Source organism: Bidens hawaiensis, unplaced genomic scaffold, assembly GCF_021521415.1.
Source record: "Bidens hawaiensis isolate Kalapana, Puna unplaced genomic scaffold, B.hawaiensis_p1.1 tig00009774_1, whole genome shotgun sequence".
NCBI lineage: Eukaryota > Viridiplantae > Streptophyta > Magnoliopsida > Asterales > Asteraceae > Bidens > Bidens hawaiensis.
Window position 1 is genome coordinate 524,590 of NW_027491730.1, and position 72,089 is coordinate 596,678.

At 36.4% G+C, this 72,089-nt stretch overlaps 3 protein-coding genes and 1 pseudogene across 3 annotated transcripts; 2 read left to right on the forward strand and 2 right to left on the reverse strand.

Moving 5' to 3' along the window:
• Window positions 1–16,817: 16,817 nt before the first annotated feature.
• Window positions 16,818–18,153, forward strand: LOC143533496 (uncharacterized; the record flags this gene model as incomplete). The annotated part of the gene is made up of 2 exons (XM_077028259.1): window positions 16,818–16,965; window positions 17,283–18,153. Coding segments are annotated over 2 exons (876 nt in total), but the record flags the coding sequence as incomplete, so codon positions are not given.
• Window positions 18,154–34,612: 16,459 nt separating this feature from the next.
• LOC143533521 (beta-galactosidase 8-like) lies at window positions 34,613–40,043 on the reverse strand. The gene is made up of 17 exons (XM_077028281.1): window positions 39,511–40,043; window positions 39,302–39,397; window positions 38,705–38,817; window positions 38,547–38,613; window positions 38,374–38,466; window positions 37,943–38,086; window positions 37,650–37,844; window positions 37,262–37,349; window positions 37,078–37,196; window positions 36,824–36,985; window positions 36,395–36,597; window positions 36,090–36,199; window positions 35,892–36,001; window positions 35,603–35,812; window positions 35,313–35,521; window positions 34,885–35,230; window positions 34,613–34,802 (listed from the first exon to the last, which is right to left on the reverse strand). Exons 1-17 carry the CDS (start codon window positions 39,661–39,663, stop codon window positions 34,695–34,697), a joined length of 2,526 nt encoding a protein of 841 aa, XP_076884396.1. The 5' UTR covers window positions 39,664–40,043; the 3' UTR covers window positions 34,613–34,694.
• Window positions 40,044–61,770: 21,727 nt separating this feature from the next.
• LOC143533497 (fasciclin-like arabinogalactan protein 11 pseudogene) lies at window positions 61,771–62,638 on the forward strand (annotated as a pseudogene).
• Window positions 62,639–69,687: 7,049 nt separating this feature from the next.
• On the reverse strand, window positions 69,688–71,846 carry LOC143533498 (zinc finger protein JACKDAW-like). The gene is made up of 3 exons (XM_077028260.1): window positions 71,695–71,846; window positions 71,206–71,605; window positions 69,688–70,938 (listed from the first exon to the last, which is right to left on the reverse strand). The coding sequence occupies exons 1-3, from the start codon at window positions 71,819–71,821 to the stop codon at window positions 70,128–70,130; spliced, it is 1,338 nt and encodes a 445-aa protein (XP_076884375.1). The 5' UTR covers window positions 71,822–71,846; the 3' UTR covers window positions 69,688–70,127.
• Window positions 71,847–72,089: the final 243 nt, after the last annotated feature.

Here is a 72,089-nt window from a genome sequence, read left to right on the forward strand (position 1 = left end):
TGCTCACGCATATTACATATGCTTGCGCATATCACATCTGCGCATGAAACATCTGCGCGTGAGAATAAAGAGAAGACCTCGCGCATATCACACATGCACATAATCAACCACGTCCTTATCCAAATCAGGATAAGGACAACCATGATTGTGCTCATCAGACAACCTTCCAGAAGGTATCCTTTAAGGAATAAAGAATATGCTGATGTTGACAGCTGCCAATGAAGGGTGGACAACTCAGCAAAACCCATGTGCTACCACGTGATTGCACATGGGTCAGGTGAAATACCTTGGTCAGAGAATAATCAATGAAAAAGCACCAGGTGTCCTAAGGACACGTGGCGCGAAGCAATAGGAGGAGGCCAAAAGCCCTAATTGGGTCTGAGCCCAATCATTGGAAACCCTAATACTATAAATACCACACCACCTCCACAAGGGGAGGTAAGCAAGAAAATACATTCTAAGTCCTTACTCACTTTCAGATTATTATTATCTTCTCCTACAATATCTTATTCTCACACCGGAGGGTTACCCCAAAGAGGACCCCTCTGTCCCTTTCTGAGGGGTAAGTTCACGGTGCTGCTCGTTTTGTAGGTGGAAGAATTCATATTCCGGAAAACCATCGGTGATATAGCACACTCATACCCGAGGGAAGTTGATCGTATACTAGTAAGTCGATCCACGTTTCTTCATTGGCGCCATCACCTGTTACAACGGCAACAAAACCACTATCTCATCAGTTCTCTCTGAAAATCTTCACCATGGTTTCCGGTGTTCGAAACAGCGATCAAGTTCTGGAGGATAATGAGCTTGAGGATGTTAATGAGGGACATCAGTTTCTGAGGGCGCCGCGTGATACTGCGCGCACCACCAGTAACCATCCCTTCATCACAACACCTCATAGCCAGACTGAAACTCCTCCAGACGATCTCACGTTCCAAAATCTGACTGGTGCAAAACAAAAAGGACCAATGGGTCCGGAAGTTGAAACCAATGACCCTAAAGAATGGCTCATAAACGAACAACGGCGTTTAAGGACAAATACAATGAGCTGGTCAAACACAAAAAGTTAGTCGACTTAACACAAAGGCTCGCATTTGATAAACAAACCATTCAGGGAACAACAAAAAGGGCGCGCGCGCCGGAAGATGGTCACTCTGTTCACACCGAACACGCTGATGTTAGTGATGAAGAAGAGGTGCACAGCATGAGGAAGACGCAAGATACTCATGCAGGAGGTTCACAGCTTCGCGCGCACATGAACATAGCGCCTGGAGCCAAAGTTGATATGGATCTATACACACCGTACAACCCACAAGCGAAAGGGCAAGTGGACGTAACCACACCATATAGGCCAGCCATCTTGGTGAAGCATTCAAAATTCACTGAGCTCATTGCGAAGGCTCCCATTCAACACAAAACCAAGATGCCAAGTGGTCTAGGCAAGTACGATGGTACAACAGATCCAGATGATTTCTTACAAGGTTTTTACAACACTGGAAACCTAGAAAGCTGGACGATGCCAACATGGTGTCACATGTTTGCTCGCTGCCTCACGGGCGCAGCGCGTGTCTGGTTCGAAAGCTTGCCGACAGGACAAATCGATGGGTTCGAAGAGCTATTGGAGAAGTTCCAGGCTCACTTTGTACAGCAGCGCAGACACACGCGCGACCCCGATGACATCATGCACTGCGTGCGCAGGAATGATGAAACCATTGAAGACTACATAACTCGTTTCAATCAGGAATCTCTTGCAATTGGAGGTATCACTGAACAACTCTTGCGCGTGGCCTTTATACAAGGTGCGCGCAGTGATCAACTCCGCAGAGTTCTCGTGAGCAGAGATGGCATGCCAACCACTTGGGCTAAGCTTATGGAAGCATCGCGAGTCTTCACGCGAAATGAAAAACAAATTGCCCAAGACAGAGCAAGAGATAGAGGGCATCAAACAGAAGCACCACGCAACAATGAAAGGAGGGGCAAACAAAACTCCGTATGGTCCAGGTTGCAACAAACCAGTTATTCTCCCGCAGAAAAGCAAGCGCAACAAAGTTCACCCCAGCCCCAAAAAGACATTCGTAATCGCGGAGAAGGTGACAAGAGGGAAGGCGGCAGAGAGCCTAACAGACCTCTACCAAGAATATGGACTCCCTTCACCAAAACGCCTTCGCAAGTGTTAAGCACAGAGAATGTCCAGTTTAAAAGCCCCAAGCCATTACTCCATAAGGGACCACCAAACAGTGGCAAGTATTGTGAGTTTCACAAGTCCACAGGGCACAACACCGATGCATGCCACCATTTGAAGGATGCGATTGAAAGAGATGTGAAATCAGGCAAGTTGGCTCACCTGGTGAAAAACCCAAGACCAGAGAATGAACAACCAGACGGAGCCTCAGCCAGTAAAAAATTCAAAAGAATCTGTGTAGCTGAAGGAGGAAGGCAAGGGCAAAGATCGAGGAAGAGAAGCACGCAAGTCCAAGGGGATTGGCGCGAGCAACAAGTAATCTTCCCAAGAATCAGAGGAGGCCCGTCTATCAGCAGTCCTCTAGTCATCACTGCACACATCGCTCATTATGAGGTGTCAAAAGTCCTGGTGGACACCGGCAGTGAATCAGACATCATGTATGAGCAATGTTTCAGGAAGTTGGATCCAGCAGACCAAGCAAGGCTCGAAATTGTGAATGCACCAATCTCGGGTGTCTCAAACGAAATTATTCACCCCCTAGGTCAGATACAATTCGAACTAACTATGGGGGATGAGAAACACAAGCGAGCTGAAATTGTCAACTTCTTGGTCTTGCCCACCACTTCATGCCATAATATGATCTTGGGTAGAGGAACGATTGCCCAATTCAACGCCATACCGTCACCAGCGCACGGCGCGTTGGGGTTCCCAACACCAACAGGAGTAACATTTGTATACCGAGATCATTTGTGCGCAGTAACAAGTATACCGCGAGAAGGGAGAATGAAGCTTCCAATGGCAAACAACGCGCCAGAGGAATGGATTCTCAACCCAAAATTCCCAGAACAAACAATCACAATTGGAGCTACGATATCAGATGACACAAGGGTGAGAATGAAAAGATTGCTCACAACGTATATATCGGTCTTCGCGTGGCAACATTCTGATATGACTGGGGTTCCGCGAGACCTGGCGCAGCATTCTCTCAACACATTCAAGTCTGTAGAGCCAATTGCTCAAAAGAAAAGAGTCATGGGGGATGAGAAGGCAAAGGCCATGAATGAGCAAGTAGAAGATCTACTGCGCGCAAATATCATCCGCCCAATACGATACCAAACATGGGTAGCCAATCCTGTGATGGTAAAGAAGAGCAATGGGTCATGGAGAATGTGCATTGATTTCAAGGACCTCAACAAAGCGTGTCCAAAAGATTGTTACCCCCTCCCAAACATTGACGCGAAGGTGGACTCTGTGGCGCCATTTAAGCTCAAATGTTTCCTGGATGCCTATAAGGGCTATCACCAAATTCAAATGGCACCACAAGATGAGGACAAGACTGCCTTCAGAACTGACAAGGGTGTTTTCTGTTACACAAAAATGCCATTTGGTTTGAAGAATGCAGGAGCCACTTACCAAAGACTCATGGATGCGGTTTTCAACGAGCAAATCGGAAGAAACTTAGAAGTCTACGTAGATGATTTGGTGATTAAAAGCAGGGAGGAAAAACAAATGCTCAAAGACATCGAAGAAACCCTTTGGCGCCTAAAGGAAGTAAACATGAAGCTCAACCCGAGCAAATGCACATTCGGCATAGAAGAAGGGAAATTTCTCGGTGTAATGGTCACCAAGGATGGTTTCAAGGTGAACCCAGAGAAGGTGGAGGCTATCCTTGACATGCCCTCACCATCCACCATGAAGGAAGTTCAAAAGTTGAATGGTAGATTGGTATCAATTAACATGTTCCTAGCAAACCATGCAAGCAAATCTACCCCATTCGTTAACACATTGAGAAATTGCTTAAAGAAAAGCCAATTCAAGTGGACGCCTGAGGCCGAGTAAGCTTTCAATGAGATAAAAGAATGTCTGATAAATCTGCCTGCGCTCACAGCTCCACTTCCTGGTGAAACTTTAACGTTGTACCTGTCAGCAGGAGCGCGCGCCATTGGCGCAGTATTACTGGTGGATCGCAAAGGAATCCAAACACCAATTTATTATGTAAGTCGGGTGCTGACAGATCCTGAGACGCGCTACACCATCATAGAAAAGTTAGTTTTATCACTAACGCATGCGTCGCGCAAGCTTCACAGATATTTCAATGGTCATCCTATTGAAGTCCTGACTGGTTACAACATCCAGCAAGTCTTGCGGCGTCCCGCGCTCTCAGGAAGGCTGACAAAATGGGCGCTGGAATTAGGAGAGCACACGATCGCCTATAAGCCTCATCCAGCAATCAAGGGACAAGTCTTAGCTGATTTCATCGCAGAAATCCCTGAAGGAAAAGTTGAAGAGGCTCAGCGCGAATTAGACCCTCCGCAAGCCAAGAATGAAGAAAACGTTTGGAGATTATTCACGGACGGAGCTTCAAACAACGAAGGGTCCGGCGCAGGCCTCAAGCTGGTGGATCCAGAAAATCATGAGTATACTTACGCAATCAGGTTGGATTTCAAGAGCACCAACAATGAAGCTGAGTATGAAGCCCTGCTGGCTGGTTTGCGCATCGCGCACAAGTTCGGAGTCAAAAAGCTAGAGGCTCATGTAGATTCATACCTGGTAGCAGCGCAAGTCAATGGCCTTTATGATGCCAAGGAGAACACCATGCCTCTGTATCTAGAGCAGGCGAAAAAACTCATCGAACAATTTGAATCTTTCAGAATCATACACATTCCGCGCAGTGAAAATAAGTCTGCCGACGCGCTGAGCAAGATGGCATCAACCAGCTTCGATCACTTTGGCAAAGATGTCAGGTGGAAGTAATGAGCAACCTGTCGGTGGGAGCGAAGTCTGTCCTTGTAATTCATACAACACCTTCATCATGGATAACTCCAATAATGGAATTCTTGAAGGAGGGAAAGGTACCGGACGATCGCGCACAGGCGAGGAAGATAAGACACAAGTCGCAGAACTACGAACTGCTTGATGGTACGTTATATCGACGCTCTTATCTTGGACCGCTCATGAAATGCCTGGATGCTGAGGAAGCAAGCTATGTGATCAGAGAGATACACGAAGGAATCTGTGGAATACATGCTGGCCCGCGCATGGTGGTTGCCAAGGCAATGAACGCAGGTTACTATTGGCCAGGCATGTACTTGGACGCGTTAAAAGAGATCCAAAAATGCAAAGCGTGTCAGAGCTATGCGCCAAACACCATGCGACCAAAGAACAACTTGATTCCGGTGACCTCTGCATGGCCTTTCCACAAGTGGGCAATCGATATTGTGGGTCCCTTACCACAAGCGCTGGGGCGAGTAAAGTTTTTGGTAGTGGCAGTAGATTATTTCACAAAATGGGTTGAAGCCAAGCCACTAGCAAAAATCACAGCCGAGGCAATGAAGCAATTTATTTGGAGCCACATCATATGCCGTTTTGTCCTGCCAATGGAAATTGTGAGCGACAATGGCAAACAATTCACTGACAGGAAGATATCCAGTTGGCTCAAGGAATTGCGCATCAACCAAGTCTTCACTTCAGTATACCACCCTCAAGGGAATGGCCAAGTGGAGCGCGCGAACCAAAGCCTGCTGAATGGGCTGAAGAAAAGGTTGGAGGGAGAATCCCATGCATGGGTCGAGGAGTTACCTAATGTCCTGTGGGCGCACAGGACATTAAGCAAAACCAGCAATGGCGAGTCCCCGTTCAGCCTAACCTATGGAACGGAGGCTATGATTCCAGCAGAGATTGGATGCCCATCCTATAGAGTGCTCATGATGAGTAAAAATGACAACGAGCAAGAAAGGAGGTTGGATCTCAACTTACTTGAAGGGCGCAGAGAGGCGGCTATCATCAGTGAAGCCAAATACAAGAAAAAACTAGAAAAATATTACAATCAGCGCGTGAAAGAATGCCACTTCAAGAAGAATGATTTTGTCCTTCGGAACAATGAAGCTAGTCGCGCAATACCCCCAGGAAAGATGTCTCCCAACTGGGAGGGACCTTATCAAGTCTCGGAAGAATTGGGAAAAGGCGCATACGCTTTAAAAGATTTGAATGGAAAGAAGATCCCGCGCACATGGAACGCAGCACAGCTTAGAAAATGTTTCATGTAAAAGTTGTCAAGTTTGTAATCAAGGCCCTTTAAGCCATTATGAATAATGATGCGCGCTATTTTCTCTTAATGTGTGTTCTATTACCTTTTGCATACATGTTTCACACTTCCCTTTATTAATTTTGAGCAATATGACAACATTGTATTGACATCAAACTAAAAATAAAACGAAGTAAAACATACATGCGCGAGCTTCAAGCTCAAACGCGTTAACGAGTTTTAACTCTAAAACGTCGGGGCCTTAGCCCAATAATATGAGCCTTAGCTCAAATCACTCACAACATCCATCCTACATGCTGCGCAGCTAGACCATAAAAGTACCTAAGCACAACTAAGGCAAAGCACATGCCAAAACATAGTTGTTAAGGTCTCAGGTCGAGGTCACGCATGGGATTATAATGGATATCAGAGTAACACATACTGACACGTAAAGGCTAAAAAACTCATTCATAATTCCCTATAATAAATGCGCGATAACGTCGCGCAAAGGAGGAATAATGAAGTGCCAAGGCACGTGTCAGCATATTCAGAATATTGCAAAATAACTTGAAATGTGACAACTGTTAAGGATTAAATAAAATAATTTCCTTACAGCCTTGTCCAAGTTTCAATGTGTAAGCATACCTTATATTCAACGAGCATAAACATGCAATATAAAGAGATGAATTGGGAATGCGCAAGATGCGAATAAGGGAAAAACAAAATTTCATTCCAAAACATTGAAGTTTACAAATTTACAAAATGATGAGATAAAAACTACAAACAAAAAAAAAAACATGAAGGGCTTTTCAAGTCTCTATATCAACATCAGCCTCTTCATCGCCCTCATCATTACCTCCTCCCTCAGCATCTGGCGCAGCCCGCTCCTCGTCATCTCCAAACTTACCATAATCAAGCTGTTCGTCTTGAATGGAGTCGTCTTCTATCACGATAGTGTCAGGAGTAGGTCCTTTGGCCACGCCAGAGCCGCTAGCAGAGGCAGCATTGCCCGCACCATCATCGCTGCCACCAGTCCCTTCACATTCGTCAAGTAATTTCTTTCGCGTGCCAAGATCGGGCTGGTCAGCAAGCGCGGCTATCTGCAAGTCACAAGGAAAAGTATGAGTACAAAAAAGGAAAATAAGTCAAGGTAAACTCATTAAGGTTAAAATACCTGCTCAAGGATGGGAATTGGAGTATTCAAGTACTTCTCCCCCACCTCGGCCATGTCAGCGCAGACAACGTCGAGCTGATAAGGGTAGTCGGATGGATTCTTCTTCAGCATGCCATATTCATAGCCATCCTTAAACCCTTCAGCTCGACCAACCAAGCGCGACGCAGCATTGCAATCCATCACAAGGGTCTGAAACTCGTCTGAGTATTTCATCGCATAAGCGCAACGAGTCACACCCTGTGAAACTAGCCATTGACGATCCTGCGCGAGGGAAGAAACAGACGTCTCAAGAGCAGGAATCTGAGAGTTTAACAACTCAACAGTTTCCTTGGTTTGTTTTAGCTCTTCTCTGTCGGACGCTGCTGCCGCCAAGGCTTCATTCTTTTCTGCTCGTGCAGCATCGAGCTCTTCTCTGTCAGACGCTGCTGCCGCCAAGGCTTCATTCTTTTCTGCTCGCGCAGCATCGAGCTCTTTCTTCAGGCGCGCAACCTCACTCTCTAATAAAGATTTGTCAGTGTTAGCCTGCGCAAGAGTTTGATCACGCGCCTCTGCCTCCAACTCCAAGTCACGCGCTCGACGCGCGTACCTGGCCGCATCCGCTTCTGCCGCTTGCAGCTTCTCCCGCGCAGCCTGCAGCTCATGCCCGCGCTTCACAAAGGCAGCGTTGGCACTTGCTCGGTTCTCGCTAAGTTCTGCTTGGAGTTTCTCAGCTCTCTCTCGAGCGTCAGAAAGATTCCAAGCAGAAATCTTAGCCTCTTGCTTGGCCTCCACAAGGGCATCACGCACTTTTATATAATCATTGCGAAGCTCTTGGGAGGCATCAAAGAACGCAGACCCAGCAAAAAGGTGGTCGTTGAGCAAGTCCACGCGAGCGCGGTCCTCCTGAAACCTCCTTTCAGCCGGAGGAACAGAGTGAGCCCAGAAGTCTTCACACACGCCCATGGATTGAAATGAGCTATCTTCAGTAATATTCCAGCTCGGGCGGTATATGTGATCGGCTTCCTGCAAACACAAAGCAACGCAAAAGAAACGTTTTAGTCATCTAAACACTAATCTGGAAGTCCGCACAGCGGAGCAAAACAAACTTATACCTGCGGAAAGCCGGCAGAAAAGTCAGCGCCAGCCCACGAGAAGAAGGCTGCGCCACGAAATCTCGTGGCGCTACAGGGCTTGCGCGGCCACCATCAGAGCCTTCAGAATTGACCTCCTCATCATCCTCTGTAACAGGTCTCTTCTCCTGCGACTTGGAAAAATCAAAAACAGTCTCACGAGGGCTGCGCGCAGGAGGAGGCGAGGGAGGTCTTGACGCCGTTAGATCAGCGCGTAAAATAGTCTCCTGCTCCTTAGTAATCCCAATGAGAGGAGATTCAGTGCTTGTTGGAGCAGGAGCAGAAATAACGGCGCCGGCGCCGGCGCCAGCAGTGCCACCAGCAGCTTGTGTGCCAGCTATAATTCCTATGAAAAAACCAAGGAGAAATGATTCATGACTTGATCTAAAGGAAAAAATCAGAAAATCAAAGCGCAATAAATACCTTGGCGCACCGCCGTCCGCGAATTGAGCATCGCCATGAAGTCCATTTTCCCCCTTTTCGAGGGTAAAGCAGGGGACTTCAAAGCAACCTTCGGCGCAGCCTCGGTATCTTGCCGCGCCTGAGGTTGAGCCACCAAAGTCGCCGGCTCTACAAACATTTGAGTGAACAAAGCTTCATTAATAACTCTATCGGAATCACGCTCATAAAACCACAAAATATAAACAAAGTATTCCTGTTGGAGAAGATGAAACAGCAGGCGCAAAGCCGCTTCCCTTGTCCGCCGCGCGAAGAGATGAGGTGGCAGCACCATACCTCGTGTGGACGGGAGGATTGCCCACACCTCGAGGCAAAGAAGACGAGGAAAACTTGGAGGTAAATCCCTTGGTTTTCTCAAGTCCCTTCGCTTGGGTAGGAGGAGGATTCTGGGCAACAGGGGCATCATTTTTCTTCTGTTTTTTACTGGCCCCTGCGCTAGTTTTGCCTTTAGCTTTGCGCTTGAGTTGTGGCGCCTCAGCTTCTTCCTCCTCCACCTCCTCTTCCGCAAGCTCCAACTCATAATTCTCGAGCGCATCTACAATACGTGCAACAGAAATGTTAACCAAATTTGGTATTCTAAAGGCCTAAGCATAAGTACAAAGGCTTACCAGGCGCATCGCTGTCAAAGCAAAATTCTAAATCAACAGAGATGAACATATCATCGAAGCGATCGGGGAAAGCAACTTCCCCAGCGCTCAGCGCGACAGAGCCACCCTCCATATGCTCGTCATAGGCGGCGTGGACGTATTCCTTGCTTACTGCATAATACAAGACAAATGATATCAGCAAAACGAATTATATTCGCGCAGAAATAATGCAATGAGCTAATAACTCACCTAAGCCATCAACTTGGACGACAGGCTCAGTCGCGCTGTCGGTCCACCTCTTGCTCATACCAACCCCCACCAGCGCCTCCTCGCAAATATTCTTGGCGGGGGATGGTTCAGCAGATAACTTGTTAACCCATGTGCCCGTTGGGTTCTTAAGAACATTCTCATCCGCGGGCGCAGAAGTTATCGCGCGCATGGTCATGCGGATGGGAATCACCCCAGCCTTAATATAAAAATTTTTTTCAGACCAGTCATGAAGGCTTTTGAAGGAAACAGTGCAGCACTTAACCTTCTGATTGCGCGGTGTGAATGAGAACCAAGAATCTTGGATTTTTGGCTTGTAAAAATATTGAAAGCGCCGAGGGGTGGGCTCCTCGCGCTGAGCTTTGCACATGAACTCAAAATGAGTCATGCGCACTAGTCCACAAGGATGGACTTGGGATATGTGAATCCCATAAAACTGAAGGAGCGCACCTATAAACCTTGTCATCGGAAGACGAAGGTTACAGTGAGTGAAAAAGTGAGAGTATAAAGAGATATAGCCGGTGGGGGAATCTGCCGCCGTTTGCCCGGTCGCCGGGAGCAGACAACTGTACTCAGGGAGAAAACCCTGAGAGGCGACGAGATTATCGAAGTCAGACTGTTTCAATTTGCAGGGAATCTCATCCCATCTCTTCACCGTTTTGTTCTTCCACACCTCCTCCGACGAGGCCTCGGCAGCCCGTTTACCCTTGCCGGTCTTCTTCAAAGTGGACATAACTAATGATTTTACACGGCGTTTGCTGGGGGAAATTATGGTGTCTGGGTTATCAGACATACAATTGTGAATCAAACAGCGGTTACTTTAAGCACGGAAATCTGGAAGCAAAAGATAAAGGCTCTTAATCGGAATGAAAATTGAAGGAGAAAGAGCTCTGAAAATAACAATGAAGATGAAGAAAAAACCACTCAAAAGGCTTGCTTTTATAGGCCCAGGAGAGAGAAAGAAACAGGGTGGCGCGTGGGTAGCTCGTGGGTTGACAGCAACTGGTTTGGTTTGGTAGTTGCGAGGCTGGAAATAAATTTGATGATGATGACGGTGGGCCCGAGGGTGATTTGGTAATTTAATATGGTATTGATTAGGGCCTGGACTCCGTACCTTTTGCTTTTGCTATCGTGTCTTTCTCAGGTTTTGATTTGGCCCAATCATTTATTATTATTATTATTATTATTATTATTACTATTTTAGCATTCTAAGACAACGAGTCCTATGTGAAAATTTGGTATAGAAAGTTTCACATAGAGAGAAATGAATCAAAACGGAACGTTAAATTTGACAAGCAAATATGAAAATCTAGCGTATGATACGTTGTCAAGCGTGTTATACGCTTGGTTCTGGTGAGCTCATACACCAAGGGGTTGCCAACACCGGACCTGATCAAGGATTCAAATTAGTTAAATCTGTTAAAGAGGTTTTCTCTTATTTTTTTTTTGCCCCTACTTATTAAAGTTTATATAATATTTAAACATGTTCAAAATTAGTTATGACATTGTGTTTTTATTAGTAATGTCTGAACAATAAACTTGTGATGAAGGAAGTTGTTTTTTTTCTTTCGGGCAGAAATTAAGGAAGTGGCTTTAAAAATGAAAGGTTAAGCACTATACTATTGGTTCAAAAGTGATGTAGTAAACAAATATATTATTGTTTGGTACAATAGTTTGTTTCATAAGTTTCAATGCCTTTTTAATTATCATTATTATTTTATTAAAGTAAAGAGATGCAGTCAAGAAAAGGATCGACTGTCGAAGCCTCGAAAGGGTAAACAATAACATCTCAATTCTTCGCATAACAACGGAGCCGGCCCACCACAATGGCCCATTTCTTTTATTCACTTTCGTTTTAATTAAGTAGGGCTGTTCATGAGCTGAGCCGAACCGAGCGAAGACTTGCTCGTTGCTTGGCTCGTTTATAACCGAAACGAACCGAACTGAACAGTTGAAATTCGAACCGAGCAAAAACCGAAACGAGCCAAAATCGAATCGAACATTTTTCGATCGAACATCAAATGATTTCAGCATTATTTGTTTTCTTTTCACTTTTAAAATTTTCAATAAGAAACTTTAAAGGTTGTAAATTATATATTTTATAAATAAATTAATAGTTTTTAGACAAACGTGTAATAGGTTGTCAATTTTTATTAAAAATAGGTTTAAAGTGAGATAAAATGATCATGTAAACAAACTTCTAGTATTCTAAAAACTTGAAGGGAGCAAATAAAACTATAAAATTGACGGAATAGGAAAAGTTTAAAGAGGTTAAAAAATTTGTAAGCTTATATTTATGTGTTTTGCCTATATGTTTATATATTTGTTCATATATAATTATATATAAAATTAATTAAAAATATTCGAGCCGAACCGAACAGAGCAGACCTTTGCTCGTTGCTTGGCTCGTTTGCAAACCGAACCGAGCAGAGCGGCTCGTTTACAATCGAGCGAAAAAATGAGCGAGCATTTTCTGAGCGAGCGGCGAGCGGTTTGGACAGCTCTACTCTCAAGTCTCAACTCTCAACGGGGAAGCGGCCCACTTATTTAAATTTTCTTTTTTCCTTTTTGCAATTTTGTTCAGATAAAACGTAAATTTAATCTTAAAGTTGATAGACTCTTTAAGCTCTTAAGTAGGCTAGTTAGATAATAGAGCACAATGTCACGGAGTTATTTTCTTGACTCACGTGCAGCCTTAGAACTCGGTCTAAGTAAGCCTAAAGGGTCGGACTTTGGTGTTTTGCAGCGGAAGACTTAGAAAGAAACGTTGTTTCGTGTAGACACGAAGGATTGGTTCTTGTATTCGAACAAGAGAATGTTTCTCGTAGTACTTGAACTTAAGTATACAAGAAGGATGTTTATATTGCTGGAACAAGTTTACAAGGCTTTAAAGTGTTACAAGTTTCTGGGTGATCTCAAATGAGACACCATTCAACCTATTTATACTAGTTCCATGATCTAGAGATTTCTACTTGAAGAGGTATGCACCCGCCTTAACATCGAGCGGGGCGGGTCAACCCACAAGATATAGACAAGAGGCTTGAAATCAGGATGTCATGAAGATACAAAGCCAAAACCTATGCGCGTGGCGCATATCACATATGCTCACGCGTATCACATATGCTCACGCGTATCACATATGCTCACGCGTATCACATATGCTCACGCATCATATATGCTCACGTATATCATATCTGCGCGTGGCGCATCTGCGTGTGGCGCATATCACATATGCTCACGCATCATATATGCTCACGCATATCACATCTGCGCGTGGCGCATCTGCGCGTGGCGCATATCACATATGCTCACGCATATTACATATGCTTGCGCATATCACATCTGCGCATGAAACATCTGCGCGTGAGAATAAAGAGAAGACCTCGCGCATCCCCAGGATAGGCGCATATCACACATGCACATAATCAACCACGTCCTTATCCAAATCAGGATAAGGACAACCATGATTGTGCTCATCAGACAACCTTCCAGAAGGTATCCTTTAAGGAATAAAGAATATGCTGATGTTGACAGCTGCCAATGAAGGGTGGACAACTCAGCAAAACCCATGTGCTACCACGTGATTGCACATGGGTCAGGTGAAATACCTTGGTCAGAGAATAATCAATGAAAAAGCACCAGGTGTCCTAAGGACACGTGGCGCGAAGCAATAGGAGGAGGCCAAAAAGGCCCTAATTGGGTCTGAGCCCAATCATTGGAAACCCTAATACTATAAATACCACACCACCTCCACAAGGGGAGGTAAGCAAGAAAATACATTCTAAGTCCTTACTCACTTTCAGATTATTATTATCTTCTCCTACAATATCTTATTCTCACACCGGAGGGTTACCCCAAAGAGGACCCCTCTGTCCCTTTCTGAGGGGTAAGTTCACGGTGCTGCTCGTTTTGTAGGTGGAAGAATTCATATTCCGGAAAACCATCGGTGATATAGCACACTCATACCCGAGGGAAGTTGATCGTATACTAGTAAGTCGATCCACGTTTCTTCACTACTTCTAGGTTTTTCTACACAAAATATCTAGGTTATGATCCAGATTTTTCCATCAGCATTCATGATCCTTCATGGCTGCTCTAGAGAGCTCTTTGGCAGCCCAAAATATCCAGGTTTTCTAGACCTTTCAAGGTCTAGAAGGGTCTTGCACAAGACCTGAATTCTCCAGCATGTTTGCTGTGTTTTTCCAGCATGTTGATGATGTTTCCGGACCCTTCCGGAGCTGTTGAATCAGCCCCATTCTTGGCTGTGCATTCAGCCCTTTTCCAGCAGCTTTCAAGACGTTTCAAGGCTGAGTTCCGGTGTCTTGAATATGCAGGGCTGATCCAGGGAGTTCGGGGCTGTTCCGGAGTCTTCCGGGCAGCCCTAGATCGTTCCAAACGGTTCCGGAATGATCCGGATGTCGAGAAAAATGATGGGTAATTTGAAGGTGCGTGACATCGCACAAGGTAGAAACACTTTGGTGCGCAAATTTGGCTAGGAGTTTAGTTACATGTATCATGTATGATTTCATCACTCAAAATTTCCTTTACATTGAGATTTCTTCTTAATAAAACGGGTGAATAACTTATCGAAATAATTTATGTATCTACTTACGTATATAGTTTCTAGTTTGTCATTATAAAAAGTTAATATTACATTTGAAACATTGAGTTTTTATATCAAATTCTTAGAGTAGTATTCTTGCTTCCACTTTGCGTCTACAGTCATTCGTCAGTTATAAATAACTGATTGGTCCAATCGGGAACGGCTCAACCCATCTCCAACTAGCTTACCTAGTCCAGTTTTAACAAAGCTGATTTCTTCTTCGTGGTTATGAATTATGATCGATCCTAAATAATTTACTTAAAAATACGTTTAATTAGTAATTAATTGGATACTATAAACTCATTACCACCCACCTTAAAGCCTTTGCATGAAGCAACCGCGTGTGGTGTGAACACCAAACAAACCACTTGACACATCAATTTTGGCCTACGCAACAATGAACCGGTCCAGAAGTTTTGACCAAGTCGTTGCTAATTCAATAATATTACTATTTTTGTCTTGTGGGCTTGCAAACAAACAAAAAACAAGTTGTCGTTAAGTCTTTGAGATCTGAAGCTATATATGCGCTGGTTAATACTTAATAGGTTGCTTGTTGCAACACTCAAACGCACCTTGTGCTAATATATATGTCACAACTCCATGAATGCAGGCTCAAGCAAACGTTTTCAAATCTAGACCACCATGTCCACCTGTTTTCTAATATTGTCAATGAGATGGACAAATTAACTAGATGATTAAACACAAAAATTAAACCTTAGGAAAGATTAATTAACTTACAAATGGCTATAGTTTTTTATTTGTTTGGAGTTACGAGGCCCATTTTATGGAGTGTCGCGCCTTAACAAGCTGGATGTCTGACCTTCGAACCCGTATTACTTCACCTGGAGCCACCCTAACAGGATTTTGACTTTTATTTAATTACGTTTCATTCATAAAACGCGCAACTCATTGATCGAGTAGTGTAATGTCATTTTTAATTCGTTGATTTTAAATTTCAAGATATAATGTTCCTATCAACTTATGTGATTGATATAGTTATGTTCAGGTATTCGAAAACAATATTGCGTTCCTCTAAAAACTTATGTTTATTTTCCATGTTTGTGTTTCGTTTCAAATGGAAATTAGAAAAGGCACATAAAACTTTAGTTATAAACATGCATTATCTTAAAAATGGAATAGAGATATGATGAGATGATGATCAACATTAATAGAATGAATATGAAATGGGAGAAAAACATGAGTTGTATGGGTATAAATTAAATGGAGGTTGGATCATAAATCTTACGTGTTTTGATCAATAAAATAGGCTTTCAAAGACGTGACTAGTTTTGCTGTCTTTGATACTTCATGACTTCATGTCATGCTACTATTTACATATTTACCATATTTGCTATGTTACAACATTGTGAACAGGATCATTGTGCTATTCAACATCCCCGAAAGTTCGAATGTTGAAACGAGCTTGAGGCTAAACTTTATATACCAAGCTTAAGCCTGCGAGCTAAATATTTTAATACTTGTTTTAATACTTGTTAAACTTCATAAATGATTATATTTCTAAAAAATATAATAACTTTGATTTATAATAATAGACTTAATTAAGGAGGGGATTTATAAAAAAATCCTAAATAATGCACATTAATATTACCATATACAAGGTAGTTGATGTAAATACTAAATATTATGCTCTATGTTATAATTATACATAGAAGTATGTATATATTTATAAATAAAATAACTAGTATATAATATACGAGTCTAGTTTGAGCTTAAAAACTTCTTATACATGAATTCAGCACGAGTCTTAATTTGCTGTAAAACGTTAAACGAGTCGAACTCGAACTTTAAACTCGTTTGCACCCCTAATTTAACTTGGGAAAATTTTAATATTTTAAAACTTTGTAAATTAAATATATTAATGAGTAATATATTAGTTATTTTATAGATTTTAACATGAATCACGGTCAATGATCCATTTTGTGAAACTAACTTATTTATTAATCAACACATTAATTAAAGAGCTTAACTAATTAATTAACCATCATGTGAAATTATTATTCATAATATTACAAGAAGAATTAAATGAGAAATTGGAATAACATTATAATTTATAGCTTTCTTGCCTGCATGATCGCCGAACTCCACGACCGATCTCTCTATAAATGGTTTCAGCTTCTTGTCACAAAGCCATCATTTCATCTTCACATAATATCCTTCACACTTATAATTAACACACAACCATTAATAATAATATACATTCATCATGGGGACGAAGTCATTCCTTTTGGTGACTACTTTCCTTCTCATTTTCGTCTCCATTCACCCCACCATTGTCCGGTCTGCCGATGACAAGAAGAAGAATCCAGCACCTGTGCCCGCGCCTAAGCCTAAGCCTGTTGTGGACGATACGACTAACTACGATGTCTTGGACCCTGAACCTGAAACCGGACACAACGGGCGTTTTGTAAGTCGAAAGGAGCTTGTAACTATAACGTGCTTACTTGTCCGGCCGAGTGCCCGGAGAGGAAGCCCAAGAAGAACAGGATGCAGAAAGGGTGTTTCATCCATTGTGGTAGCAAGTGTGAAGCTACATGCAAATGTAAGACTAAATGCATGCATATATATCTTTCTTATTAACAAGGCTCGAACAAGCTGAAATGTTGAGCTCGAGCTAGATCATTTGTTATTAAATTTTTATAATTTGTGGTTTTCACATATACTATAATATTTTTTTAAATGGAAAATAATATTTTTAGCGTAAGGGTAATGCAGATTTATTAACTATAAACCATTTATAATTTACATATACTAAAATTTGAGTGACAACTTTTATATACTAGAAATCTTGGGTTTAATTTAAACGAGCCAAATGAGCTTTTTGAACAGCCCTACTAACCAAGTTCTAAATTTTAACAGGGAGAAGAGCAAAATGCAACGGGTATGGTGCACTATGCTACGATCCAAGGTTCATCGGTGGCGATGGAGTTATGTTCTACTTCCATGGTGGTAAAGGGCGTAGTTTCGCACTAGTGTCCGACACCAACTTGCAAATTAATGCCCTCTTTATCGGGAACCGCCCTGATGGTCGGGAGCGTGACTACACATGGGTCCAATCGGTCGCAGTCATGTTCGACACGCACACCCTGACCGTCTCAGCTAAAAAGGTAGCACGGTGGGACGACCAGGTTGATGTGCTTCTCGTGAAATGGGACGGTCAGGAAGTGACTGTCCCATTACAGGGTGACGCAGAATGGAAAACCGACACTGGAATAAGAGAAGTGTTGGTTGAGAGGACCGACGACACCAACTCAGTTAAAGTTATCGTCGCTGGGTTGGTAGAGATTGATATGAAGGCGGTCCCCGTGACTAAAGAGGACAATCTAGCTCATAACTACCAGTTACCGTCAAATGACGCATTTGCCCATTTCGAGACACAGTTCAAGTTCTCGAATCTTTCAGACAATGTTGAGGGTATTTTGGGGAAAACTTATCAGCCCGGGTATGTGAGTCCGGTGAAGCAAGGTGTGGCCATGCCGATTATGGGTGGGGAAGACAAGTATGAGGTTCCACGTTTAAACTCGGCTGCTTGCAACGCGTGCATGTTTAAGAAGAAACCAACTACCGGCGGTTCGGCCGATGTTTGATGTTTTGGTTGTTGATTAATAATATGTTACGAGTACAATTGTTTGAATTGCAAGTATATGCAACTGTTGTATAATTTGTTGGTGTCAATAAAAGTATTTGTCAATAATACTAAATAATAAAGGTTTCTAATTATGTATATGGTTGTTTAATGTTTATCAAGAATACATTCATTTCTTATTACATCTTCCATCCTAATAATGTTTCATTTGATATTGATAGTTCTTGAGTACATGGATGATTCAAGGAGTAACAACATATCAAGCTTCTTTTCAATTTTGCAAGATAATAATGTGCATAATTTGTTTATGTGGATATGTATAATATATAAAGGGGATATGAATGGCTTTAAAAGGTGAAAAAAGGTTGTAGAGTAGAGAGTTACTATTACCATTCGTTCTCTTTAACGCCCTTCGGGTCGAAAGAAGAAGATTGGTGACGGGTGGTCCATTGGACAACCCTGAAGTGATTTAAGACCGTTAATAATCATGCGTTTAATTGGTTTATCTTGTTGAATTAGATGACTATGTTTACTCGTATAATTGTAGGTAGAAGAAGATAGAAAATGGAATTATGAGAACGTGGGCGAAAACGGTAAAGAAAACGGAGTTGAAACGAGAAAGATACGAAGAAAACAAGAAAATGAGAAAGAGCTCCACCGTGGGCCACGGTCCGGACCGTGGGCCAAGGTCCAACTGATCAAAAACGACAGTTTACACCGTACCGTGGCATTCTGGAGACCGTGGAGACCACCGTGGGCCACGGTGGGAACCGTGGGCCACGGTGCGGAGCTGTAACTGCCGAATTCTTTTTGTTTATTACTCGTATTTTGGCTGGCTTTTCATTATCTTTGATCCCAAAACACCCTAGGGGCGAATTTGTGAGAGCAAGAACAAGATTTTGGTGATTGTAATCATTCGTTTGGGTTTGTGATTCGTATGATTACCCTAATTGAAGTGATGATAAATCAAACTATGTGTGGCTAGTACTCTTTATTGTTCTCTCCCGAATTGTAAGGTTTCTAATTGGATATTTGTTAATCATTTATGTTATTGGTGAGATAGTATTGTAATCATATGATTATTGTGCTATGGTGATTGTGTGTTTGTTTTGTAATTGTTAGTATGTTATAATTCGTGTTCTTGACTATCCGTTCTTGGTGCCATAGGCAATCGAGATATAGCAGAAGAGAATTAGGGTTAACAATAATACTAAACTGATTTTTGAGTGACAACCTTGCGTTTTTGTAATCCAAGTACTTAGTCCTCTCTTATCACATCCAAACGCATTTTCACGAACTATAATTGTGTAGTTCATCTCACAAGTAAACATTAACTTTATCAACTTCGGAAACCTGAAATCGGGAGAGAGCATTGTTTCTTATATTGTTTAAAACTTGTTTATTGTTTTAGTTATTTTTGTTAATCAAAAATCAAACAACCAAATCATTGAATTTACATTTTGCACTTAGATTAATTTAGATTAATTTTATAGCTACTCAGTAACGCATTTTCCACAAACTCCCTGTGTTCGATACCCACTTACTGCTATCTATTTAGTTGTATTTGGTTTAATTTTGAGTGAGTCTTCGACCTCACGTCAAATTTTGGCGCCGTTGCCGGGGAGTAGTGCGCAACGTGTGTCAGCTTTAGTAGTTTTTGTTTGTTATTTTCGGGTTTACGCTGGTTGTGTTAGTGTGCAGGTACCTACAGGTGTATGCATACTAAAAGCTCTAACAGGTCATCACCGCTAGTTATTGATCCCGAGATTGACAAAACACTTCGAAGAAACCGAGTCTTACTTAGGGAGAATAAGCTTCTTGGTTCTCCAACCGCATCAAACAACATGGATTCACCAGTTCCCACTTCGGGTCAAACAATCCCGACTACACCTCCACCAAATCCACCTCCACCGATTACTACTAATATACCTACAGCATCAAGTGAACTCCAACCACCACCCACAACCGAACCCATAGCTGCTCAATACACCTACTCAACATCATCCACATTGCCACCTATTACCAATCTTTTTCCTAACTTTGGTGCGTCATCATCATCTCAACAATATCAACAACCACCCTTTCAACAATCACAATCAAGCTACCAATATGTCACACCCCGACCAAAGGCGGCGGAACATGTCGGGGTGCAACGTGATTGGACAAATACACAAGACACTAATTAGAGTGACAATATTTAATTAACTCATTTTATTTCAACAAATCAATAAACAACACATTTCGTCCACACAAACAAATTGAATACAAGTAACATTTATATTGTTCATTTTACTAATACCCTAATGGTCTTGGTAACGTTTTTTGGTCAAGTCCTCGAGTCAAAAAAAGTCAAACCTGTAACATTTCATAAAATAAAGTTTGTCAACACAAAGGTTGGTGAGCAATTAATAAGTTTGAGCATATAAATATAGTAATAAGAAGCCACAACACTTGTATACAAAACAATGAATAAAAGCACTAGAGTTGGATAAATTGACAATTGCTAAACATATTAGCACCACCTAGCTATCTAGGATTTTATGACAATTGCTAAACATATTAGCACCACCTAACTATCTAGGATTTTATGACAATTGCTAAACACATTAGCACCACCTAGCTATCTAGGATTTTATGACAATTGCTAAACACATTAGCACCACCTAGCTATTCTAGGATTTTATAGTTATCGTTAATTGCATTACGTTAACGACACCTTGCCATGAGGGGCTGCCAAATGGTATAGGATTTATAGTTCCACCATCCAAAAGCGATAAACGCATAAGCATATAAGCATGTAAGCATAGGATACCAAATCAAGCAATTATTCAGGTAAAGTATACAATCACGTTTGTGGGTTTAAAGATTCAAGTAATTAAAGCATTTAGTTTAATAAGTATGACATGTCACCCCAAAACGGAAGATGGAAAACGGGGTATGAAAGTACTCACCTCGATTGATGAACCGATAAACAAAATAGACACATAAATGAAGCTCGAACGGTAAACTAACATATCCAACTTGAAACGATAAACACCTTAGCTAAAATAAATAACGTAATATATATTAATGAACTTGAAACCGTAAAATAAAATATATAAATGGGACGGTTCGGTAGTAAATCGGATTATCGGTTAATTTGTTAATGATTAGGGACTCGTACTTAAATGATAATTAATATGAAAATAATATTATTTTATTTGGCCTTTTAATAACTAAACCAATATTAAATATAAACAAGACGGGTTTTAAATCAAGGTTCGGTTTTTATAGAAATGAATTGATAATAAAGTTTATAATAATATTATTAATGATAAGATAGTAATGATAATAATAATGCTAAAAGATATGTTTGGATATATATATATATATATATAAGATAATGATGTTAATAATAATAACAATAATTATTTATAATAATACTAATATAGTATAATAATTATAACAATAATTATTATTAATAATACTAATAATAATAGTTATAGAATAGAAATCTTGGTATTAATTATAATGATGTTGATAAAAATGATAATAACAATAATAAATAATATTGATAGTAAATAATGATATCATACCCGATGTTGGCTCGATTTCTAAACGAGTTCATAAAATAGATATAATAATATTATTGTTAATAATAAATGATAAAAATATGATTTTACTAAATAATAATAATATGATCTTTATTAATAATAATACCAAAAAAACCGATCTAGGATGAGTAGAACCTGAGACCTCTAATTTAATAAACGTACCAACCAAACCGAACCAAAATAATTAAACCCAAGAACTTATTATATCCATTCTCCGAGTGTTCATCTTTTACCCAATTCATACCAACAACGCAAACCCGATTCGTTTCAAAGTATTTGACCAAAAAACATAACCGATACTACCAAGCTAATTATTAACAATCTAATTCCGACAAATCGACATAAGAAAATTAATAATAACAAAACCCGAATTGAATTATACCTATTAGTCGTTCACGGGTCGAAACTGCCAGAGAGAGAGAGAGAGACGGCTGAGAGAGAGAGAGAGAGCCGAACAGAGAGAGTGAGGAGACGAGAGAGATAGCGAGATAGAGAGAGAGAGAGAAGAGAGTGGCGGAGCACCGACGGTACACGGCGGCCGGATCTTCGGTCGCCGGAAAAACGACAGAGAAGGGGAAAACGGGGTGGCCGACGTCGGGTTGGGTTACAGGGAGGCGGAGAGTGGTGGTGTGCGGTGAGAGGTGGTGGTGGTGGCCGGAATCGGCATCGCCGGAAAAACGAGCCGTCAGGGGGCGGCGGTCGGAAATCCAGAGAAGAAGAAAGGAGGTGCGGCTGTGCTGGAGGTGGTGGTGTCGGGTTACGGGGGAGATGATGGCTGGAATCGGGGTCGCCGGAGCTCGCCGGTCGCCGGAAAACGGCGCCGGACATGCGAGAAAAGAGGAGAGGTCGGCTGTGTGTATTGTGAATTAGGTTTAGGTATTTTAAGTTTTATATATATATACATATTTACAGAAACACCCCCTTAATTTTCAATCAATGTTTAAAACGAGTTTAAAGGTTCTAAAAGCTTATAACAACTTAACGAAAATTAGTTTGAAACACTTATTTTTTTCTTGACTACTCTATAATATGACAAACATCGATTTATTGGTGATCGAAATATATAATATAATATTGTATAATAAATAAATAAAGTTCTAAAAAAAATGTTGAGTCGGGTTCACGTAATAAAAGTTTACAAAACGAAAACAACTCAAGACTTGAATTTGACGGATGTCACACAATACCAACCCCAATCTTTCATGCAACATTCAAGATCACAAGGTGATGGATATGGATATGGGTTTGACAGTGAATTCGAGGGGTATGAAGTGGAAGGTTACTACACGGGAGGTGATGGAAGTCAAAGGGTAAATCCGGGAAATTTGGCCTATAGTCAATGGCAACATCCGGAATCGGTGCAAGGGTTTAATAGACAACCACCACCGGTTGTTCAACAACAACAACAACAACAACAACCAGTGGTTGTCCAACAAAACGTGCAACCACCGATTCAACAACAAGCTCAACAACAACCACCGGTTGTTGTTCATCAACAGGTTCAACCGCCACCGATTGTTCAACAACCACAAGGGTAACCTCAAGATCCACAATTTCAACAAATACCCCAACCACAGTTTCAACAACAATTTGTGCAGCCAAGACCCGTTTATAGACCAATGGGTCAACCAAGAGTACCAATGGGGGTACCAAGAAGGCACGCAAGAGAGATGGCTATGGGGATTGAAGCCCACTTCCGACCCATAATTACTAATAATCCGTCTCCGTTGGTTATTCCTCTCAATAATCAAGGGAGGACATTTGAAGTAAGAACCAATTCCCTTCAAAGTCTCCCGAAGTATAAAGGTCTAGCAACGGAGGAACCTTACTTCCATTTGGAGGCATATGACTCCATTTTCAACACAATTGGGGGTCAAGGTTTTACATCAGATGAGGTAAAGTTGGTTTTATTTCAGTTTTCATTGGAAGACAAGGCAAAGAGATGGTTTTACACTTTGCCTTCCGCATCTATTTATACTTGGGCCGAGATGCAACAAAGATTTTTGGAAGAATTCTATATGGCCCAAAAGACCAATGATGCGAGAAGAAGTTTAAGAACTTTCCAACAAGAATCGGGGGAAATGTTTCATGAAGCATTTGAGAGATTTAACATGATGATTAAAAATTGTCCTCATCACGGTATTGCTTTATGGGAATTGTTGATTGCGTTTCATGAGGGTTTGAGTATGGAGGATGAACGGGATTTGAGGTCGATCACGAATAGCACATTTGGTACCAATTATGAACAAGATGATTGGGCATATTTGGAACAAATGGCGGTTACTTCAAAGAAAAAAGCCCAAACCGGACGAAGGGCAAGATCGGCGGTTGGTAGACCGCAAGTGCAAGCCGTGGAAGAAGGAAATGTACAAACCACTAATCAAGTAATCGATGTTTGTACAAATTGCAATGAGTTGGGTCAAGCACCGGTGGAAGAGGTGAATGCACTTCAAGGGGGAGGTGGTAGAAATTACAACATGAACTCCAACACCTACCACCCCGGATAAAGAAATCACCCGAATTTTCGTTATGGAAACCCGGCCACTCAATCTAACCCAAATTTTCAAGGAAATCAAGGCAATTATGTCCCTCACCAACAATATAATAACCAAGGTAATTATCATGGCGGGAACAATCAAGGGTTGCAAGGTCAATGGGGTGGTGGTCAAAGTGGTCAAAGCGGGTCAACGGGTCAAAGTTCATCGAGTGGAAATGAGGTTATGGACATGTTGAAGTTGACGCAACAAGACATGCAACGAAGAAATCAACTTGATGAGGTTAGAATGCAAAAGGATGAAGTAAGAGATAAAGCCATCCAATCGTTGACCACACAAATGAGTCAATTCTCAACTGAAGTATCCGAGTTGAAGAAGAATAAAGGTCAATTGCCAAGCGACACAAAGGTAAATCCTTCTCATAACTCTTCTCGTAATGTTTCTATTAATCACGTTAGTGTTTTAAGAAGTGGTAAAGAATATAAAAAAGATTTATCACCGGGTGTGGTTGATGGGGAAGTTGAGGATATTATGGGTAATGAAGGTGATGATGAAATAGTAACAAATAAACCCACTAAACATGTCACTTTTGAAAAACCGTTACAAAATCCAGGTCAAACTTCAAATTTAAACTATAAAAATAAGGAAGTAGAATCAATGGTGGTTCCATTTCCCTCGGCTTTACTTGACCCGGGTAAGAAAAACATCATTTCAAGAAGGGGTCCTCAAAAAGAAGAGATGTGGGAAGTTTTTAAACAAGTAAAGGTAAATTTACCTCTACTTGAGGCAATTAAGAAAGTACCCGCATATGCAAAATTTTTGAAATAATTGTGCACTCAAAAGAGGCAACAAAAAGTGCCTCTACGAGTGGATTTAACTGAGCGGGTAAGTGCGGTTTTAAAAGGAGATCTTCCTCCTAAGCTTCAAGATCCGGGAACGCCCTTAATTAACATTCAAGTAGGCGATTTTCAAATGTCTAAGGCGTTACTAGATCTTGGGGCTGGAGTAAGTATTCTTCCGGGGGGTTTATACGACCAATATGATTTTGGTCCTTTAAAACGAGTTGAGACAACGGTTGTGTTAGCCGATTTGTCTCATAAACTCCCCCGAGGAATTGTGCGGGACGTGATAGTAAAAGTTGAAGAACTTTACTATTCGGTTGACTTTTTAGTCTTAGACTACTCATCGGTGGATTCAACCCAACAACAAAATGTTATATTGGGTCGACCGTTTTTAAACACCGCTCATGCTATTATTGACTGTCGATCTGGCACGGTTGATATGGTGTTTGGAAATAGGAAAATGAGATTAAATGTGTTCACTAACGGATCTAATGCTTTATGTGGTGATGAGTGTTTCATGGCAGATATTGTTGACATGTGCGAACCGCATGATTACGAGGAAGATGCTTTGGAAGCATGTGTTTGTGATTTTTCTGAACAGGTACATATTTGTGCATTGAGGATGGAAGAGAAAAATCAAGACGTGTTGGCGGTAAAAGAAGGACGACCACCATGGACTCATCAAATTGAAAGTCTGCCAACTGTGATCGATTCGGGTACAAAACCTTCATTGGAAAGCCCACCGAAATTGGAATTGAAGGATTTGCCAAGCCACTTGAAGTATACGTTTTTGGGGGATAATGACACATTACCAGTCATTATTACATCTGATTTAGAAGAGGCCCAAGAACAAGAATTATTGAAGGTGATGAAGGCGAATAAAGCGGCCATAGGTTGGACAATTGCCGATTTAAAAGACATTAGTCCATCTATAGTTATGCACAAAATCATCACCAATGAGGAGGCAAAACCAACCCGAGAGACTCAAAGAAGGTTGAATCCTAATTTGAGAGAAGTTGTGAAGAAAGAGGTAATAAAGTGGTTGGATGCGGGAATCATCTATCCTATCTCGGATAGCGCATGGGTAAGTCCTACACAGGTGGTACCGAAAAAAGCAGGTATACAGGTAATTAAAGATGAAAGCGGTGAACAAATCGCTACCCGACCGGTCACCGGGTGGCGAGTTTGCATTGATTATCGTAAATTAAATGCCGCTACATCTAAATACCATTTTCCATTACCTTTTATTGACCAAATTATTGAAAAATTATCGGGTCAAAAATATTACTGTTGTTTGGATGGGTACTCGGGTTATAATCAAATTGCTATCCACCCGGATGACCAACACAAGACCACCTTCACCTGTCCGTATGGCACTTTTGCTTTTCAGCGAATGCCATTCGGATTGTGTAATGCCCCGGCCACATTCCAACGGTGTATGATGAGCATTTTTTCGGATATGGTTGGGGATTCACTCAAGGTATTTATGGATGACTTTTCCATTTTTGGTCCAACTTATGAAACTTGTCTCAGTGAATTAGAAAAAGTTTTAAAAAGATGTGTTGAGACAAATTTGGTTCTAAGTTAGGAGAAAAGTCACTTCATGGTGCAAGAGGGTTTCGTGTTGGGTCACGTGATTTCGGAAAGGGGAATGGAAGTGAATAAGGCAAAAGTCCGGGTAATATCATCTTTACCATCACCTAAAAACATTAAAGGGGTAAGGTCATTTTTGGGGCATGCGGGTTTTTATAGAAGATTTATTAAAGGCTTTAGTGTGATCACAAAACCTTTATGTAATTTATTGTTAAAAGATGCACCTTTTGATTTTACTAATGAATGTTTGCAAGCGTTTGATGTTTTGAAGGAACAGTTGGTGAAAGCTCCCATTCTACAACCACCGGATTGGTCAAAGCCGTTTGAGATTATGTGTGATGCTAGTGATACTACTATCGGCGCGGTGTTGGGTCAACGAGTTGATAAAAAACCGGTGGTCATTTATTATGCGAGTAAAACATTATCTGAAGCGCAACTTAACTATACAACCACTGAAAAAGAATTGCTTGTGGTGGTGTATGCTTTGGATAAGTTTCGCTCGTATATTTGGGGGAGTAAGGTGATTGTTTATTTGGACCATAGCGCGGTTCGATATTTGATGGAGAAGAAGGATGCAAAAGCACGGTTAATTCGATGGGTATTGCTTTTGCAAGAATTTGATTTAGAGGTTCGGGATAAAAAGGGGTGTGAAAATGTAGTGACGGATTACCTATCCCGAATTCCATTGGAGGGTGTCGATGACCCGATGGAGATAAACGAACGGTTTCCTGACGAACAATTGTTAGTCGTGTCAACCGCACCGTGGTATGCCCACTTTGTGAACTATTTAGCAACGGGGTCTATTCCAAGTCATTGGGTGAAGAAAAGAAGACAACGGTTCATGGCCCAAGTGAAACAATATATTTGGGATGAACCGGACTTGTTCAAGATTGGTTCGGATCAAATGATATGGATGTGTATTTCCGATTCTGAGGTACGGGAGATTTTGACTCATGCACATGCATCGGCGTGTGGAGGTCATTTTAGCGGTCAAAAGACGGGTTACCGGGTGCTCCAATGTGGGTTTTATTGGCCCACCATTTTTAAAGATGCAAGTGAGTATGCCCGACATTGTTTGAATTGCCAAAAGTTGGGTAGTATCTCGAAATGGGATGAAATGCCATTGCAACCGATTTTGGTGTTAGAGATTTTCGATGTATGAGGAATTGACTTTATGGGCCCGTTTCCAAACTCGAATGGATTTTTATATATCTTGGTTGCGGTTGATTATGTGTACAAGTGGGAAGAAGCGGTAGCAACAAGAACCAATGACCATTTGGTAGTTTGCAAATTCGTTCAATCCAACATCTTTGCTCGGTTTGGTATCCTGCGGGTTATTATTAGTGATGGTGGGTCACATTTCAAGAATTTCAACTTTGCAAAGCTTTTAAAGAGATATAATGTGAACCACCGAATTGCTACTCCTTATCATCCGCAAACTAGTGGACAAGTCGAAGTGTCCAATCGCCAAATTAAAGAAATTTTGATGAAGACGGTGCGGGTCGATAGGAAGGATTGGTCTTCTAAGTTAAATGATGCATTGTGGGCGTATCAGACCGCCTACAAAACTCCTATTGGCACAACTCCTTATCGGTTAGTTTATGGGAAAGGGTGTCATTTACCAATGGAGTTGGCACATAAGGCATTTTGGGCGATCAAGAATGTCAACGCGGATTATAAAGAAGCGGGTGAATTGAGAAAGTTGAAGTTGAATGAGATTGAGGAAATCCTGGACGAAGCATATGAATGTGCTTCCGCGTACAAAGACAAACTAAAGAAAGTCCATGATGAAAAGTTGAGAAAACGGACTTTTGAAGTGGGTCAAAAGGTGTGGTTGTATAATTCAAGGCTAAAGTTATTTCCGGGTAAGTTAAAGAGCAAGTGGATGGGCCCATATGTCAACACAAAAGTGGGTCAGTTTGGTGATGTGGAGATAGAAGATGTTCAAGAGCAAACAAAACAAGTGGTGAATGGTCAAAGACTTAAACCTTACTTGGAAGGAAAGGACATCAATATGCTCGATGTGGACCGGGTGTGTTATTTGTTACGCTCACCGGATGAGGAAACGAATTAAAAAGGCCAAGGTATGTTGTATATTTTAGTTTAGGTTAATTTAGTTTTTATTTAAAATTGGTTTTAAAAATTACCTTCCTCGTTTTGGAGTTTGTCTAAATCAAGTGTAGGAAAGACCTTATGTTTTTCTTTACCGTGTTGGGGACAACTCGGGTTTTTCATGGGGGGTAGGGTAATTTTTATTTATTATTTTTAATTGGGTAAATAATTTGCTTATGGGTAAATAATTAAAACTTATTTACCCAATTAAAAATAAAAATTACCCTACCCCCCATGAAAAACCCGAGTTGTCCCCAACACGGTAAAGAAAAACATAAGGTCTTCCCCACACTTGATTTGGACAAACTCCAAAACGAGGAAGGTAATTTTTAAAACCAAATTTAAATAAAAACTAAATTAACCTAAACTAAAATATACAACATACCTTGGCCTTTTTAATTCGTTTCCTCATCAGGTGAGCGTAACAAATAACTCACCCGGTCCACATCGAGCATATTGATGTCCTTTCCTTCCAAGTAAGGTTTAAGTCTTTGACGGGCCGAAACGGCGACGGGGCATTTAATTTCGGTCAGTTTTCGGACTTCATGACATCTATCTTTGGGCCGGCCCACCCGCCTTACAACTGATCGAGCCGCGTGAGTCTAGGTGAACCCCGTTTTGTATATTCTGTACAATTGTTATCTTTTGTTTTGTGTTTTTTTTATTTGTTTTTGGGTGGATGGGTGGTGGACATAATACTTTTGATTAAGTATTAAAGGGTTGTGTTGAAAAGAGGGTGGTGTTTATGAAGTAGTTGTTTTATTTTTCTCAAAACCGTACATTGGGGACAATGTATCCCAAGTGTGGGGATGAGGAATTTTCGTTTGTTTTGAAAAAATTTCGTTAAAAAAAATCAGACAAATTGAAAATTTTTAAAAAAATGTGTTTAAAGAAACCGGAAAGTGGTAAGATGGCGGGGTGAAGTTTTAGTCCCTTTTCATGGTCACAATTCCCTAAATAACACGTGCCTAGTTTTTTTTAAAAAAAAGGAGATTATGTAGTTTTCTAACCAAGGTTAGCATACTTTCGGTGTAATAACTTGCATAACACGTTCGTTTACACTTGAGAATTGAGAAAGTATTGGTTGGTGAGACGGTTGATATTCTCCGATAGAACTTGAACAATTAGTGCATTTCGAGATCTTAGCTTGGCATGAGTGCAAAAGTGATAGAGGCACTTAGGTTAAGCCTCGTCTTGATGAGCGAGAGTGTGGGTACTGGGGGGTTGGGGCCTCATACATTATACATATGAGGATGGTTATGTGAGGGGCGGGGGGTTGGTTCCTTTAGAAAACCTTATTGGGCCTATTCTTTTATTTAACTAACCCCGGTGTTATATTGCGAAACGATCCGACTTAATAGGTTTCTATGTAAATGTTTTAGTATTTATTAGTTAGATATGTGAAGCATTATGTTTATCATGCCGGTATGTAATGTTCAAGTATTATATTAGTTCAAAAAAAAGTTTGTATTAGAGTTGAAATGCTTATGTATGCATAGTTCAAAGTATTATTTATTGAGTGAAAAAAAAGAAAAAAAGAAAAAAAGAAAAGAAGAAAAGAAAAAGAGAAGTTAGTGATGTTTATAGTTGTTTATTTTATTGTATACTTAGTTTGTTTGTAATAAGTCGGATATGATCGCTTGAGCTACTTTCAATATTCCCTTCCATACCCTTACACTTGGCCCCATTACAACCCGTTTTTAAGACCATCTTGATTTGTATTCATGTCAAATGCGTTTACATAGGTGGAGATTTGATGATTGTATCAGCGTATGCGAGGAGAATTGATTAAAGATGAAATGTATGGATGATCACCAAGGAAAAGTTAATGTGTAAATGTGTGTTATGTATAAGTAAAAACCGAAAGCATGTTAGGTTTGGTTAGAAATCTATGGTTTAAATGGAAAGTCAAATGAACTAGGTGCAACCGATAAAAACAAGGGAATAGGGTATGACTTGGGACCTTAACTGAACCGGATTTGTGGTAAAATTGGTGGCTACAAGTTGAAAGTAATAAAAAGTTTGTGTTGAGATGTTGCTTGGGGGCAAGCAACGATTAAGTGCGGGAATGTGACGGGTGTTCCATTGGACAACCCTTAAGTGATTTAAGACCGTTAATAATCATGCATTTAATTGGTTTATCTTGTTGAATTAGATGACTACGTTTACTCGTATAATTGTAGGTAGGAGAAGATAGAAAATGGAATTATGAGAACGTGGGAGAAAACGGTGAAGAAAACGGAAACACCCCAGCCCGGTTTAGGCCGACGTGTCACTCGATACGATAAATAAAAATCCAAATTTAAAAGTTTAAAACAATTCAATACCGAAAAGGTTCAATATTATTGACAACGAAAATAAATAAAGTTGTTTCACTCAAAATAAATTATTAAGTTCATTGTTTTCCAACTTCTAGCCTTTTTCTTTTACACTCTTATCACACATTCCCCTGATCCCCTTGAGTACCTGTAACAAATTAAAGGAAACACAGAACAAAGAAACACGGATGAGCCAAAAATTTGCCCAGTAACGGAGGAAAATAGCAGTAACAAACGGTGAAGAACAACGCAATACAATAAACGATTACAGGGGAAGCAAGTACAGTCTATGAGCCGGTAACACTAACAATACGCTGAACTATCAGTTATGAATCAGTACAATAACAATATATCTATGGAAATACCCATGTGAGCCCGTAACAGTAACAATATGTACATTAGCTGCAGACTAATGCACCAGTAATTAAGTGAGATAGGAATGTGGACACACACACCTAACCATCTCACTCCAGTAACAGTTTACCTAGGATCGATCCATACGCCTCTCAGTAATCAGTATATCAGTAAGTGCTCTCATCGCACAATAAAAATAGAGACGCTGTGGACTAATCGCTCCGCCACAGATAGAGCACGTCAAAGGTGCCTCGATTGACGCCCTATGTCCCCATAGGTGGATAAATGCTCGGGTATTGAGGTAAAATAAAATGCGACAACAATGGTCAATATCGATATATGTCTCAATAACAATTAGTCAATGTACAATGGTCTATTAGGAACATGCGATAATGAGTGCAATAAAATCTATTCTATCGCATGCATGTCAACTTAACTGATCAATTGAACAATAACAAACAATATGCAATAAATAAAGAACGAAACTATAATAACGGTGGCACGATACTATGAATCAACTAAATAATTATAATGCGATTAACGAATCAAGAACTCATATATGAGAGCGGAGAAACGGTAAGACGCTACAAGTGCAGGACCACAAGGTCCGTACACTATGAGATCGATGGAAACAATATTTACGCTACAAGTAAAAGACCACAGAATCCGTACACTACGAGAACGGTGAAAACAATATAAAGCTAAAAGAAGAGAAACACGGAATCCGTACCTTATAAGCGAATTAGCGGTAACCGTAAGCTTGAATTAGACGCCGTGAAGACCTATAATATAATTGTAGCTTGAATCATAAACTTGTTTGGTTATGTTTTTTGTTTGGTTATTATTTATGTGGCACCTGTTTCATTTATTAACTTAACTTTAAAAATATTGATGTATTAAGTCAATTAAAACATATTTATCTAATTATGTTCGTGTTCAGAATCTATTAACCCAACCCAAGGTTATTTAAAAGGTGTACACCATAAAATATCTTATTATATGTTCTTTGATGGACAAACTTGTTTGCATATTATATATATAAAAGAGCATCTGAGTTTGTAAAAGCTGTAGAGCAATAAGCATTACCAATTTATATTTCTATGGCTATATTTATTTAGAAAACAAATCGATTAAAATATGTAAATTGGCAAATTCATAAAGTAATTATATCTGGCCAAATTTTAGTTCACAAAAGAAAGTGCAGCACGTAAAAAAAAGAAATAAGTGTGAATATGCAAAGTTAATGTTCATCTTCTCCAATATGAACACCAGTAAAACCAAAATCCAAAAACAATTCAAGTATTCAGTTTTCATGGTGGTTACGTTTCGGTTACCTGAGATCGACAGAAGAACAAATCAGAAAAGAATAAGATAGCAGGTGGCGGTGACTGGTTATCTCCAGGATAAACAGAAAACGGTGGTGGCGGTTCCCGAAAATTTGCAGGGCGGCCGCAGGCGTCTCCGGTGACAAAGGTAGCAGTGGCGGCGGTTGTCGGTTACTAGCAGTGTCGGCGAGAACTCGTGTAACGTGGCTGCGGTGCCCGCGGTTTTCTCCGCCGAGTTGCAAGGTTTGCGGTGGTGGTGGTGTATACGGCAGAGAGAGACAGAGATTTAAGGTTTTGTTATGTTGGAGTCTTATCGCGTTTGTGTATATATATATTAAACGAGTTATAAACACGATCAAATTTCTAAATAAGTTAGTGGTTTGTTGCTCAAGTTTTCGCTGGAATGTTACGAGTTGTAAACTTGTTCAAAATTCAAATTTCATATTTTATTCTAAATACTCATCCGTTATTATTATTATTAACTGTTTGTTGCGTACAGATATTGCCACATTTTGATTTTATTATTATTATTATTATTATTATTATTATTATTGTTATTGTTATATTCATTTGATATTTATGATTATTCGTTAGGTTTACCAATCTTCTAATACTCGACATTTTATTTTATTATTTTATTGCTTTCGAATTTCAGTATATTACATGAAACGAGAAAGATATGAAGAAAACAAGAAAATGAGAAAGGGCTTCCCCGTGGGCCACGGTCCAACTGATCAAAAACGACAATTTACACCGTACTGTGGCATTCTGAAGACCGTGGAGACCACCGTGGGCCACGGTGCGGAGCTGTAACTGCCGAATTCTTTTTGTTTATTACTCGTATTTTGGCTGGCTTTTCATTATCTTTGATCCCAAAACACCCTAGGGGCGAATTTGTGAGAGCAAGAACAAGATTTTGGTGATTGTAATCATTCGTTTGGGTTTGTGATTCGTATGATTACCCTAATTGAAGTGAGGATAAATCAAACTATGTGTGGCTAGTACTCTTTATTGTTCTCTCCCGAATTGTAAGGTTTTCTAATTGGATATTTGTTAATCATTTATACGCAAGGTTATCACTCAAAAATCAGTTTAGTATTGTTAACCCTAATTCTCTTATACTAAATCTCGATTGCCTATGGCACCAAGAACGGATAGTCAAGAACACGAATTATAGCATACTAACAATTACAAAACAAACACACAATCACCATAGCACAATAATCATATGATCACAATACTATCTCACCAATAACATAAATGATTAACAAATATCCAATTAGAAAACCTTACAATTCGGGAGGGAACAATAAAGAGTACTAGCCACACATAGTTTGATTTATCATCACTTCAATTAGGGTAATTATACGAATCACAAACCCAAACGAATGATTACAATCACCAAAATCTTGTTCTTGCTATCACAAATTCGCCCCTAGGGGGTGAGATAGTATTGTGATCATATGATTATTGTGCTATGGTGATTGTGTGTTTGTTTTGTAATTGTTAGTATGTTATAATTCGTGTTCTTGACTATCCGTTCTTGGTGCCATAGGCAATCGAGATTTAGTATAAGAGATCCAAACGCATTTTCACGAACTATAATTGTGTAGTTCATCTCATAAGTAAACATTAACTTTTTTCAACTTTGGAAACCTGAAATCGGGAGAGAGCATTGTTTCTTATATTGTTTAAAACTTGTTTATTGTTTTAGTTATTTTTGTTAATCAAAAATCAAACAACCAAATCATTGAATTTACATTTTGCACTTAGATTAATTTAGATTAATTTTATAGCTACTCAGTAACGCATTTTTCACAAACTCCCTATGTTCGATACCCACTTACTGCTATCTATTTAGTTGTATTTCGTTTAATTTTGAGTGAGTCTTCGACCTAACGTCAACTGGCTCGTGTGTTATCAATGTTTGTCAGTTGTCACACAATCTAAGTTACTAAGGGGAATAAGCCTACCTTATTTGAATTTAAACTTATTATGATAATAATATGATTTTATTCTATGATGTAACTTAAGACACATATTAACGTGTCTTTCATGCACACGAAGCTTCTACCGCTAAACTTTTTACAACACCTATACAAGGATCACCAAATGTGGCTGATGAAACTTCAATGTTGCATGTCCTTGATCCAATGCAAGCCTGCATATTAATCATTTATAAGCTCAAAACAGTTTAAATAAACATGTATGCGCATAAAAAGGTCAAAGTCAAAAGAGTTGACCTTTTGTATTATTGAAAGTGCATTAGGACTCCTACAATAACCATGACTGAAACTTCCACATTTCCCTTGAGGTGTTCCAAAGCTAGCAAACTTGATTGAAGATATTACTTGATCAGGATGAGGGCACTCAAGCAAAATTCTCGGCTTTGACTTTGGGTTTGACTTTCTTGTTGTATTATCTTGACTCCATGCTTCCACCGGGAGCGGGTGAGATTCAGAGACTTGCGCACACAAACTTTCTAACTCTTGTGTCGTGAAGGATACTTGTGTCGGGTCGCCACCTATTTCCTCAAACAAGACCAAAATATTCCCGTTTCGTTTCAACCATGATCGCGGCACATGGTACCTTCAAGATTAAGTCAAAGGTTAAGTCAAAGATTAAAAAGATTCAAACTTTATGAAATGTTTTCAATAAAGATTTCACTTACAGCTTTTGTGAAGGTTTCCCACAATTCTTGAGGCATTTTGATGAACTATAGGGTCCTTTGTAACTACAAGCTGAGCAACCGCCACTTGGAGCAATATAACTTGGCCAATATCGCCCAATGCTTTGACCATTGACCCACGCCTCGCCTTTCCCCATTCCCGTGAAGTCAATTGCAATCGGATTATCACCAGAAGGGGCATCAAAACTGGTCTGTTTCAAGTTTCAACATAACTCTTAATTAACATACAAAACTAATGTCATTGTTGACTTTTTTGTCCACTTTGATATTACCTTGTACCAAGTCAAAGGTTGACTTTTAGGCGACCCCGAGACCCAAAGTGATGAACCGCCAGTGTTCAGTCCTAGTGATTCTCCTTCAAGCCCGATTTGATATGTCCAACGTTGAGATGAAAGGTCAACTGTTGACCCGTTAGTCAAGCCCTCTAACTCAACTGGGCCAGTAATACCCGCACCCGTTTTATCAAAAAAGGCCCCATAGTTCTGCGCATAAGATAATATGAGTATTATATACAGATTCACCGTTTGCTACCCATATCTATGAAATTTACTGAAGTCAAACCTGAAGTCCAACGGTCAAACTTAAGAGATCAATTTTGTTGTTTCCCGATTTGAGGACAACCGAGATATCCTTTGTAAAACCGGGGTGGCCCGCATTGCCAATTGCACTACCTACAAGTTAAAATCATCAAACATTTAAAAAGATTCAAGAAAGATAACACAAGATTCCTTTTTTTTCTTATTTGTAGCTTTCTCGTACCTGCAAGTTGACCATTTATGAACAAATGAAGAACATGACCGAGTGATTTCACATGCAGAGTTGTTTGATATCCATCATGAAGGAATGGCTCGTTTCCTTTAATGTCCGCACTACAAAATAAAATAACTTGACCTCAGAGGTGGCAAGATGGATGGGTTGAGTAACTGGCCAGGTTGGCGTGTTTAATAAACAGGTCGTGCTCGGGCTGACATATTTAACCCTTTTAGTTAAACAAGTCACAGCGCCAAACAATAACCCCTCAACCTGGCATAGTTAACCCCTATTGTAACCAAAAAATCTTTTACCTTATTGAATACCATAAATAATCACTTTGATCAGCTGTAGTGTTAATTTGCTCCACTAATCCCGGTCTATTAAACGCATCATTACTTGAAATCCCCACCGGTTCACTAACATAACTCCATTCTGAAGAAATCGCCTTTGAATCACTTAAACCATCGTTAACACTTGTAGCTACAAACCTTCTGATGGTAGTCACAGAGTTTATCTGTCAAATATCAAATTGTCAACAAGGTTTGACTTACAAGTCAAAAAGAACCAAAGCCAACTTCAATATTGCCAACGATTATACGGACTTTGTAAACTTGATAGCCACATTAAAGCTTATAACAAATACTAAAATTAAGTATTTTATTTATATTTAATTTGTAAAGAAACCAATTTGATCAGTGAATTGTATAGTTACAAGGGTTAACTGCAAAAGTCAAACTAACCTTCGCCGTGTTATAAACTACATTCTTGCAGTCGGGCAATATGCTAACAGACCACGCAGGTAATCGATAAGAATTTCCATTATAGTTAACGGTTGCATCCTTTTGTGTATCGAAATTCGCCAGAAAAGCCGCACATGTTGATGATGTCTTATAAACACTAGCCTAAATAATTATAACAAATAAAACTTTATGTTAGTGAAATACATCCGTAGTTCATAAAACAAATCAAGACTATTGAAATGGTTATATTTTACCTCTAAATTTTGACCAAGAGAAGTAGTTGTCGGGTCAGTTGCCACTAACGCGTCTTCACAAAGCTTGATGGCCTTATGCAAATCTTTCAAATGGCCCCACTTAGGTTGTCGAGGCGCTCCTAAAAACAACACATTAAAAGACATACAAAATAACGCACGAAATAATATTAAGAAGAAAACATACCGTACTCGTCAAGTGGAGCATCATAATCATAACTTGTTGCAATAAACGGGCCTCCGGTTGTACGGCCAAAATTGGTCCCACCATGGTACTATGATGGGCCATGCAATATACCAATAAATAAAAACATCTTTGATATTAGTAAGGGTGTCAAACTGTCAATCGTGTCAGGTTGGCAGGTTGACGGTTGCAACCCATATTTTTATTTACACAAAAAACATCAATCCTAACCCGCTGTTAAATGGGTCATAAACGAGTTCGTGGGTCGACTTGTTTAACTAAACGAGTTAAACAGATCAATCCGAACATGATTATTTTCGTGTTGTGTTTCAGGATTAATAATTTCTAATTTGACATTAAACACGCACTATATGCATATGCATATACTAACCATATAATAGTTTTGAAAGGTTCCGCCCCTTTGGTAGAAACGTGCAACCGCAAATGCAATATCTTCTGACGGTCTATAAGGCACGGCCCCACCAAACGAAAGAAACCACCCGGTCCAATTTTCTGTCCACATCGTGGGCTTGTTTTCAGCATTTGGTTTGTACCCGTCACAGTAGAACCCGTTGCAAGTGTCTATCTGCGTTCATATAATTAAAAAAAGCGCGTGTTAATTTTTGTTAATGTGTCAAAAAAACTAACATAAGTTTACTTCGGTGTTTGTTTGTTTAGTATTACAATTGGGTCAGGTGCATCTCTTTGCTGACACATCACCCATGGCACCCCTGTATCTAAAGATGTAGCCATACTTGCTGCCCATTTGATGTAAGACTTTGCAGCCGGCCCGTAGCTGCTATCGATGTTACCATATTCGTTCTCGATCTGCCATAATTAGCAACGAATAATAACCTTTTATATTCATGTAAAACGAGTGGTTAAAGTGTAAGTGATAAACGTGTTAGAAAATGACCCAGCTTAAAAGCGACATAACTTTTCCCGGTTTTAGCAATTTTATTTTATTTCCGTTTTATTGTAAAAACACTCGTATGTTTGGTTTGAAAGTCAATTTGGTTCTTATTCATACTGTCAAAATTGGCTTGACCAGCCAAAATTAAATATACTTTTTTTCTTGCATCCACTCCGTGTCAACAAGAAACTGATAAACTAACCTGGGATAAGATTATAGGTCCGCCTTGAGACACATAAAGATTCTCCGACTTCATCATGTTAACTATCTTGGCTGTAAACCGTTTCATTTCGGCCTAAAACATACACAAACTGGTCAGCAAAATGTTGACCAAATAATGAACCTTTTTAAACCAACTAAAAGAGGATAACTAACCTTAAACGGCTCGTTATCCGTCCGAAGCACAATTCCTGGTATGAAATGTAACCAGAGCGGAAACCCACTGTTTGCAAACAGAGCTTATTAGCATAAACACACAAAAACATTGGTGCATTTTGAATGTTAAAGATTATAATTAAGTAATTAACACTAACCCGTAATTCCATTCGGCACAAACGTAAGGACCGATTCGAAGGTGAACAAAAAGACCAGCATCAGCTACCAGTTTTATAAATTTAACCAAATCTTTTCTTCCTTCAAAGTCATACTGTTGAGTGTTGAGTTTCAAGATTTTGTCAGCATGCAGTTTGGGAATTGGGTTATAATAATATTCAAGAATAACACTCATTTGGGTCAACATAGTTTTTAATTAGAAAAATGCCCAAAAAGAGTATATAACAGAATCTGAATCACTGGGCTAGCTAAATCAAGAAAATCTTACAAAAATATTTATTTATTTCCAAGAACACTAAAATATCAAACCAAAAAAAAAAAAAGAAAAAGAAAGATCAAAACTTTATTACTTTTGAAGAACACCCAAATATCAAGAAACATTTCCCACCAAAAATTCTTATAGATTAAAGAAAACAACAAAAGAAAGATCAAAACTTTATTAATTTTCTTGAACACCCAATCATCAAGAAACACTTCCCACCAAATAATATGCAAATGGATACTCCAAGATTCTTGAAAATCATAAATAAATAAATAAATTAATTAATTAATTAACTAATTAATTAATAAATAATAACCTGATTTCTAACAGGCTCATGCAAATTCCAGAAAACATAAGTTTCAATCACATCCAATCCTCCATCTTTAGATTTCTGAATAAGCCCAGGCCACATCTGTAATCAAATTAAATTAAATAAAGTTAAAAAAAAATTTTTAATTAAAAAAAAATAAAAACAAAACAAAGAATAAATGTGTGTGTGTCGGTGGTTAGAACATGTATACTTACGTCTGGTGTACTTCTGGGATAATGAATCGAACCAGAAACCAACACCCGCCGTCTACCGTCAATAACCACCGCCCGGTGATCATACGTCACGTTCACTCCGACCACCGCCGCCACCAACACCGACACAACCAACAACTTCATCATCATTACCATTGTTTTTCACAAACTCAAAACACACAAACACATTTATGTCTTTTCACCTTAAATGGTTCGAAAAAACACTTTACTTAAAGCATTTGGTTAGCTTTTGCCGGAAAATACAATATTAAGTAACGAATCAAACCAAAATGTGAAGTAACTTATATAGTTATATACTTATATATGCCACGTGACAACATCAACAATTTATTATCATCTTCATCAAATGAAAGTGTTGGATGGATATTATTTATAACGAATAAAAAGTTATAGTAAATTTATTTAATAAAAAATATATATAAATGAATATATATTAAAATGACTGCAAATTCGTCGCATTTCAAAGATGGTGAAATTATTTGACGGAGAACAAGGACAAAGTGTGACTCACGGAAATATTAACAGAGTACAGTGTGTTAAATTTTACGAAAATGACACTTTGGTGTGAGTTTAAACCCCTAGACTTTGAACAGTTGACAGATTGTATCCCTGTAATTTGATTGGCGGGCCCGCTATAGTTGTGGCGGGCACGGTAGTTAATGGCTATCGTTATTCCGGAGTAGAGTAAACACTTGATTACGTGCAAGTTAATATGTTTTATAGTGTTAACTTAGAAGTAAATAAAAACAAATTTTAAGATTTGATTTGAACTAAACATAAACATAAAATAAACATAAAAGGTAAATGATTTGTTTTTAATGTTTGACGATTATAGGTCGGTTATAAGACAAGTTTGGATAATTGAAAGCTATATTTGATTATAAAATTGTATCGTATACGTAGTCTGGTGTATGTCATGTTCCCATTATCAATACATGTTGAGTTTGCGGATTTCAATTCCCCGTATGTATCGGTATGTCCATTTATCATATTATCTTATTACACATTAGATGTTATGTCTGTATTCTCTTTGCTCAAAAGCTAACTTTATTTGAAATGTTAAATGTTCAAATGTACTGTAATTCTATATTTTCATTAAACAGTATTTATTTAGCATATATTTGTATTTATTAATTATTATAATGTATATATCGGTGGTAATTGTCCCGATCTTGTATCCCTATTTACATCATATGTTTGTTAGAATTATTGTGTATATAATATGTTACCATCATTTTTTTTATTTAGAACGGCGACTTTCTTTTATTTTATTTAGGCTACCGTATTCTTCAAATTGGAGAAACGCGTTGCCTCATTCTAGCCAGACTATGTTGTCTTAACCAGGCCTACGCTAGTTTCAGAGTTTGGTTTGAGCATTCTACCGAAAAACCATACCTCATCATGAATAAAAGATTGAACGATTATCAATATTTTATATTACAATAAAGCATACAAAAAGTAAGCTATATGTATACGGTATAAGAGCATTCTCAATCCATTCTCTATTTCTATAATAACACTAAAAACATTATCATTTCTCTCTCATTTTTTAATTAAATAATACGTTTTTATACTTTTACCACTACATTTTCTCTCTCTTTCACTCACAATCACCTTAAAATATATTAAAACATTATAGAGGTGAACAGTGTGTTTCTCTAAATTTAACCATGAACATTAACATTTCCTCTCTCTTCATCTCACAACCACTTTTAACTACCTCTAAAAAATAGAGACCCTCTCACATAATTTGAAGAATGGGCCGGAAATACTATAAAACTATCAACTTTATTTTGCTATTTGTTATATCCTTATTATCGTACAATATATTAATATTCTTTTTCATATGGACATCCAAAAAAAAATGTCACTCAATACCATCCTAAAACCATAAAGAAGCTTATACCTAATCTATATATGTAGAAATTAATATTGTCATAAATTGTCATAAATATTTTAGTCTAATACGGAATTTTTATTTTTTTTTAATTTTCCAAACTATACCTATGTAATAATATGAATCCCGTGGTGCCTCAAAAGCTCTGGATAGGCGCGACCAAAAACGACAAACAGGTAAGGCTGAGGGGTGTGGGGCGCTAACTTGGGCGCGTGAGCCCCTCCGCTCGCGCCCCCAGGCGCTAACCCCACACAACCGGGGCGCGAGCCGGGGCGAGAGAGGGGCGCGAGCGCGGAAATCCAGGCAGGCGTGAGTGTGGTCGCGGGAGAAGAGAGAGGAAAAGCTGGTGGGCCCGCCCAAAAGAGCCGTTGAGCTCCGTTTTTTTTTTAAAAAAACCTTTAAAAACTCCTATATAATACCCCAAAATCAACCCATTTCAACCATATCAAAACACAACTTCAATCTCCAAACTCATATATAATATCCCAAACTCCTATATAATACTCAAAAATGTCTGGAAATTGGTACCCAAACCTAGATTCAGATTATAGTTACGACGATTTATGGTCGTCACCAGACCAATCGATGTTTTATACGAGGCCGCAAGAAACATCCGGCTTTCAACCATCCAACATACAACCGTCTCCTAACTTTGTTGTTCCAGAGACACAAGAATCACACGGTGATGCTACGGGAGCAAGAAGACGCGTCCACCGGAAAAAACAACTTGCAACGGACGGGCCGGGACCGGCTTCGACTCCGAGGATGAAACGGAAAACCACTCCGTGGTCATCGGATGAGAAGGAAGCCTTGTGTCGGGCTTGGATAGTCATTTCTGAGGATCGGCGTTGCGGTAATTGTTTTAACGTTTTTAAAAATGATTTTTAATAAAAAAGTTAAATAAAAAAGTTAACTGGAAATCTAATTTAATTATTCATTTTGCAGCCGACTACCAAAAAAGCAAGGTTTTTTGGACAAAGGTTAGGGAGACGTTCTATACGCTCGTTGGGAGTACAGAGCGAAACGCCGATATGATTTCGGGTCGGTGGTCCGAAATCAGAAAATTTGTCGGCTTGTTTACTAATCTTTTCAACAGGAACGCCGGTTGTATGAGACCAAGTGGCAGTGATGATTTGGCGGTTTACAATTTCACTGTCGAAGATCATAAACATCGTCGATCTTGTTGAATCCCTCAATAAATTCAACAAAACCATGGAGGTGGTCTCTAATGACAAAAAGGAAAAAAGTCGAATGAGAGATTTGGACTTCCTTACAAGAGACTTCAGTAACCTAAATCCGGTCGATCAAATGCTGATGGAAAAGCAAAAGGAACGTATCCGAAAGAGGTTGATCGAATAAGACCAAGCCGAAGAATAAGAATAATGTTTTTTTAGTACTTTAATTTTTATTTTATTTTTAGATATTAATGTGTTTTTTTAATGTGTGTTTTTTTTAATAATTTATGAGTTTTTTTAATAATACGTTTTTTGAATATATTTATAAAAAAATAAAAAAAAATCCGCTGGAGCCCCTGCTGGAGCCCCTCCACACCAGGGCCAGGGGCTCCAGCGGGGGCTCCAACACCCATCTTATCCAGTTTCTCTCTCTGCCACACGTCACAATATTATTGGCTGGAGCCCCCACTCGCGCCCCCGTTAGAGCCCCCCACACCCCTCAGCCTAACAAAGACCAATAGAGATTCTATGAACTACCTGCCAACAAATTTTGTTTAATCTTATTAATTTATTCCTAATAAGCGATGCCTAATAAACACTTTTAGCTAGAAAGAGATGTTACTTTTATTTTAAAACAGTCATAAAAAAAGTTTATACTTAAGACCATATATAATATTAACAAAACTTAAGATAATTATACGTATTATATTTTGTGAAAGATGTCAATACCAACTATTTACTATTATAACTTTTCATTATATTTTTCGTTATTGATAGTTAACTTATATTTTTAACATTCTAATTGTCTAATATACTTGTTAGGTTTACATAAGCTTTTGGAGTTTTAAGTCTTCCGGAAATTAGCATTTCTATCCCAATAAGATAAGAGATGTGATTGTGTATATCTCGCAATGTCGGGATCTTATCAACAACTTTGCTATGAATGAGATACACTTAACGACATAATACTTAACAAATTCACCACATTTATGGCAATTGGGAGCATGATAGTTAGATACTCAAAACTAAAAACATAATAAGTTTACTATTAATGTCACAAGATGACATAGATCAAACGTTTTCTTTATTACAAGAATATCATTTATATGCATGGGCGTAGCCAAGTATAAGGGAGGGGTGTCCCCCGTCCCCTGTGAAATTTTTTATTTTAGTGTTAATATGCCGAAAAATTTCCGACCGACCCCTATGAAACTTTGAAGCCGTACCCTGTATAATTTTAAGACGACCCCATGAGATTTTGAGACTAACCCTAACAAAAAATACAATGACAATTTTATAAATATAATTATATAAACGTTATATAAACAATTTTTCTATTAAATTTGTCTTTAATATTAACAAGTCCATTAGTCCAATATCTAATCCAACTTTTAAGCCCACAACCCAACCCAATTCAAACCCTCTCAATTTTTAGCCCAAAATCCAGTTCTAACTTCTAAAATTTATTTTTTTGACTGCCTTTGCTGCCTCACTTCGTCCTTTCGATCGATGATGACTACATTAACATACGCCAAGAAAAAAAACATGAAAAATCGCCACTATTATGAGTATGGTTGCTTCAATGCGGTTCTAGATTTGCAAATCCAAGAGTTTGGGGACCGTTTTAATGAGGTAACATCCGACTTACTTGTTTTGTTGAGTTGTTTGACTCATTGTGATAATTTTCGGCCATTTTCAATTCCAAAAATTTTACGATTAGTCGAGTTGTACCCATATGATTTTGATGAAAGTGATAAAAGAAGACTCTCGGTTGAACCCGCGACATACATCGATAATTTGAAAGGAGATAAACGATTTAAAAACTTGAATGGTTTAGCAAGTCTTTTTCAATTGATGGTTCAAACAAAGAAACACCATTCCCTTGCATTGGTGTATCGTTTATTAAAGTTAGTTCTCGTATTACCCGTTGCAACCACAACCGTTGAAAGATCCTTTTCGGCAATGAAGTATGTGAAGTCCGATTTGCGTAATCGAATGGGTGATGAAAATTTTAAGCGACAGTTGTATTTGTTATATTGAGAAAGACTTGTTTGTCAATGTTAAAGTAAATGATGTAATGGTTAGATTTCAAAAAATGAAAACTCGTAGAGAACAACTTTAATATATTTGTTATCTAATATTTTGTTTGGTAATCTTTTTTTATATATATGACCCGATTCGACCCGACCCGACCCGATTCGACCCGACAGTTGTATTAATACCGACCATTAAAATTCTCGATCCCTGTGAAAAAATTTTCTGGATCTGCCACTGTTTATATGATGAATTATTGCACTTATATATAACAAAAATATTGGTGGTGTTATTTAATTTTTTTAAGAAAGGACTAATGTGGTGATCTTAGGGTGGTTGTACCTTTAAAAGCAAAATTGATTGAGGTTGGTGGGTGGGTGCACGATTTGGCATCGACCAAACAACTTCAGGATTTGATGTTGTGTATGACCTTTCTCACTATTAACAAGATAACCAATTGAACATGGGTTAACGAGTGAGATTTTGACTTTGTTTTATTTGCTAATTGAGATTCTAACTTTAGTGATTTTAGTGTCGTTATATAAATATAATATAATTGAATTTACAAATTAATAATAATAAATAACTAAGAATAAATATTAATATGAGATAGGAGGTATGGAGTTTATACTCGATAATGAATTTTTTTCATTCCATGCACCGACGAACCTACAAATTTAAGGGTAGATCACCCCTACTGGATGCTGCTTTAGATTTGTACGATTTATGAAAAGTTGTATGGAAATGCTCATTAGTGGGAACTGATTATAATAATAAGTTGTTGCAGGTGATTATTGATAATCGAGATTACCAGCAACTTGACCCATAAACATCATGTACGACCAATAGTATTTGAGCATTAGTGGCACTGAACATAAATGATTAATAGGTGATTACACTAAGGTAATTGTATAATTGTTGACAAGTTTCTAGTAATGGTTTTCTCGTTTATGTAAGTGCCAATAGTTACAATTATTATTCGACAACTACCAACTGGAATATTGTGATAGTTAGTCTCCAATCTCCTATAAAAGGAAGATCTTTATTCTAATATGGTATATGTTGTTTTCATAAAAGATCTGTGTACACTTTTAATTTTATTTTTCTTTTATTAACACCTAAACTTATTATAATAATCTTATAGCTAGTTCCTTACAATATTCCGACATTATTTTTCAAATTCACCTCATGTTTATCCTTTAATACCGTATCATGTTAACAGTTAAAACACTTTCTTAATACAAATGCTTCTATAATTTCTATATTCTATTGTATATGAACAAACTACACGGATATATCTTTGATCTTTAAATATCATGTAACTATTCATCTTTTTAATAACCCTATCTAAACATTTAATATGTCATATTAAAAACCATATCTGCATTCAAGTTCTTTTTTTTTTTCCTCGAGAGGCTTGAGATAGCATATTACGTAAGGCAACATACTAAAATAACATTTTGTAATAACAAACAAAAGATAGATCTTCGATATGTGGTCAGTATCCAACTATTTTGACAATAAATACATTCTTATCTCGAATAACCTTATTTATATGTATATATGGCTAAGATGGGTGTGTTGGTTATGACGTGACTTCAACATTTCACTTTCGGTTTAATGTTATAACATTGAAATGAGTATAACAGAGTTCCACACGTTTGAAAAACACCTTTATTTGGCGCAATATATGTATCCATACTTGATCTAGTTCGGCAGGAAAATAAATAAATAAATTGAAACATGTACTACTATAATATATTTTCCATGTTAATGAAATCTTGTAGTTTTCTTTTTGTTTTTTTATCTCTTTTATCAGTTTTTGTTGTATATGTCGTTTAGTTATTTTATTAGGATGAATGATCCAACACAATAATTTCTTATCGTACATTAAGTACGCGACACCTCAACCCTAGATTTTAAAAAACACACGGTGACAACTTTGTAAATTATTTCAAATCATTTCGATCCTAATTAACCATAGCGTCGATTCAACCATCGTCACGGACGCCTTTTGCAGACACGCACTTCAATTGAATTGAAATACGCTATTAGCAGAAACCCAATTGCAGGTGTTTCATATTTGTTCATATGATGGAATCAATGATCATATTGACGGTCGATTGATGCTTGTTTGATGATTACGATATTATATGAAGTGATTTTAAGTGTTGAATTTCTTGTTACAGATGCTTCATTTTAGATCTGAGCTTGAGCTTCTGAATGTTAAAAGGTTTGTTCAAGTTTTTTTAAGTTTTATGTTACTGGACGTTTAAAGGTCTGAATGTATAAGTTGAACTTCAAAACTTTTTTTGTTAACCTTGAATGTATAAGCTGAACTTTAAACTTTTGTTTGTTAACCTTGAATGTATAAGCTGAACTTCTAAACCTTTTTTTTTGTTAACCTTGAATGTATAAGCTGAATTTCTAAACTTTTTTGTTAACCTTGAATGTATAACCTGAACTTCTAAACTTGAATGTTTATAGGTGTTCGTTTTGGTTAGAGCATTTAAATGTACATAGTGTCTCCAGTTTTGCGCAAAACGTTTAAATGTAATATTTTGAACCATAATCAGAGCTCAATTGAGTGTATTATTTCTGCAATTTCATAATCGTTTGATGAATCTAAATCCTTCTGCACATCAAATCGATTGATTAAATCATCAATTTTTTTTTATCAATTTGAAGATTTTTCTGAACTTCGACGTTGTTCTTTTTATTTTGGTTTTTGACTCTTGAGATTTCATACTTTAAGCTTTGATTAGAGTTTAGAAATTGGATGAGATATAGCGAGAAGCTTAGAATTTGGATCAAAATCGTTTTGTAATCGATGAATTTGATCATGAACTAGTTTTTGGGTTATTTACGAAACTGTCATCGCGTGTTTTGTATTCTAACGCTCTGGAAGGTCGCATACGTAATATAGATAATTCATTGTTGTACAATAACCCACCCCATTTAATTAGTACTAAAGAAAATATAATACTTATGTAATAATTATCAAATATTATAAAAACTAAAATGATATAGGAGTCAAGAGTCAATAAAACGTATCGAACACTTTACCATATGTTCGCCCTTATTTTTTAATATTAAACCACCTTTTAACCTTTCATTGTAGATCATGGTCAACCAAAGTATGTTAAGATGTATGTTATGATCTTAACATATCCATACTCATTACCAACTTTCTAAATAGAGCTTTAAATCGTTTTGTAATCGATGAATTTGATCATGAACTAGTTTTTGGGTTATTTACGAAACTGTCATCGCGTGTTTTGTATTCTAACGCTCTGGAAGGTCGCATACGTAATATAGATAATTCATTGTTGTACAATAACCCACCCCATTTAATTAGTACTAAAGAAAATATAATACTTATGTAATAATTATCAAATATTATAAAAACTAAAATGATATGGAGTCAAGAGTCAATAAAACGTATCGAACACTTTACCATATGTTCGCCCTTATTTTTTAATATTAAACCACCTTTTAACCTTTCATTGTAGATCATGGTCAACCAAAGTATGTTAAGATGTATGTTATGATCTTAACATATCCATACTCATTACCAACTTTCTAAATAGAGCTTTAAATCGTAACAAATCATTTCAAATTTGTTTGGTACAAATTCCACTCGTTGGAACAAATCAATAGGTTAGTATTGTTTACTAAAGAGCATTTAGAAATTAGGAAAATAGTTAAGTGGTTAACTAAATAACTAAACCAAAAAATATGTGCTATAAAAAATCACAAAATTTTTACCGAGTGATACATCTTTCGGCTATTATTAAGGTTTAGTCAGTCAATGAACGTTTGTGAAAAAACTGAGAGTGTGCAAAGCTCACAATGATGAATTAACAACCATTATTACTAACATATACCATGGATCATTGAAGGTTTCTTCAACTTCGCAACAATTGTGGATATCATCGACAAATCATCAATGACGCGTCACTAATGGATCAACAACAACTATTAAATAAATATATTTTTTTAATTGATTGTCGATGTTCCCTGGTAAATACTTCAGTCAGTGAAGGTTATTAGATAGTAGCGATGCCTTAGACGAGTTTTTAGGTTTAAGATAATGTTCAATAAAATATTGAACCAACAAATCCGGTTAACCAACTTTTGCAAATTATTTACCCGTTAATCTTGTTGGAAAAAATGTTAAAAGTTGAGTTGTTTCACTAACTTTGGATGTAACTAGTTATTGTAACTGCGGTTAATACAAAAATTATTTATTTGGTTTGTGTTCTACAATATGATACTCTGGACTTGATGTTTATTACTGCAAAAATTAAAATGGAAAAAGGTGAAAAGAGTGGAAATTGTCTCACGTAGAAGATGAGTAGAACTTTGAAGTGGTATATAAGTAGCACTTGAGAGTCATCTTTATAATTTTGAAAGTTGATGACTCGTAACGAAAGAAAATAAATGCTAGATACGTTCTAGCAACGTTGGATAAAACTTACGTGGAAGAAATATTGTTATCATATATCAAAAGTTGCTTTAAACATTACAAATAACCATTTTTTATAGGATATTCTAGTAGCCCAAAGTAACATTAAACTAAATACATAAATAACGAAGACCATAACGGAAATACTAATTTTAGCCAATATTCTAGACTTTGTTTTAAATAAAGAGACGACAAAAAAAAAAAAAAAAAAAAAACTACTAAAAAAATCAGCTTACTCCTTCCGTCTAATTATAAGTGTTCACATTTCCCTTTTTATCTGTCCCATTACAAGTAAGGCTGTAAACGAGTCGAGTCGAGCCATAGTTGCTCAAGCTCGAACTTAAACAAGCTGGCTCGAGCTCGGCTCGTTTTCTTTATCGAGCTGAAAGATCAAGCTCGAGCTCGGCTCGTATAAAGCTCGAATCGAGCTCGAGCTCGAGCTCGTCGAGCCGGACTCCTTTAATTTTTTTATTTTTTATTTATTATTTTTTTATTTTATATTTTACAAATTTTGATACATAAAATACAAAAAATATAATTTTAACATATATATTATATAAAATTATAAACTATAGAATTTATAAATTTATTTGCTTTATTTTCGTTATTCTTTTATAAGGTTTTAGGTATCGACTAACATAATATATGTATAATTTTTATTTATTTATTTCTTGGTATGATATTATTATATATAGATATTAAAATTTAGGGTTTAATCTAAACGAGCCAACGAGCCGAGCTAACGAGTCGAGCCAAGACCAAGCTGACCCTGGCTCGTTTAAAAATCGAGCCGAGTCAAGTCGAGCTCATTTAGAATCGAGCTTTTTTGAGCCGAGCTATTTTCGAGTTATTTTCGAGGGAGTTTCGAGCGAGCCACGAGCCGCAGGCTTTTTGAACGGCCCTAATTACAAGTGTCTATTTCTAAAATTTATTAATTAATTTTAAAGTTTACCCTTAAACACACACAACTAACATTAATAAACAATATTGATCTTCTTGCAGCAATTTTGAAGTACAATTTGGGTACTCAAATTTTCCCTGGTAGTACGCAATGGTTCGATTATTTGTACGCATTATTGTATTATATTTACTTTATTTTTAGTCATATACTGTAATTTACTCTTTTCTTCCGTAGTCATGTGTTTCACTCTATGTTCTATACCCTCAAATTCTTTTAATATATTTTATAAATTATAGCAGAATTTATAATCTCTAATAGTAACTACAAAAATTAATTAAGAAAAACTAGACTTAACATTTCTAAAGACCGTATAATACTTCTCCAATGTCAATCTTTTTAATGTGTCTTTCAGCTAAGCATCAATGGAAGCATATGCAATTGTTGAACGTAGTTTGGCCTCAGTTTTCATCTATTTTTAATGAACTTTGACCGGACCGGAATGAAAACTGGAATTTGTGTTATAGGACTCGAAAATAGACCAAAGACAATCGGTACAAGTTGAGGTTGGAACAGTCTTGGCCCAAAAAATGCACTCCCTTAATAATAAATGTCATCAAATTTATAAAAATGTTATTTATCATATTGTTTATTTGCTATGAGCATATGATATTTATTATTAGCTATTAGTCCTAGAGAAGAAATTTATAAAGTAAAACACACCTATAATATTTTATAGTAACACGCAACTTTATCCCATTTTAGAATAAGGGTATGATTGGTATGAGGTAACAGAATGGATGACGGAATGGAATGGACATGGCAATGGAATGTACAAAGGAATGGATTGAGTTATTACCGTTCCAATGAAATGTTTGGTTATCACATGAGAATTAAATAAATCATCACTTTTTATTGTTGGTAGGTAAGAAAAAAATAAAAAAAATAAAATTAAAATGGTAGTGAGTGGTGGTGGGAGCGGTGGCGGTAACGGTGGAGGTAGTGGTGGCAGTGACAGTGGAGGTGGTGGTGGGCAGCGATGACGGCGGGCAGCGTGTGTGATGGTGGGGCGATGATTGATGGATGCGGCGGGTGGCTGGAGATGGTGGGTGGCTGACATTGATGGCGATGGTTTGTGGAGGTGGGTGGTGGTGGCGGAGGACGCCGATGATGGTGATTGGTGGCAGTGGCGGCGGTGGTGGGCGCGATGACGGTGGGCGGCATGTGTGATGGTGGGGTAATGGTTGATATACGCGGCGGGCGGCTGGCGGTGCTGAGTGGCTGCCACCGATGGCGATGGTTGGTGGCGGCGGTGGACGGCGATGGTGATGGTTGGTGGCGGCGGTGGACGGCGATGGTGGGTGGCGGTGGTGGGTGTTGATGTGTGATGGTGGTGGTGTTGGGATGGTGGTAGAGGTTATGTAGGGTGAAGGAGGGAATGGAATGAAAAAAACATGAGGTATGGATGAAATGAAATTGGGGTATTTTAGAGGGAATGGAATGGACTAGGTAATAGGTCATTTCATTCCTTTGATCAACCAAACACACTATTTTTCATTCCCTCATAATGGGTCATTTTATTCCGTCCTTCATTCCTGCATACCAAACGATACCTAAGGATAATGTACACTTCTGGTGGAATATTGGAATATTGACATATTTGGATGTTTGGCACTAAAAGGCAACAAACATGCCATATCTAAATAGAAAATAATCATTTTTTTATTGTGTTTTTATGATGATTTCATGATAAATTCGTCTTCATATTCTCGGGATACATCTTAATATGATACATATCGTATTCACTTTCATTTAAGTTAACTTACAGTATTATGTAGATACATACATAATTCTATTTGCGTATCAACTTTATACTCACATATAAGCTTTAGATATACTCATGTATTGTCATTAACACTTGAAGATCAAGGTTAACGGAGACGATCCATTGATTGTAATACATGGGCAAGTTGATATGGGAAAGAAGGTCATGCTTACATGGGTCGGGTTCGGGTTTACAGTTCAACCCTTCAATTATTAACCCACCAATTGATCTAACACGATCCCCCACTTGTGACCTAGTGATAGAAGGCTTGGGGTTCTCTAATGGAGATCCAAGTTCGATTCCCACTTGTTGAACTTTGGGTGATCGACAACGAAAGATTTGAACTAGGCCTTGCGAGACTGCCAGTTCGAATTCTAAGCTCACCCGGGTTTTAGTCCTACCGTATGTTACACTAGAGTGCTCTGTCCTTGTGGTGGCACAACGAATGTCAAGTGACAGCCAACGGTATGGTTTTCCGGGGGAACGTCCAACCCAAACTATAAAGCCAACATATGCCCGATTAAGACAGTGTAGTCTAGCCATAGCAAGGGAACAACTCCAAATTGGAGAGCGTGATGGCTTAACACACTAGAAAAGTCGTCGTTTAAAAAAATGTAATTATACCAACGTATGTTCTATTTATAAGCAATCGGACATAAGTACTAATTATTAAAGGATGCTATTTTTTAAAAAATAATTTTTGTTTTAGGTTAAAACTTTTTGATGGTGAATAAGTACATCGTAGTGGGTGGGGGAAAGGTAGTTTTGTCATAGATAAAAGCACCACCAATTTTGGGCTCCATAATCGCACCTATATAACGTGATCGAACTCAATCATTATATTGCAAACATGCCCATGTGCGATTTTTTATATTATCACTACAAATTAACATGTTTTAAATAGACTTTGTAAACGAATACCAACGGAGCATGTTCGTATTCGTTCGTTAACAGAAGAAACAATCAAACACGACCAGTTACAAGAAATTGTCTTCTAGTTCACGTTTGTTCGTTAAGAAAATGAGTGTATTCGTGTTTCTTTCTGTTTGATGTAATAATATAAATGAACTGTTCAAGTAAACGTAAAAAATATAACCGGACATAAGTGAATGCAAGGATGAGCTTGGTACAATACTCGTATTTGTACCCGTACTTGTACCCGATTGTACCCGTACCAAAAATCAATAGAAACATGTACCAATACTTGTACCAAAACTTTCGTGACGGTACCCGTTTTTTACCACTTTACCTTTTTCTTCCCAAATTTTGAAGATCTTGAAACCGCTAGCAATACGAGTTACAAATAACCTGAATTAGTTCGGGTACCGATCCTCGTACAAGTACGTGACGGGTACCAAATTAGTACAAGTACCAAATTGGTCGCCAATTTAATGATAAGATAGTACTGAAAAACCCTAATCCGATCTTCGAATTTAAGTGATTTGTTTGTTTGTTCAAGTCTTGGATGTTATATTATTTAATATTGAAGTAGCGTTTGATACTTGTTCAATAATAACACGGTTGGATAAATTTATTTTATATATTAAACATGAAGAATCCTAATTAAACCCCTACATATTTCAAACAGATAAAAATACCAAACGTACTTGTACCGTACATGTACCGTACATGTACCCGATTGTATATGCATGTACCGAAATTCGACAAAAGTCGAGTGCTGATGCCCATACATTATAGGCTAAATCGGTACGTGTACGGGTATGAGTATTTGGGACAAAATGCTCATCCCTAAGTGAATGTACATAATTGGACTAAAACTAATCGAAAGTAGATACAAATGATTAGTTGGGCCAAAAAAGTAACGAAAACTAGACTAAATTGTAATGAGTAAAAGTTTAAATGAATGTATTGCAAAATGAACTTAAACAAATGTATACTAAGTGACATAAATGAACATAAACGAAACTAAATAAACAAGCATTCACAGACGTACATGAACGAACATGTCATGTGTTCTCATTCGTTCTTTTAAGACCAAGCGTAGTGGAAGAGTTATGGGCAACATTTTGGCCCAAAACGTCGGGGAACACCATCCACCTCGGCGTCTTGCGGTGTTTTGAGCTTCAAAAGGTCTCCCATCGTTGTGAAGAAAGCGCTTGAAGAAGATGATGGTGGGGCCAATTAGGAGTTGGAGATGGAAGGTGGGGGCATTTTGACATTTTCTACTGCCCTTAGTCTAACTAAATGAATAAAAATAATTTGTTTATGTTTGTCCATTTACTAAATAAACAAACTTTTCGATGATAATAACATATAGTAATTATGTAGTAAAACTGTATCGATCTCACATAGGATCCTTAGAAGCATATGAACTTACGAAAAGACCTCAACATAGACCATGTGATTGTAATCCCATCTAATCATGTTGGCCTTAATTTAGTAAATTAAAAATAATTAAATATGAGCTAATAGTTAACATAATTCGTTCCAACTGACTTACATCCACGAGTGATAACTAGGTATTCTTTATTAAGTGACAACAATTACAAGTATATAACGTGATATAAATAAAGACTAGACTAGGATTGGTACTTAGTAAGCAAGCAATCTCAAACATACTAGGCTTAGGGCCGACCGCTCCGCACTCATATCCTGGCCTAAACAAGGGCTAAGAAGTACGAACCCAACGCTAACTACAAATCCTAATAACTCAATACAACCTTACTCCTAATATTAACAATCAAAAGCATTGAAATAAAATCAATGTAAAGAGAGTTATGTAGTAATAAGTAATAACTCAATGCAACCTCAACGTATGAACAGGAGGGTGGGTTTATTTGGTGGGAGCCTAACGAACCAGCACTAGACTGATGGCACCGTCACCGACACATGGTCCATACCCACAAAGAAAAAACAAATCGGAAATGATAAGGTCGGTATTGACTTGGGACGTGTTGGACCTCCAAGTCATTTGGTGGTGGCGGTCCCTGGGTTCGGTGTCTTTATCTATAAACAAAACAAACGACGCATATTCATTGCATTCTTGATTGCAAACAACATTATTATTATTATTATTATAATAACTTTTTGTGACACCAAATAAATGGATTGAAACACGTATACCTTGTAAAGTATCACATTGGACAAAACGCGGTTCAAATGTAGAAAAATATAATGAGCTTTAGTTGACAGCCAAAAAGGATTTAACTGTTTTATATAATATATTTACAAACTTTGGTGTCGGTAAGAGCCGATGGGGCCACTTGACGGCATAATATTGATCGTTGAATTTATTTTTCTTTTTGTTTATTTTGTTTCAGTACCCGTACCGTGACAAATATACAGAAACCGAACAAATTAACAAATTTGCGTAGACTCAATGCATTTTGTTTTAATTTCGGTACCGTAACCAATGTGATGGAAATCAGCCGAAATTGCGTAGACTCACCGCTTCAACTTCCGGGATCGGCAATGCTCGGATCTTCCCAACGCCTGAGTGTTTCCGATTGACGCCACTCAATCGACCCACCTCATATTTTATATGTTTCTGGTTTTTAGTTCAGGTATCATAATGCACTTATCCGAAACCGACCGAATTTACGTCGACTTACTGCATCAACGCCTGGAACCGATAACGTTTGGGTTTATCATTGTTTAGGGTTTACCAACCTGCTCGGTGCAAAGCGCCGGGTATAACTCTAGTTTAATATATACTTCATCTTCAACAACTCCTTAGCTCACCGTCTCTAACTTTCTATCGAAGTGGGGTGATCTTGTATCTTTTAGAAATCACATACAAAGAATATGTATCTTCATATTTCTATATATTGGTGTTTTAAATGAAAAAAAATTTTGTTTTGAAAAGAATCTCAGTTTATAATTTGCTTTAGGTCATCCAAATGGTAAAGTGAGCCATGGATCGAATGTTAAAAAAACCAAAGTGGTTAATTCGGTACATGAAAAGAATGTCATGTAGACTATTTTGTCAATAAGAAACTTATACCGTGTGATATAGTTTTGTTGCCAAAAACAATCTCACTTTGACGGGCAAGTAACTTTGTTTGACCCAAATTAACTTTATGTCGTTTGAAAACAATTTAAAGCAGTATGATTGAGATAACAATAGGCCGCTTTTTAATTAAGCGCATACGAAGTTCATTCTTCATTGGAAAATGATTACCTTTAGAAACAAAAATAAAACTCAGGATTGGCATATGAATTATTGCAACAGTATGTATTATTAAGATGAATTAGATTCTTTTTAATATATTGATTGAAACTAGGGTATAGGCTCGTGTTACACGCGGGTGGAAAAACATAAAACATAATAAATTTAAACAACAAATTCAAGCAACACAAAACTTCTTCAACTTTCAGATCAAAACGTTAACCATTTACAATGTCTATATATTAAAAGTTTGATATATGAAGCCAAATAAATATATCAATAAAAACTACATCATGATATATGAAGACATAAAATCTTGTTTATTAAACAATCATCGAAATAAAAAAAATATGTTGTAATTCTTTATACTTTAAAAGAAGAAAACAAAAATCACCACATAATCAAATCCAGATAGTTATTTGCATAACATACAACTTATATATGCAAAGCATATACAAAAGATATATATATATATATATATATATATATATATATATATATATAATTAAAAAGTAATTTGCATTACACATAACTAACAGCTAAAAGTAATTTGCATCATTAGTTTTTCCTTTTTTCAACTAAATCATTAAAAAGCTAAACATAAATAACTTAACCATCACACAATAACACACATATACAGAAAATATAACTTAATAGACAAAGCAAAGCTATAAAGAATACAAACATTCCTCAAATACTCAAAAAGTAAGAAGTTAAAAATGAGACTTTTACATATTTTCTACCTTTATATGTAAGGTCAAATCATATATCTTTATCCTTTTATAATATCAATCTTAATGATTGTAAAAAAGTTTTTGATAGTTTAAAATTTGTGTTTAGAAATTATTTTAAGCAAGACTGAAAAGAAGAAGAAGAAGTGTGATATATCTTGGATAGAGAGCTTGATACCTCTTTAATGCTAAGTCTTGAAATACAAAAGATATGACTTTAAATCTAAAAATGGTAACACTTTTGGTAACTTTCGTGTTACAAAACTTACATGAGAGATAATATCAAATCAAATCTTGTGGTATTAAGCATATGGTACCAACAATTACCACAAATTTAACCTACATACATAAATGTATAGGTTATAACCACTTCGAAAATAAAAAGGTTTAATCTATGAATGCATTATCTCATGCTTTATATTAATATAATTATAAAAATGTAAATTTACTAAAGACATTATCAATCAACTTTTACGATCTCCTATACTTATCCACACTTTAATCAACGAAAGCGCATCTTTGCAACTTTGTTTTTGCATCATCAAATTTGGCCAACCAATCTTGACCGAAGAATAGGTCAGTTAAGTTTAAAGTAAGAAATATATATATATATATATATACATATATATATATATAGGGTGCAGTTACTGTACGCTAATGCTTAACGTACGGTAGGTACGCGAGACGCTCAAAGACAAAAACCTAAAAACGCTCACAAACCGTTAAACGCTCGTTAAACGCTCAAAAACCGTCTTTGTGAAAAAAAGTGAAAAATTGATCGATTAACCATTCAAAACTGTTTTTTTCGGTGTAACAATGATTAATTGGATATGTATTGACGATTCTCGAGATATTTGGATGTGATTTCATGGATCGATTCGTGAAAAACGGAATTCGCGTACGTATTTGTACGATAAGCATTAGTGTATTGGATCTTCTCTATATATATATAATTTAATAACGTTTTTGATTACAATATCTAAAAAACATATTTAAGCTTTTTTTAAGGACTACTGTGTAACCAACATAACATCTAGTAGGTTTTGTGATTTAATAAGAAAATGAAATATAACCAACAAAATGAAAATTAGTCACTAAAATTGTAGAAAAAACAACACATTAATTCAAAACTGTATATTGAAGCAATAATAAGCATCAAGTCACTATATGTTAACAAACATTGAATTTGTAAGTACGTGTACCACATGTGGTGATAATTAAACAAAAATAGTAAAAAAAATGTTAAATAAACGCGAACAAAAGACAATTCAAAATACATGTTAAATAAACACAAATATACAACTCACAATTATGTAAATAACTCCTTGAACACATCATTTCCTTTGTATTTGTGAATTGTGACACTATCGCTCTTTTCTTATCAAAAATTAAAGTCAAGTCCTCTACTTAAAAAAAAACTATTAACAAAATAAAAAATTATAGAGCTCTTGTAGCCTTAGATTTAAATTCATCTTCATCCTTGATTATATGTGGATGAATGGATAATACTTTTTCTTAGCTTCCAAGTGAACATCTCCACCTTAAACAACATTCAATATGTTCTTCTCAATTGAATCTTTGTGGACATCATAACCCTATGAAATCAAGCATATTAGGAAATGCTAATGAAACTTGGCTCAGTAATTTGCCAGTGTGACACTTGGGTTGAAAAAATAGTTTTTAAAACAAATTAATATACATAATCTATAAAATTTTAAAAATTGAATTCACATTTAAGACAGAAGATTAATAAATATATATACTTTTGTTTTACCTCGAATCAAGGGGTTCTTGATGTCACTGAAAACAAACTGAGAGCCGGGTGAAGCTGCCAAAACACAAACTTATAATATTAAATGAGCATATACCTAACAATGGTTAAAACATATTGAGAAATATATTACAGTACTCCAAAGAATATATTATTAGATATATATCATAATATTATTAACTATTGAATAAATATAAAATGATTAAGCATAAATAAGTTAAATAAACCTAAACCTAAATTTGCGACGATTATGCTTAGATAAGAAAGTTAGACAGTACATGTCCATGTTCTTAATAAACGAACTTGAACAAAAACTTGTGTTCGATTAAATTTACACGAAGATGCTCCTTTTCATGTTCGTTCACTTCATTTACAAGCCAGAAGATCAAGCTTAAATAGGTAAATTAAACAAAATCAAATAAGCAAATGGCAAGTAGTGTGATAATTAAAGGGTTTGGGTGTCCAAAATTAACATGATTCAATTTCTGCAAACGGGTATATGTATGGAAACTTTTTCTACATATGAGTCATTGTGTAGATCTCTTTTGAAAATCACATGAACATGGTTACATAGTATTAGAATGTAATCATTTGAACTATTTTTCAAAATAATGATTAAACCTAAATAAGTAATTTATTAAGAAATACTTTACAGTAACTTAAAAACTAAATCCTTATTATTAGTTATATCATAATACTATTAAATATTAAATATTTAGATTTGTTTATGAAATAAGTGCAGAAAGGATAGAAGATCGTACCTGATTGATTGCATTGAGAGACTAAATATCGAAAGCGAAGTTGACGACGATGAAGATGAGATCAGCCTCCGGTGGCCGTCGACGAACGTTATCCTTCTCTTATCTAAATTTGAAGACTTACATGTCTCTATGTTTGTTTGTGTAGCACACATGTGCAGACAAAAGAATTTGTTCCAACTTCCAAACTTCCAATTGGGCGTGTTCCAAATAGAAATATGCGCGAGGTTAACGCCAAATAGAAAAGCATCATCCAAATCCAGATGAAACGCAACAGAAAACATTAAATTCAAATACAATAGGAACAAAATGAACCATAACGATTTCACATAAATTATCTCATCAAACAAAAGCATATGATAGCATAACTGATCAAGTATTTTATAAGCTTATTGCATGTTCAAAAAGCCGAAATAAGTTGATGATTATTTGTTTATTTTGAAATAAGTTGTTTTCAATAATCAATTTGAGATTGCCAAATTTCAAACTGATTTCCTCATGAAATCAAAATTACAAGTTTACTATTAATTTGATCACCTAAAAACCAAAAAAAACCCTACCAGCCATATAAATCTCCAATCACTATATCAATTTTTAAATCAAGTAGTGAATTTGGCCAAAAATTTATAAACTAACATTATTTGAATATAGTAATGGAATCAGCAAACATAAGCGAGCCCTAATTTACACTTCATATCCATAAACATGAATAAACAAACTCATCACGTATCAAACTAAAAGACTTTAACAAACTCAGCAAAAAAAACACATAATAATTGGGTTGTGAGTGTTGTGAATTGTGAATTTGTAATTGCTGTAGATACCAGAAATTATAATAAACAAACATAATTAGAAAATTTAATATGTTGAGGATGCTATTTACCTAGTGCGAAGCGTGCCTCTTTCAATGCAACAATCATACGAAGGTTGAAACCAACAACCCTGAAAGAAATGAAAATAACACCCAAAAATGTAAGGTAACTACTAAAAAGATTACAAATTAAAAGCGTTTTATGGCACTCCATGTAACCATAACAGTTAACAAACCTAGAAAAAAGAATATAAGCAAACAACTTCACTTAACACATACGCATACTTTGAAGTAACCGTGAATTTTCTACCCAAATTACATTCCCAAATAAAACAACTCGTAGCCATGCTCCATCAACTTTTTAAACGCAAACTTTTAATACCAACATATTCAACTATAAAATGAACCATATTTTCGGTTATAATCATAGCCAGACCTAAACCCTAATTGTTAACACCAACATACTCGGTTAGTTGATGAAGTAATTAACATCAGAAATTGCAATTAAAAATAACATTGGTTACCTTCAACACAAGTATAATCGATTGGGGGTAAACAAAACCATAAATTACCTGCAAATATTTTTTGTCTTCTACCCGATTTGCAGCTTTCTAACCCTGGACATTTAAAACAAACTGCAGAATAATGGTTAGATAACCGCAAAGCGTAGATCTGAGAACGAAAATAGGTTAAATGTTTCAAATATACGAAAAAAAAAAATAATGGGGTCTGCCATATACTAACAAATATAATTAAATGAAAATAATTATACTGTAAAAGTTTGAAAATAACAAAAAAAATATAAAATAAAATTAAAAAATAATAATAAGTCAAGAAATTAATTAAAAAATGAAAACTAATAAAAAAATCTAAATTAAACAGAATTAATTTTCGGAGAAAACAATAAAAGAAAATTAAAAGATTAATAATAAAACTCTTTAAAAAAAATCTAAAAGTGGCTGCAAAATGGGTGTTGGCTGCAATCAAAGTGGTTTTAGGGGGAAAACGTAACTCAAACCTTTCTGATATGGACGAGCACGACGGTGGTGGAGGAGAGTGACGGTGGTGGAGCACGGCGGCGACGGAGGATGACGGTGGAGGCGGATCTTGTAGCAGATTGGTGAAGAGAGGGCAACAGTGAGTGAGTTAGGATTTTATAACATTCACTTTCTTTTTCATAACATGATTAGGGCTTACAAAGAGTGAAGATGAAAAAGGGATAGGATAGAGCAGATGAATGAAAGTTGGAGGATGATAAATTTAGGGTTGTTGTATAAGCTGTGTATCTTCAACCTTCCTTCCTAAGCAAACTACCTGTCATTTTACATACTTCTTTCATTTCATCATTGCTACTAATTACCATAATTTTTATTATTTAATTTATTATATGCAATAATATAGCATATATAGGATGTCTCCGATACATAACTAGTTTTAAGTAGACGTATGAGAGCATAACCTAATATAACTATCGTTTATAATCGTATATTGTTTCACAATCAAAATCGAAATGTACAAGTATTTATCTTCTCTAATTAAATTAGTTTAGTTGTCTAATTACAAGTTAGTAAGAAAGAAACAATAACTAAATAAAGCAATTAAACATATGACTTGTAAATGCTATGACACATGGTTGGTACTTCAATTGTAACACACCACCAACTCAAATTATAACCTTTCCAACTAAAAACAACACCATCCCACCAAACCAAAACCCCTCTATCCCCTCAACACATTCCCATATTATCAAACAATTCAAGTCTCTACCTTTCATTTTCTTGAAACATGGCAACAACTTTCTTGTTATCCTTACCACTACTACTAGTCATCCTCCAATGCACCACCATCACCACCATCTTAGCCCAAGCTCCGGCACCCGGACCAACCGGCCCCACCAACATCACCAAGATCCTTGAAAAAGCCGGTCAATTCACCACCCTCATCCGCCTCATGAAAGCCACACAATTAGGTGATCAAATCAACACACAACTAAACAATTCCAACCAAGGGATGACGGTCTTCACCCCAACCGACAATGCCTTTGCTTCCCTCAAACCCGGGACCCTAAACTCCCTCTCCGATCAACAAAAAGTCTCGTTGTTGCAATTTCATGTTGTCCCGACATACCTAACTAATTCACAACTTCAAACTGTTAGTAACCCGTTACGGACACAGGTTGGAGACACCGCTAGCGATAAGTTCCCGCTAAATGTAACTGCCGCTGGCAACCAAGTGAACGTGTCAACCGGGGTGGTGGATACCACCGTGTCGAATAGTATCTACACGGATGGTACACTTGCTGTGTACCAAGTGGATAAAGTGTTGTTACCAATGAGCTTGTTTGGCACGCCTTCTCCAGCCCCAGCCCCAGAGCCTCTAAAGAAGAAGAAATCTGGGGCCGATGATGACGCTCCTGCAACAGATGTAGGAAGCGCCAGCGTGGACGCTTCCGGTGCTGTTGCTTTTGGTACCCATTTGCATGGGTGGTCCATAGGTTTGGTTGCATTGATCACAATGTTCTATTTGTGAAAATGATCAATATTTGGTCATTTTTATCATTGGTACATTGCATGCGTGCTTTTTGAATAATCAACAACCTATGTTATATTTGTTTACCCATTCTATCTTTGAATTATATGCACGATTTATTGAATTTTTGTAACTATTTTTTTTCTTGGTTGTGTCCATTTATATCTCTTTAGCGTGTGACCATATAAATAAATCTACTAAATGTATAAGTTCATCATATATGTAACACTATAAACTTATAGACTGATTAAATAAAAAGGTTACTGAGATATGATTTGTAACATTGCAAAAAGATAAAATTATTCGACATTATATTTATTTTTTTATAAACAATTTTTTAATTGTTAATAATGTGACATTTGTAGTTATAACATTTGAAAATTTTTGGTTATTTATTTTTAGTATGGGCCTAAAACCTCTGAACCCATGAAATTATTATGGGCTCTTCAGCCCAATTCTGAGTTCATGGCGAAAACTAAGTAACATGACATGAAAAAGAGTGTTTACTTTTAATGATGCATGCTAGTATGCTACTACTCCCATTGGTATCTTCTTAGTTGGTCGGTTCTAACTGAAATTGAAAGTGAGGTTACAAAGAACTAGTTCGACCAGCCTTTAAAACCAAACGAACCGGCGCAATGATGAGATGATCGCACCGCTTTGTTTCTAACTGTCAAACGAAAGTCAACTTCCACACCATTAACCACGGTTATGCTAGTTATATATTTGTATAAATAACCTAACATATAATTAACTATTATGTGGAGAAATTAAGAGGGTTGAACTTGAACCGTTGGAGGGTGACCGACCCGACCCCTTATCGCCCCAATGGCGTTGATTACTGATGGTCCAGTCCCACAGCTTGTGGTTTAGTACTTGGTAGGCCATTCCTAATTGCCTACCTGTGACTTAGGATGTCTTGTAAGTCATGGACCCCATAAAAGACGGATAATAACCACTATTGGATATATATATTTGTGAACTACTTAAAAACTGTGAACAACTTTATTACCATTGAAATATAAATTAAAACAAGGTCTAGTTTTATGATGCATGTTACAGCAATAATCAAGCAAACCATTTCATCTCTCGATCTCATTCTTAGCTATGTCAAAATATAAAACATTCCCAAAATCGCTTACGATTATCAAAATCCATTGATTTTTCACCAGAAATTGCACTTAATTGTTACTATTTCCGCTATATTTTGTGTCTCTTCAGTTGACTAAGAAATGGTTCTTGGATTTCAACTCGATGACACTGACAATCATTATGTAATTTTCTAACGTGAAGAAAATCTTTTGAGAGTTCTTTACAAATGTAGAGTAGTTCTAGGTTCAAATGAGCGAAAATAGGGATTTTCCTTGAACTATACATCCCAAAAATCTTACTGATGTGTGTTTAAAGAATCTAAGTTTTAATGTTATAAAATTTAAATAATACACTTGAAAATATTAAAACAAGGGGAACAATGAAAAGAATCCAAATATAGGTCAATGTTAATATCTAGTTTTTACCCCTTCCATATACGGAAATCAGTTAAGTGGTTAATATATTCCCAAACATTTTAAATTCCTAAATATTGAGGAAAAAATACTAAAGTAAGCATGCTTGTCCAAAAAATTCTCAAATAGACACTGAATGAGCTATAGCTACAGAGGTGCCTAAACGACGGCGAATGGTCTTTAGTGTTGCCCTACAATTTTTGTTATGTTTATTGGATACAAGAATAAGTGTGGAATAAGCAAACAATAGTTAGGCTAAGGTGGAGTCTCAACGTTCGTGCCTAGAGTAAGGTGAAGCTTCACCATTCACGCTTGAGCGACCATTGTTGCCCAAGCGTTTATGGTGGGGCCCTACCTTAGCGCTTAACCATTATTGCATGTACATGTAAATTGTCTTTTTGGAGAAACATAAAAAATAAGTGTATGACAACACTAGAGCACATTCATCGCCGTTTAGACACTTCTACATACTGATCGCGACACATGTTATACTAAGATTTTGCAACTCATTTTACATGGTATATTGTTTAGGCCCTTTTGGTACCTAACGATGGCCAACACTCAAGGTACCCCTTCCTCACCAATCTCATAGTTAATGCCACCTCATTTACTAAATATACTATCCTTAACTCATTTAAACAATAGGCAATATTTACTCCACTAAATAACCCCCTCCCCCCCTCTCTCCTCTCCACCCATACTCATGGCTCTCTGTCTCTCACTTCTTTATAATCGGGTACTAGTCCACGATTTAGGATACCCGAATAGGGTTTTAAATTAACTGCGACAATGCTTTGGGGTGCCAGAGGAGGGGTTCACCTCTTCCCCTTATATTTAAGATCATTACTTTCATTCGTTTTGGTGCCAGAGAAATTTATGTAATTTATGTAATTTTGGTAAGTTATGTATAGTATGTAATTTGCTGCATGTATATAAAGAGGAAAAGGAAAAAAAGAAAAAAAAAAGAACCTCCATAATCTTTCGAAACGGTATCAAAAAGTAAGAGAATATTTATAGAACAAAGTGTTGATTTGAAATGATTCGAAAATAGAATTGTTGTGAATATTTTTTAGGTTTTTTATGTTTGAAATAGTTTTTTAGGCATTTTTGTTTAAAATTATAAAATTGCATTAAAATTGGCATTCATTTAATATAATATTTTACATTTTGATTCATTTAAATTTTCAAATTTTGTAATTCTTTCATGTTAATGATCAATATAAGATGATATTACATATACGTAAATCAAATAATACATAAAAGTAATTTGAGTTGTCACATTATTTTGTAATAATAATACACATTTGTAAAGATATATATTTATTTTATATAAAAATATTTATATAGAATATATACAAAATATATGGTGTGTTAGACTTTTGAAAAACATGATGATATGTATTTTACCTAAATACCCTTCTTCCATTTAATATTGTTATTTGTCTCTCATCTTATAATTTTATATTGTAATTTAATAATAGCCACACAAACATCATGCAATTAATTAAATGGATGGTCCACATTAGTCATCAAAGTTCTAACAACTCAACTAGTTCTCAATTTATCCCTCTCATATATATATATATATATATATATATATATATATATATATATATATGTTTAAGTTCAAGAAAAAATTGAAATTACTGCGAGAAATGCGAGAAATAATTATGAGCCACTAGTTTTATTTTAGGTTTTAAAAGTTTTAATATAAATGAAAAGGATATAAATGCAACAATAAATGCACACTCTCTCTCCAATTAATACAACTAATATAACTATAATTTATCTTTCTCTAATTAATATTTCTACATAATTAAACTAAAATAATTAAAAAGATAAAAACACTAATTTAATTTTCAAAAATAATAAAAAAATGTCATGCAAATGTGTTCATTAAATATAAACAATAAATATACAACCTACACAAAATTATATAACATACACTTGTTTTGAGCAATAAAAGCATATAATATACAAAAAAGCATACAACTTACATATTAAATTCGACATCAACGATTATATAAACTTCACAAATATACACATATCCTACACGTGTGTAGGTTATATGTTTTTCGTGTGTAGGTTATGTTTTCTTATTCTTAGAACAAGTGTGGGTTATATGTTATTGTGTAGATTGTATATTTCATATTTAATGCAAACATATGTAAGATAGATTTTTGTATCACAATGTAACTACGTGTTGATGGATATTGATAAGTTGAGTTGGAAGAAATAGGTTTTAAATAGAAAATTATTTTGATGTATGAATAAATTGTATTTGTGTAGGAAACAGTTTTCATGTGTAGGTTATATGTTTTCTTGTGCGTGTGTATTTTATTGATGATGAATTTTGTGTGTATGTTATATATTTTCTTATTCTCAGAACAAGTGTAGGCTATATATTTTTGTGTATGTTGTATATTTTTTTTGATATTTAATGCTAACACATGTAAAATAGTTTTTTATATTATTTATCACAATGTAACTACGTGTTGATGGATATTTATATATTGAGTTGGAAGAAATTTAGATAGAAATAAATTTTAACGTATGAATAAATTGTACTTGTGTAGGATAAATTGTACTTGTGTAAAATAAAAATTTGGATAAAAAATAAATGAATTCTTAATATTATTCAATTATAGTAATTTGATTAGATTGTATTAATTTAATAGATATATTAATTGAAGAGAGAGATGCATTTATAGTTTCTTAATTAATATTGAAGCTTTTAAAACCTAAAATAAAACTAGTGGTCAATATTCATTTCTCGTAGTAATTTCATTTCTCTCTTAAACCATCCTATATATATATATATATATATATATATATATATATATATATATATATATATATATATAGGTTTAAGTTTAAGAAAGAAGTCAAGTTATTGTAAGAAGTGAAAGAAACCAATCTAGCCAATCATATTTTTTCTTTTTTTTTTCTATTTTAATTAAATATTGGGGAAGAATAGTAAAACTTTCTAAGTTATTTATATGGAAACTATTAATGCTATTTTTAGATATTTTAATATGTTTAAATAAATATTTTATTCATGACAACAAAACTAAGAAATGTTAGCATACTAACATTATTTATTACACATTCTAAATCTTTAAAACAAAATTATTCATTATTCATATTTATCCCTTTGTTATTTAATTTCTTTTGTTATTTTAATTTTAAAAACAAATCATGTAACATTATATTTCCCGTTACCATTTTATTTTAATTTTAAACATGAACTTTTCACTAAAATTAGTTAGACTTCCTGATGAACTATTCTAAGATATCATTCTTTTAAAATTTCTTTATGATTTAATTAATTAAGTTCAAAAACATAAAGATTTTTTTATTAGTATTTACCTACACATAACACATATTCGTCTAGACAAATTGTTAGTTCATCGTAACTAATATTCACCTACACATAACCCATATTCGCCTAAATAAATTGTTAGTTCATTTTATTTTCACTTACACGTAACTAATATTTACCTACACATAACTCATATTTGCCTAAACAAATTGCTAGTTCATTTTATTTTCACCTACACATAACTGAATTAAATAATTGGAATTCATGTAAATTATTATTTATTATGTTACTTGTGTAGGTGAGTTTATTACCATTCACCCTACACAATCCAATAACCCTACACAATGAAATAATCCTACACTCCAGTATTGAAATAATCCATACAAATTCCTGCACAACGTAAAAAAAATACACTTTATGTAAAGTTGGATAATAATAGGCGTAGTTTTTTAGAAAAAAGAAAAAAACACATTGTCTTTCTTCACTGTACGTTATAAACAATTGACATGTTTTGGAAACTCATTGAGATGATTGCTAAAAAAGGAATCTATTTAATTGGATTATAGAAACTTGACTTCAAATTGATTTCTATAAAAATATGTTGTCCATTATGCTCTTCCATTTAAAAACATTCTATAGTTTTTTTCTTTTTATTACAAGTCTGCCATCATAAATATATGCCATTGATTAGACTAATCAATGACTCAGATTGATTTATCACATTTCTCGCATTAAAACGACTTCTCTCTTGAGCAATCCCCTATATATATATATATATATATATATATATATATATATATATATATATCCTCTCTTTTTCCTTTGGAGAATAAAAGAATAATTTTATAATTTTTCAAATTACTCATAATGCATCTAAAGAAATTGGACGTATCTAAAACTATTTTCTCTGGCATATGATGATAATGTTGGAATCCAATAATTCTTTCAAGCATGTCTTTACAGAAATTGATCACAAATCTTTTCTCCGGAAAAAGAGAAAAATAAAAATAAACTATTTAGGGGTGTTTGGGATTCCTTATTTTTCCTCCTTATAAATTTTCATTAAGTTAATAAGTTACAACATTGTAACTTATGAAACTTTTCCTCTCACAATATAAGCAATCCCAAACACCTTATTATTTTTCAATAAGTTTATAAGCTATAAGTTGATGAAAATAAGCAATCCCAAACACCCCTTTAGTCATATTTTAACCAAAGAAGTTTTGGCCAAATTTGGTAATCCATATCGTGTATTGAAACTTAAGAAAGGGTTTATTGTTAAACATCTAGACTACATTTGTCTTGTTTCAACTAATTTATGTAATGACGACACAACCACCCTATCAGGCAACACAATTTTACAAAGAGATTTCTCTAATTCTAATCATCAATCGTGTCGGTCGATATTTTAGTGAGTGCATAAGTCCTATAAATTTTCATAAATAAAATCTTTCAATTAAGGTTTTTCATTAATATATGTGTCGAAATTTTAAAATTTTAGACATCTACTCATAATTGTCATTTTACCAAAGTTCTGTCATGTTATAACTTATATTAAGACAAAGATTGTTAGGTTACAAGCAAAATTAAACCAGGCTTATTAGGCTGTCCAAAAGGTTTTATCACATTAATCATAAGAGTCATTGATTTTTTGGGTTATAATATAGTTATATACGTTAATATAATCAAATCATATCAACTCGTTTATTTTTCGTTTGAAATGAGATTGATCATTTAGGTATATTGAGATTCCATAACTCATAACTTTAGCAGGATCGTTCATAATATCATTTTTTTGTTGAGAAAGATAATCCGATTTGTGGTGGAATTCAATTAACCCAAGTGCATATAAAATCATTTCATGTTTCTTATTAGAGTTTAATAACTTAACCAATCCAAAAGTTGCTAGAATTAGATAACACATCATAAAATCATGTAACAAAATCCACTTAATTACACATCATAACAAAAAATAAACACAACACATTGATATCAAAGCATCTACAGTCAGAAAAACACGACAGACTCAACGCGGGAAGGCATGAGCATATGCCTTATGTAAAGACAATCCCCCCACCCCTCTCACTATTTTTGACAGGGTTTCCCATGAAATCTCGAACCATTCGTCACCTTTCTACTTTATGTTAGAGCCACCTTAGCCCACTGACGAAACGTAAGCCACCTTAGCCCACTGACGTCCTTACGTCAGTGGGCTTACCATCGTAAATGGTCTTATGGTCAAAGAGAAGACAGTGAATAAGTGATTTAGGTTTAGCTTTTGTCTTTTAACCTAATTTACTTGTTGGATATGACCACTCTACTTTCCCTTATCAATATTTACCTTGGCACATAAAATGATGAGTACATGGTAACAAACAACTTAACATATTAGCATAATGAAACAAAAGTAATTTCCTATTCCAAAGTACATCAGTATGCAAGCAATGCATACACTATAAATTCTTATAATACAAAATGAGCCATGTCCTTATTATCTTTAGAGAGAGAAAGAGAGAGAGTAGGTCACAGACTGAACAACACATACTGTATAAAAAGTTGTACAGCCAGGCAAGACCAGACCAGACACAAGTTTCTTAAAACAAAACCTTTTTTCCTGCTGTAATAACATGCATACATTACACACACTCTTACCTCTTTGTACCTGCAATATTATTCCCCTCTTGTGACTCACCCCTTTGTCTCTATTCTTCATTTGTCATCACCTCTCTATTTTATGCTTCCTTCATTAATTCTCCATTGATGAATTAGAACCAAACTTAAACATCTTTTGTTGAACTCCAAGAAAATCCCTTGTCAAATCCGAATTATCATTCACACCATTCTTTTGCTTTGAGTTCATCATCATCATCATCATCATCAACCCGTCACCTCCATTAATATCATGACTACTACTCATCACTCCAAACCCTGTAGTATTAGTATTAATATCTTGACTAGTACTTCTTGTTGACCCCATTTGAGCCGCCTTCTGTAACAATGCTGTAGCTGACATATGGCTTGCCGGCACGGCGGCGCCACCGGTTAAAGTAGGGTAGTTAATATTATTATTATTATTATTATTATTATTATTATTATTATTATTATTATTATACACTTCATCTTTCAAAAACAACCCTGAATACGTAGCCGGTTCTTGACTTCCGTTAAACCATTGATTCATCTCCAATGGCAGCATTCCAATATTATTAATATTATTAATGTTATTATTATTATTCGAACTTGAAGACCCTAAGAATGAAGAGCTACTAGGGTTTTCCAAATGTGGTTCATTCCCATTAATATTATTAATATTATTATTATTATTGTTATCCAACCACATTGGTAATCTAGGTTTTTCCGAACTCGTTTCAAGATTAACTTCCCCGAACATCCCAGGAAACCGCAACCCCTCACCGACACCACCGCCGTTCATCATCATCATATTATGTCGAAAGTTGAGATTTGCACTACTTGACATAATCGGAAAGGAAGCCATTCTTGAGTTTTCTTCGGTTAATGCATCACAAAATGCTCTATGCGTGATGAAGCTATCTTTCCTGTTATAAACTCATGCAAATTAATAAACCTTCATTATCTTAATTAAATATTTATAATCTAACAACATATCTATATAAGGGTCAGCTATACACACACCATCCGACATCTAATCTCACACCATTTCAAACGACCATCTATTCAGAATAATCGTCATGATATTAGCCGGACGCCGTTTTGAACCAGTAACAACTTCTTTTTTTTTTCAAAACGGGGTCTGAGTGTGTAGCTATAGCATAGCATTAGCATGAAAGTAACATAATATTTACCTAGAAAAGAGTGTCCCGCAATCACACTTGTACTCTCGGGTACCACAAATTTTGCTATGAGCTTTCCAGTCAGTCTGAACTGCGTACTTTTTGGAACACTTTTCACACTTCCACTTCTTCTCCCCATGTTTCCGGCAAAAGTGCTTCTTAACTCCGGTTAGATCTCCAAGAGCTCGTGATGGGTCATGATGCACACAGCTTACCTCAGGGCAGATATAAACTTTTCTCTTCACAATTTCATTTTTGTTTCTTTGCTTAAGCTTCCATGGTAGATTGTGTCCTCTTCTATGCAGCTGCAAGTTCTGGTCTCTTTGAAAACCCTTGTTGCATATCTCACATACAAATTGGTTTGTTGCCATTAGAGATCTTGGAGATAAAGCTATCACTTCTGCATCTGGATCTACACAAAAAGAGTTGGTAAGTTTTGGTTAAATTGGATACATAGTATATAATAATATTATATAGTAGTAGTAATAATAATAATAATACCAGGTGTGCCAGGGAGATTACGCTTTCTTTTAGATGAATTTGAGGTATTAGGGTTAGGGTTTGAGATGGGATCTTGGATGAAAGCTGAAAGAGAAGATGGAGATGATAAAAAGTCTTCACCAGACATGTTTTAGTTTCTTATTCAAGGTGATGAAAAACTATAGAGTTAATTAAGAACAGGAAGAGCACAGATGATGATGATGATGATGATGATGATTGTATAGTAGGTTGTTGAAATGAAAGATGAAGATGAGTATGATGGATATATGATGGATGTATCTAAGTGGATTGAGTTAACTCAAAGTTTAGAATCTTTGTTGTTGATAAAAAGTCTGACGTTGATCTCTGTCAATGTTTTGAGTTTTGTTTGAACTGAATCTTGGTAGATGAAAAAA

Excerpts from the sequence above, each read along its gene's own strand:
- LOC143533521 (XM_077028281.1), bottom strand. The coding sequence starts at position 39,663 with ATGGTAATGATGATGAAGTTGTTGGTTGTGTCGGTGTTGGTGGCGGCG. Across the intron at positions 38,614-38,704 it reads TGTGCCGAATGGAATTACGG|TGGGTTTCCGCTCTGGTTAC; the intron begins GTTAGTGTTAAT and ends GTTTGCAAACAG. Across the intron at positions 35,231-35,312 it reads GGGAAACCTTCACAAAAGCT|GTACCATGTGCCGCGATCAT; the intron begins GTAAGTGAAATC and ends TTAATCTTGAAG.
- LOC143533498 (XM_077028260.1), bottom strand. The coding sequence starts at position 71,821 with ATGTCTGGTGAAGACTTTTTATCATCTCCATCTTCTCTTTCAGCTTTC. Across the intron at positions 71,606-71,694 it reads TAATCTCCCTGGCACACCTG|ATCCAGATGCAGAAGTGATA; the intron begins GTATTATTATTA and ends CTTTTTGTGTAG. Across the intron at positions 70,939-71,205 it reads TGCGGGACACTCTTTTCTAG|GAAAGATAGCTTCATCACGC; the intron begins GTAAATATTATG and ends AGTTTATAACAG.